The sequence below is a fragment of the Podarcis tiliguerta genome (genome assembly GCF_965153285.1).
Source record: "Podarcis tiliguerta genome assembly, chromosome: 4".
NCBI classification, from domain to species: domain Eukaryota; kingdom Metazoa; phylum Chordata; class Lepidosauria; order Squamata; family Lacertidae; genus Podarcis; species Podarcis tiliguerta.
The window spans coordinates 11,623,695-11,694,323 of NC_139537.1; the positions used below are offsets into that span (position 1 = coordinate 11,623,695).

Below are 70,629 nucleotides of genomic sequence, written 5' to 3' on the forward strand. Positions count from 1 at the left end.
TGCTGTGTTCTAGCTGACTCTAGAAGGCAAATAATTTTTATATGAATAAAGTGTTCACTTGGGGCAGGGCCCCAGCTGCTTATTTGGTTAATAAATACATTTTTGTATTTGAATTTCTTATTGCCTGCACAGTGTCAGGTGTCTATTGTGTGGAAGTTCTGTAGAAGGCATACAAAATTTAACAGGAATAGACTGTATATGTAAGGAAAATTGTATGATTTTTTCATTTGTGGAAATGTAAATTATAAATAAAAGATATTTTTGCTATCTATGGAGTGTAATGTTTATGCACACCATCCAATAATAATAAAAGTATTTCGGTTTCGGACGTGTTTTAGATGGAATCGAACTTAGGCTTCAGTGTAAGCCTTGTGCTTAATTAAATTGACTTTTCAGTGGAAATTGGAGATGTGTTTTCTTCTTTCTTTTTTCTTGGTGTTGGAAGAAAGTTTGTTAAGGAGGAAACTGCTGTTCCAGAGGATGTTCCTGCAAACATTGGATTGCTTTTCTTAACCTGCATTCACATCCATATGTTTAAAATGAAAGCTTAGGAAGGATACATAACAAAATAACGTTCTTGACTTCGGACACGTGCCAAGATTTCACAGCAAAACCCAGGGTCAGCTTGGGAGCAAAAACAGATTCAGATTTTCCTAATTTTTTCAAGTCATCAAATATACAAGTGCGTAGTACAAACCAAACCAATTTTCTTTGGATTTTACAGAGGAAAAAAAAAATTAATGTACGATTGCTCGGTTGCAACATGGTTAACATTTTTTGTTGGTTTATAACTTGGGTCTAGATAGTAAAGAATTGCCATGAGATGTTAATATTTATTTCGTGTAATAAATTAGAATGAAGCATATACCGGTGTGAATCTCTTTATTTCATGGGTTGCTTTGGGAAAGATTGTAAACATATGCCTATAATGACACACTGAATGTGAAGAGGTGTGTGCCAAATTCACTGGATGTATTTTAACCTCCACTGTTTTGAACATAGAAATGCTTCCAAGTTTCAAAGCCTACAACATGATGTAAAAGCTCCTGGAAGTCAGGAACTCCTGTCTCTCTTTTTTTTATGAAACAAAAACTTGGAAGTAGCCTAGGGGAGATGGGGAAAAATTTGATTGGTACATGGTTGCTGAAGGAAAGGGACGTACAGTTTCAGTCACATAACTTGCCTTTTTACTTTGCAAGATCTTAGCTTTGACTTGTCCCAGTGACTGAAGAAATAAAATTCCCACTGCTTTATGCAGATAATTCAGTTCTACTGTGTTGTCAGTTACTTAAAGTTTAAAACCTCCAGGAATGGGCAAAGCTAGTCAGTGCCTTGTGAAAGCACCTTTGAATGCAGCTGTTTCAGATAGCCCCTAAATCAGGGGTCAGCAACCTTTTCCAGCTGTGGGCCAGTCCATCGTTCCTCAGACCATGTGGTGGGCAGGGCTATTTTTTGGGGGGGAGGAACGAATTGCTATGCCTCACAAATACCCCAGAGATTCATTTTAAATAAAAGCACACATTCTACTCATGTAAATACACCAGGCAGGCCCCACAAATAACCCAGAGATATATTTTAAATAAAAGGGTACATTCTGCTCATGAAAAAACACGCTGATTCCTGAACCGTCCACGGGCTGGATTGAGAAGGCGATTGGGCTGCATCCTACCCCTGCACTAAATCTTGCAGTGCTCTAGACTGGTTAAATTCAATTCACTAAGGAGATGTACTGGAATAATCTAGCAGTTTAGATCTTTAAACATTTCTGGCACCAGTGCATATAAAAATGGCAATGGGGCAGCCACTGCTACAAAAGGCATGCTCTCCCCACACGCAGCTGTACTGTCAACCTTTAGAGGGAAAATTTGGAAGCGAGATAAAACACATCGCACAAGGATCGGAGGAAATCTCAACAGGGACCCACTGAAATCAGATTAAGCCTTATCTAAGATCCCCACAAGTTCTTGCTGACCCACTTTGCCAAGGGTGAACGATAATGGCTTTTGTTTTTCTTCTCAAGCCACAATTCTCAATGTAAACAGCTGAATCATGTTTCCTGAACACGCCTTGCTCAGAAGCTTCAGTAGTAAAAGCCAAAATTGGTTCCTGGTTTTCTGTTATTTACGTATAAAAGTGTTTTCATGCTGCTATACGGTGAAAACATCAGGGTGGTATATAAAAATAAAATTACAGATAATCATTAAGGTGACTGTTTAATGAAAAACAGCTAATCTGCAAAGTCCTGTTGGCATAAAAAAGATCTTTAAGGGGCACCTGAAAGTCAAAATACTCCTATTGATGCTGCCTAAAAAAGCCAATGCAATTCTGGGCTGCATCAATAGGAGTATAGCATCTAGATCAAGGGAAGTAATAGTGCCACTGTATTCTGCTCTGGTCAGACCTCACCTGGAGTACTGTGTCCAGTTCTGGGCACCACAGTTCAAGAAGGACACTGACAAACTGGAACGTGTCCAGAGGAGGGCAACCAAAATGGACAAAGGCCTGGAAACGATGCCTTATGAGGAACGGCTAAGGGAGCTGGGCATGTTTAGCCTGGAGAAGAGGAGGTTAAGGGGTGATATGATAGCCATGTTCAAATATATAAAAGGATGTCACATAGAGGAGGGAGAAAGGTTGTTTTCTGCTGCTCCAGAGAAGCGGACACGGAGCAATGGATCCAAACTACAAGAAAGAAGATTCCACCTAAACATTAGGAAGAACTTCCTGACAGTAAGAGCTGTTCGACAGTGGAATTTGCTGCCAAGGAGTGTGGTGGAGTCTCCTTCTTTGGAGGTCTTTAAGCAGAGGCTTGACAACCATATGTCAGGAGTGCTCTGATGGTGTTTCCTGCTTGGCAGGGGGTTGGACTCGATGGCCCTTGTGGTCTCTTCCAACTCTATGATTCTATGATTCTATGAAAAGCAAAGGATGGCAGCTGGACCTCTGCTGAAAGTGTCCCACGGCATGAACCAGCGACACTAAATGCCCGACTTCCGGCTGAGGCGAGTAGGGCCTCTAAGACCGCCAACAGCGCTCCTCTTAAAGTTTCTTGGACCCAAGTTGTTGAGAATACATGCATGCTACTTTATATTCTTAACACACATGGGGAAGAAGCACGCTCAGTAGAGCATGAGATTCTTAATCTTGGGGTGGTGAGTTCGAGTCGTACGCTGGGCAAAAGATTCCTGCACTGTAGGGGGTTGGACTGATGACCTTCCAATTCTATGATGCAACAAGCATGGTTCTGCCATTGGCCTTGGGCAACTGGCAACCATCTGTTGTTGCCCCTCTCAGGTTAAAGTTTTCGCCAAGTCTATACCCTTGTGTGCTGGAGGTGACCATCACAGCAATAAGGACTAGGAACCTATTTATTTTAAAAAGCTGGACTTGTTTGGGGTGCCGACTACAGAGCTCAACACGCAAGAAGGTCTTAGAGGTGGCTTAAGAGAAGCATTGGACTTAAGATAATAATAATAATTTATTATTTATACCCTGCCCATCTGGCTGAGTTTCCCCAGCCACTCTGGGCGGCTCCCAATCAAGTGTTAAAAACAGTACAGCGTTAAATATTAAAAACTTCCCTGAACAGGTCTGCCTTCAGATGTCTTTTAAAGATAGGATAGCTGCTTATTTCCTTCACATCCGAAGGAATGTTCCACAGGGTGGGTGCCACTACCGAGAAGGCCCTCTGCCTGGTTCCCTGGTAACTTGGCCTCTCGCAGTGAGGGAACCGCCAGAAGGCCCTCGGCGCTGGACCTCAGTGTCTGGGCTGAACGATGGGGGTGGAGACGCTCCTTCAGGTATACAGGACCGAGGCCATTTAGGGCTTTCAAGGTCAGCACCAACACTTTGAATTGTGCTAGGAAACGTACTGGGAGCCAATGTAGGTCTTTCAAGACCGGTGTTATGTGGTCCCGGCAGCCACTCCCAGACACCAGTCTAGCTGCTGCATTCTGGATTAGTTGTAGTTTCCGGGTCACCTTCAAAGGTAGCCCCACGTAGAGTGCGTTGAAGTCCAAGCGGGAGATAACTAGAGCACACACCACTCTGATGAGACGTTGGACTTAAGAGAAGCTCCCCAAACTGTACCAGTAGAGTTAGCCTTTTAAGTCTCCCATCAACTGACACCAAAAAGGACACAGTCTTGTGGGGTGTAGTAGTTAAAAGAGTGTTGGGCTAGGACTGACAAGACCCAGGTTCCAATCCCCATGAACCCTAGGCAGAGCACTCATTCTCACAGGTTTGTTTTGAAAATCAAATGGGGTGGGGGAGAGAAAGGTGGTGTAGCAGGAACACCCCCCCCATCATTCAGTTTGTACAGACTTCACACACACTCACACTCACACACTACATATGCTACACTTCTGTTATAAATTCATAGAAAATCAACCATACATCAGATTTGCACTGTTCCACTTTTATTTTACTCCATGAAGGAAGGACTACAAAATGGGGAAGGTTTGATACAGGCCACCATAATCCCTGGAGCATAGGAGCACATCCACAGGAGCCCTGCCCAGTTGCTATGCCAACCCTGATGGTCCTAGACAAAAGACCATCAACCCTGCATACAGGAGTGGATTCAACACGGACTATAACAAAAGAACAGTGATTGGATTTCCCATCAGGGGGCAGGAAACTGCAAGCTCCCCTTTGTCACCTGGAAAGTACTCATGGGGAGGGGGGAAAGGAGGAACCAGCCAGGTGACAGGACACTCAGGTTACCACCACAACTCCTCCCTCAACCCCTCCTTTCTGTAATGTATGCATGATGTTTCTGGGGGTGGGCTTGACCTAGAGGAGGGGAATTTCAAAAGTTTTTTAAGGTCTTGCACACCATTGTTCTGGGTCTTTCCTCTCTCCTGCGAGTGAGGGGAACACCCTGCTGCAACAGTACAATAAAGGCCAAGCCTACAGGCTGCTGATTTGCTCCAATTTACTCTGGTTGGTGTCTTTACTTTTTGTCCAAGGGAGCCCTCGGATTTTTCCGGTAACAGTTGGGATGGGAACAAATAAAGTGGGGTGTTATTTGCAGTACTAACAGCATTTTCAATCTCAGAGTTGGGAATGAAGTAATGAAAATAAGCAGAAAAAGACAATCATATAAACAACAATTCTGTGGGAGGAGAGCAAGCAAAACTACACGTTTTGTTTTGGCCTGAGCTGAAAGATGTCTTTGAACCGTGATAAAGCCACTTGTCTGGTTAGAGGATAGCGGAGGAGTTGTGTGAGGCCCTGTGGGGCTTGCAGGAAGGACTGATGGAGAAAGGAAGCTACGTACAGGTGAGCCACCTGTGATCATTTTGGCTTTTCCCCGTAGGGGTTGAGGCGAGGAAATCGACTTCCTGTCCCTTGACTAGAGAAAGCTATGCTTTTGCTTTGCCTGAGACTTAACTGGTGCCAACTGATTCCCTTTCTCGCTCCCCACACCTTCACACACACACACACACACACCCCACAGCTCCCCCTAAGCCCAGGCAGCAGGCTCGAGGGAGCATCGCAGGAAGTGTACACTGTCTCCATGGCAACGCTCCTGCAGCAGCAACCGCAAAGGAGCCAGAAAGAGGAGGAAGAAGGACGCTGAGATAACTGAGGGTTGGGGGGCTCTGCCCTGAACAAAGCACCATGCCTGATGAGGGTACCCCAGTGGGTGAGACCTGCCTTGTCTATATTTTGGGGTGTGGGTGGGCAACAACCCCAAAATATCTCCTCCTCCTCCTCCTGTTTTCCTACTCTGTAGAGGGCTACCCCCTTTTTGTTTCCGGAAAAAAAATTCCACCTCCTCCTGTCAAGCTCCTCTGAGCATATTCAGAGTGCGTTCCCCCCTCTGTGGATTGATTGGTTCACTATGTCTCTCCCCCCCCTCAAAACAAACAAACCCTGCTATTAATTATTGCTTTGTTGGCTCCGTTAAGGTAGGTTGTATACAGTGTTCTTCCTACTCAGAGGAGGCCCATTGAAGTTAGCCGTGTCCATTAATTTCAGTGCTGAGGAGGACAAACCCTGGATCCACTCCTTGCTTTTCTTATTGTCTTTGTTAAGTGACCCTAGAACCCCTTGATGCTGAAGGGCAGTGGAGAAATTCATTAACAAAATTAAAAATTCATTAACAAAAAAAAAATAATTAACAAAAAAATTCATTAACAAAAGAAAATGGGGTGTGTTATGTGAGTGAATAATAATGTGTTTTTTAAAAATGTGCCATTGGACAAAGTGTGCCAATGGATCTCCAGAACCTGCGCCTTCCAGCAGGAAACTATGTGTGCCTTGAGCATGTACAGAGTGTATCCCAGTAGGGCATACACTTTCCTTTAAATTTCCTAGCATTAGAAAGAAGAAAGAAATCCAGGAAACAACAAAAACACTGCTCTCCTCTTCACTGCAATTCCACACCACTGATATGGACTCTCCGCTGGTGGAGTCTCCTTCCTTGTAGGTTTTTAAGCAGAGGTTGGATGGTCGTCTGCCATGGATGCTTTAGTTGAGATTCCTGCATTGCACGGGGTTGGGATAGATAACTCTCAGGGTTCCAACTCTATGATGCTATGATTTTATATCCTTAGTTGTAGGTCCGACTACTGCTACTTATAATAATAATAATAATAATAATAATAATAATAATAATAATAATAATATTTATTACAGTGGTACCTCAGGTTAAGTACTTAATTCGTTCCGGAGGTCCGTTCTTAACCTGAATCAGTTCTTAACCTGAAGCACCACTTTAGCTAATGGGGCCTCCCACTGCTGCCGCGCCACCGGAGCACTATTTCTGTTCTCATCCTGAAGCAAAGTTCTTAACCCAAGGTAATATTTCTGGGTTAGCGGAGTCTGTAACCTGAAGCGTATGTAACCTGAAGCGTATGTAACCCGAGGTACCACTGTATTTATACCCCGCCCATCTGGCTGAGTTTCCCCAGCCACTCTGGGCGTCTAGCAATCAAGCGTTATATATTTAAAACTTCCCTAAACAGGGCTGCCTTCAGATTTCTTTTAAAAACAAGATAGCTGCTTATTTCCTTGACATCTGAAGGGAGGGCGTTCCACAGGGCGGGCGCCACTGCTGAGAAGGCCCTCTGCCTGGTTCCCTGTAACCTGGCTTCTTGTAATGAGGGAACCGCCAGAAGGCCCTCACCGCTGGATCTCTGTGTTCATATCAATATCAGTCACCACCACCACTTCCATGAATCCTGGTGAAGGATTGAGTCAAAGGAAAGTTGGGCATTCATGGCTTGACAACGGCCACCGCTGAATTTTGCCCCATTCTACTGTCTCTCCCCCCCCCCAACTGTGCTACTTAGTGAGTAGGAGGTCTGTTGCTCTTCTCCAGAAGCTCCGAAGAAGAAGCCCAGGTTCAAGAGCATTCATGATGCAGTCAGAGCTGGGAACGTAGAACAACTTCAGGAGATGGTGAAATGTGGAACCAGCATTAATGAAGTGGATCCGGTCTACAATTTTACACCCTTGCATTGGGCGGCCCATTCTGGGAGCCTGGAGGTAAGAGATTGTCCCAGGTTACTGTGAAGGGAAAAAGGGATATCATTATGCAGTCTCTATTGACCCTACTAAATGTCTGAGAAAACAACAAAGAGACCTATGGCTTTGCCAGGGTAAAGACTGAGGCTGCATACACATTATGCCTTTAAGGTAAAAGGTCAAGGACCCCTGGACGGTTAAGTCCAGTCAAAGGCGACTATGGGGTTGCGGCGCTTATCTCGTTTACAGGCTGAGGGAGCTGGCGTTTGTCCACAGACAGCTTTCTGGGTCATGTGGCCAGCATGACTAAACCGCTTCTGGCGCAACAGGACACTGTGACGGAAACCAGAGCGCATAGAAACGCCATTTACCACAGCGGTACCTATTTATCTTCTTGCACTGGCGTGCTTTCAAACTGCTAGGTTGGCAGGAGCTGGGACAGAGCAATGGGCGCTCACTTCATCACGGGGATTCGAATGGCCGACCTTCTGATTGGCAAGCCCAAGAGGCTCAGTGGTTTAGACCACAGCACCACCCGCTTCCCTTTAAGGCACATTCAGAGCACATTATTTCCTCAAGGAATTCTGGGCACTGTAGTTTAGCCCTTTTCAGAGTTACACTGCTCAGCATCCCTTACAAGGGTTGCAAATCTGTTTTCCTTGCAGTGCTTTCAGTGGCTGCTCTGGAATGGAGCTGATAAGACGGCGGTGACAGGCCGAGGCTGGACGGCGGCTCACCTTGCTGCCATCAAAGGTCAGGATGCCTGTATGCAGGTAAGCATCTTTGTTCACTCATGGTCGAGGCTGGATTCAGATAAGGGGGTTTATAAACCCCTTCTCGTTTCACATTTGCCACTGTTGTAAGCTCTGGGGTTTTGGTCTCAGGTGGGTGGATTGAGAGAAACGCATCTCCCTTTCTCAAAATATAAGGCTGTGACGATGGATAGCAGAAGATTCAAGGCAGATTAAAGAGAGGATGGCTGCACACAATTCACACATGGATGTGGTGGTGGCCACTAGATTTGATGGCTTTGTAAGTGGATTCGATTGGGAGTGGGGAATCTCAGGCCCAAATGTGCCCCCCCCCCAAGTCTGTCTATCTGGCCCTTGGTACTCTCCCTAGCCAATGGTTACCAGACGTCCCCGTTTCCTGGGGACAGTCCCTGGATTTACAAATCTGTCCCCGGACAAAATCCATCCCCGGAATGTCCCCAGATTTCAATTAATGTCCCCGGATTTATATTTTAAGTGTTGTAGATTTATTAGTAGGGAATGAATGGTGCATGATTAGTTCAGCAACACAAGACACGTCATATGGGGACTTCTGGCGAGGCAAAATGGCAGATGCCACGGCAGCGAGCAGCTCCTGAAACCAGCCAGAGCCAACTGTGCTACCAGGCTGGCTCCAGGCTGCTGAGACTGCTGCTGCCACCGCCACTGCCAAGGGGGAACCAGGGACACCCGCCGTGTCAACTGGGGGAACCGCTGCCCCCCCCTCCATGACCCAAATCGAGCCAGGAGCGGGAGCACCCAGCCACCCAGCCGACTGCCCAGCTGTGCTCCGGAGCTGACACAGGGGGGAGGAGGAGAGGAGGAGAAGGAAGAGAGGGAAAGGGGAAGGAGAAAAATGAGGGGAGCCCCGACCTTGCCGTGCCACTGAGGACAAGAGGTAGGAGAGCACTGGGAAGGCAAGGACACGTGGCTGAGCCCAGGCCCGACCTTAGCCTACTCCACAGCGGCTAGCGCTCCAAGAGAGCAAGTCAGGGCCCAGAGGAAGGCTAGGCGACAGAACAGAATTTGGAAAATTAATTATCAAAGAAAAGAAAAGAAAAGAAAATATATAGCTACCTATCTTGCTATCTTACGTTGTAAAATGGACAAGGTATAAGAAAATAAGAAGCACTATGCTGGATCAGGCAGGGACGCGGGTGGCGCTGTGGGTTAAACTACAGAGCCTAGGACTCTAGGCTCTAGGTCAGCAGTTCGAATCCCCGTAACGGGGTGAGCTCCCGTTGCTCAGTCCCTGCTCCTGCCAACCTAGCAGTTTGAAAGCACGTCAAAGTGCAAGTAGATAAATAGGTACCGCTCCGGCAGGAAGGTAAACGGCGTTTCCATGCGCTGCTCTGGTTCGCCAGAAGCGGCTTAGTCATGCTGGCCACATGACCCGGAAGCTGGACGCCGGCTCCCTCGGCCAATAAAGTAAGGTGAGCGCCGCAACCCCAGAGTCGGCCACGACTGGCCCTAATGGTCAGGGGTCCCTTTACCTTTACTTTATGCTAGATCAGGCCAATGGCCCATCTAGTCCAGCAACTCATTTTCAGAGTGGCCAATAGGATGCTTATGGGAAGCCCACAAGAGGGGTATTCTTTGGTTACTACTGTATAACATCAAAGTGTCTCTACTAAATGCTATAATTTAGGTTAAGGAATTTGTGTTTCAGGATCAAATTTGAGACTAGGAACTTTGCTTTGTGTATTCACAGTCCCTTCTTCTTCATGGAGTAGATCTTGGAACTCAAGATGACCGAGGCTGCACTCCCGCCCATCTGGCAGCGACCCACGGGCAGTCATACACTTTGCAAACGATTCTGCGGAGCGGAGTAGTAAGGAAAACGCTCGTCTTGCCCTTCCCCGGCTCCTCTCCTGAGGATTGGCATGCTTCTATTTCCATTGACTCATTTATGCCTTTTTAGCCTGCCCTTCCTCTAAATGGATCTCAAAGCACCCGAAAAGGTCAATCCTTTCCCCCAAGTTATCTTCAAAACAAGCCTGTGAGGTAGATTAGGCTGAGCGATCATGACTGGCCAAAGGCCACTCGTTGGTCTTCATGGCTGAGGGCCAAAGTCAACATGATGCTAACCATGCCACGCCAAATGCCATGGTTGTTTTAAACATTTTAATAGCCACCAAGCGGGAGACCTGATTGTCAGTCAAGGAGAGGAAAGAGTTAAGTGTTCTGCCTGCTACTGTGGCCCCCATGAAAATAATCTCGTCTTGGGGCTAAAAGGTGCTACCGGAAATTTTTGCTGGGACCTTGGAAGGTGGGGGTGAAGAGGAAGAAAGGGTTAAGCCTGCTTTACCTAACTTGCAGTCCTGGTGAAAATCCTGCCCCTCCTTTGTGATTAATAATAACATACCCTCCAACATCTAAACGGCCAAATTCAGGACACAGTCTTCCAAGAAGCCATCTTCCCATTTTTTTCTTGCAAGAGAACGGCGGCCATTTTGGATGCCTTGATCTCACACAATTTCATGTTGTGGTTTACCCTTGGAAAAAAAGTGCTTTTCAGGCACAGCATCCAAAAATGTGCATTTTGGGGTGCTGCTTAAGATTGCTGCCTTGTAGAAAGCGCTTTTTTGGGTGTGGGTGTGGGGCATTGCAGCATGAAATTGGGACGTCTTGCTTTGGGACTTCCTGAAGGCATTTGGTTGGCCAATATGGGAAGAGGGCTAGTGGCCTGTATAGTAATTTTAGGCACATCTAGCAAGCCTTTTTTTAGGGGGCTTTTTGTCCGATCTAGCAGGACTCTTTTATGGTCTCATGCTCTGACCTCATGGGGGAATGGGCTGTAACAAGCTCCACTCTGCTACAAGATTATGGGAAACTCAATGGTTTGGGGTCTGCAGTGGCCTGACCCCCATTTTGGGGGCAGGCCTTCCTCCGGAGGCTTAGATGTCAGGCTGAAATTTCCCATTTCTGGGAATGGTGGCATCTTCCATGCCCAGTTCTTTGAGGTCTACCAACATCCACTTCCCCAACTTAAAATCTGGAGATTTAACAAATCTGCTTTTCCTCTTTGAAACCAGGACGTCAACGTTTCTGACAGGCACGATTGGAAGCCAATTCACAAGGCTGCTTTTCACGGCCGGCTGGGCTGCGTCCAGCTTCTTCTTAGATGGGGAGCTACTTTAGATGATGTGGACAACAATGGAAATCTTCCAGGTACAGAAAGGGGGGGGGGGATGATCATTGTAATGGACTGGGGAATAAGGATAAGAGGGGAATCTCTTTGTTACAGAGAGACAGATAGCGAGAATAACCTGGGTCAGTGATGGTGGAAAGTGCAATGTTTCTATGTGTACTTTTGCAAAATTTGGGTCATATCCAATGCTGCCTCTCCACTTGTGCAACAGAATTCCACTTGGGTAACAATCTTTCTCCTTCTTCTCTTCTCAACAACCCACAACAATTCATTTTCTTGTTATTGGCATCCATTGGTCTCAAGAGATAATGGAGTGCCCTTCTGGGGGTGAAGTCAAACTGCTGCATTAGCAGTACTGAAGTGATCTCCCCGGGGCAACAAGCCTGGCCAGTGTGTAGGGAGGTCCTGGGCTGCCCAGATGACAAGAATCCCATTTCAGCCTTGCTGATGTGGTCCAAAGGATCCAGATATTTGGCACCAGCTGGGATGCAGGAGTTGCTGGAAGGAGGCATACAAGGCTAAAAATTGGCTGCTGTTTCTTTAATGCTTAAAAAAGCTGGGTCAGCAGCCTGCACCGGGTTGTATATATAGAGTGAGAAATGTTAGTTTGGTTTTGGGGTTGGTTGGCTCTTTAGTGAAAGCTGGTAGTGTTGATGTGTGTGCAGTTGGTCAGTCACTTTTGCAGAAAGACTTTTAAGAATAAAAGCAGAAAGTACTCTGCAAGGATACTTTTCTCGTGGACTCTTTTATGCTGACAAGGGTCCGAGGACCAGGCTGAGGCAACAAAGGGAGGTCAGGACCTTTTTTTTGCTTTTTACAAGCACTGACACTAACCAGCCGTCTTAGGGACTTCGCTCTGGATTCATGCAGGGTTTGATCCTTAGCCCTTTCTTTTCCTGAAGATACCCCACCCCACAAGGCAGCAGAGGTTTAGGATCAGAATTTTCCTTCTCCTAGATGGGCTCCCTTCCCAGGTTGATGAGCCTCACCTGCCCCTCATTTCTGCTTGTGCAGAAACTGGCTTCATAACCGTTGAACCTACTATTGGTCTTGTAAACTCAACCCACCAGAGCCTATCTTTGCATGCAGGGGAATCCCCTAACTCCCCGAGTGTTTGAGACCCATCGGCTACCCTCACCTGGTTTAGCCGGCCAGTCAGAGCCGTTTCCTGGGGTGTGGTTATTGTCGCATGCTGATAGCATCTAGGGGCCACAGGTGAGATCTGAGTGCAGGGTGGGGACCAAAGGTGGACAAACTACCCCAGAAGGAGCATGATGTGTCCCCCCCACCTGGGTACTATCCTTCCCCTAACACCCCATACACCCCATTCAATTTATAGGTGGATGTTATTGCTGCCACTGGGAAAAATCCCATAAATTGTATTCAGGTGCTGGAGAAGATGTTTTCTGTTTGAATATTGTTAGCTTGCTGGTCTGTGGGACAAACTACACATAAAGTTAAATGCATTTTTGCATCTAATCTGCAGAACTCTGCACCAATACGTTCCTCACTCTACTTTCCACCGAGTAACAGTGCTAATTGTAGTTTTAACTGTCACAGAGGTGGTTTTTGTGTGTGTGTGTGTGTGTTGAAAGAGAACGTTTAACGCTGCTATTTAGTGGACTGCATTTTTTAAAAAATCTGCGGGTTTTTAACTTGTAAAGCACCTTGAGAAGCCTCGCTGCCTAGAAAAGCAGTACAAAATAAGTCTTTTTATGTAAAAATATATTAACAGTCAAAACAATCTTCCTAATAGTTCACCTGGCGGCAATGGAGGGTCATTTGCATTGCTTCAAGTTCCTGGTGAGCAAGATGCCCACACTCCTCCATGCCTTGAAAGCCAGAAACGACCACGGGGACACCCCAGGAGACCTGGCAGAGAGGTTCTACAAGGACAGCGTGGTCAACTACATTGACAATCTGGAGAAACAGAAAGGCGAATTGCAAAAGGAGGACTGTGAGTACCTGGTTGCGAGGGATGGGCCATAGCTCAGTGGTGGAGCATTTGCCTTGTATGCACAAGGTCCCAGGTTCAATCCCTGACAGCCAACACACACACACACACACACACACACACACACACACTTTAGATAATCATATGTAAGGTCATAAGACAGCACAGCAGAGGTTATATTTTCTGAGAATCCTCCGGAAAAACAATCTCTCAAAGGACCTGTTGATGGCATTTTACCATTGAGAGCGTATTAACTTATGGTCTGTGTGTGTGGTTTGGGAGCTGCACGGCCAGGGAAAAAACAATGCTATCCAGGGTTGTAAAGACTGCAGAGAGAATAATTGGGTGCACTTTTCCCACCTTAGATCAAATCTATGCTGCCAGGTGCCATAAGAAAGCCGCAGAGATAGCACAGGATAGTACGCACCCCGGAAATGATCTCTTTCAGCTTCTGCCTTCTGGGAGAAGGTATAGGGTTATAAAGGCCAGGACTAGCCGCCTGATAAATAGTTTCTCCGCAAATGCAATTCTGGGTCTAAACGCAGCATAAGGGGTTTCTATAGTATAGTGTATTTTAAAATGGAGTTTCAGAGTTTTTAGGGATTTTTGAATGTTTTATGTAGTTTTTATGAAGTTTTATGTAGTTTTATATAGTCTTGTAGTAGTTTTATGTAGTTTTTCAATTTCATTGTTCTGCATGGGACAATGACAATAAAAATATCATATATTGTATAATAGCGACAGTAAAAACCTGTCACTGAAATTACCAATCACAGAAGGCCTCCCTAGAAGAAAGGTCTTACACCATGATGGAAGATCATCAAGGAAGGGGCAAGGGCCAGAATTCCAGAATCTGGTAATGGACACTGAAAAGTCTCTCTTTCTGGTCCCAGTCCACCATGAGGTTTTTAAAATTACCTTGGGTTAAGAACTTAATTTGTTCTGGAGGTCCGTTCTTAACCTGAAACTGTTCTTAACCTGAGGTACCACTTTAGCTAATGGGACCTCCCGCTGCCGCTGCACCACCGGAGCACAATTTCTGTTCTCATCCTGAAGCAAAGTTATTAACCCGAGGTACTATTTCTGGGTTAGCGGAGTCTGTAAACTGAAGCGACTGTAACCTGAGGTACCACTGTATTATTTTTAGGCCTATTTTATTGATACAGTCGTATCTTGGATCCCAAACGCCTTGCGACTCAAACGTTTTGGCTGCCGAACGCCACAAACCTGGAAGTGAGTGTTCTGGTTTGTGACCGTTATTTGGAACCCAAATGTCTGGTGCAGCTTCTGTGGCTTCTGACTGAGTGCAGGAAGCTCCTGCAGCCAATCGGAACCCGCGTCTTGGTTGTTGAACGTTTTCGGAAGTCGAATGGACTTCTGGAACGGATTCTGTTCCACAACCAAGGTACAACTGTACTTATCAATACAATACCCAATACAAAGTATTTTTTTTATAATACACTAAAATAAAACAAATACTTTAAAAATCTAATATAAAAAGGAGAAGAACAAAGAGAGGGGAAAAGGAGAAAGTAAAAGAAAGGGGGAAAGAGAAAGAAAAGAAAATGGGAAAGGATAAAAAGGCTTCTGGTTCTCTGTCAGCTAAAAATAGTTTTCACTCATTAACTATTCTATTTTCTAGAAGCCAATATTTTTTCAGTCTCACAAGTTAATCTTCTCTTTCACGTAAAAGGTCCACTTGAAGTTTCTAATCCTTAATAAATATCAACAATGATTTTTCTCTTAAACACGTTACTTGGCCCTCTCAAATAATAATTTTTATCAACCATTCCTTCCGTGAATTTGGAAAACAAAAGAGGGTTAGCTGAAAGCCCTGAGTAGCTCTTGTTATGAATCATCTTCCTCAATTGGTCTTAAGAACCAGAAGTGCCCTGAGTTCAGTCCAGGGCTGGTTCACGACATTTTGCCACCTGATGTAAATCAGAAAATTGTAGTTTGTTAAGGGTGCTTCAACAAGAGGTGGCAGGAAAGAGGGTTACTCAGCTTGAATACTAGGCTCGGAATTTGTCTTGAAAGGAATTTAAAAGAGGAGCATGTTTCTAGTCCTTATGCAAAGATGCACTTGGAAGTGGGTGAGTGATGCTCTTGAAGACACAAGCTGGGTCGCTTAGCCATTGACCGGGAGGACAAGTCTTCAAAGTCCTTCAGTGACTCCCGGTGATTAGCAAATTGAGAATAAATTGAAGCGAGAACTGTTGATTACGTTCTGCAAAATAAGAGGAAGTAGGCAACAAGGTTTCATGCTGGGATGTGGCAATACAGTCTCCTCTGAGACCGCTGTGTGTTTGCATTGAGGGTGATTGAATATTAAGAACATAAAGAAAGACCTGATATGTGGGCCAAAGAAAGCCTTCAAACAGGACCTGAGTTCAACAGGAACTCTCCCCAGTTTTTGATTTCTAGCAAGTGGGATTCAGAGGCACACTACCTCTGACAATGGAGGTAAAGGTAAAGGGAGCCCTGACCATTAGGTCCAGTCGTGGCCGACTCTGGGGTTGCGGCGCTCATCTCGCTTTATTGGCTGATGGAGCCGGTGTACAGCTTCCGGGTCATGTGGCCAGCATAACTAAGCCGCTTCTGGCGAACCAGAGCAGCACACGGAAGCGCTGTTTACCTTCCCGCCGGAGTGGTACCTATTTATCTACTTGCACTTCATGGTTTCGAACTGCTAGGTTGGCAGGAGCAGGGACCGAGCAACGGGAGCTCACCCCGTCGTGGGGATTTGAACCGCCGACCTTCTGATCAGCAAGCCCTAGGCTCTGTGGTTTAACCTCCCTGACAATGGAGGTAGAATATAGCAATTGTGACTAGCAGCCATTGATTCAGATGCTATTCTAGCCATATTCACCTTGGAGGCATGAGTAAATCACACCCTCCCAGTGAAAACTGATCGACTTGCCTAAGTTGCAAAGATCAGAGAATCTAGCTTTTCGTGGATTGCCCGGGCTCCATCACTCTTGGTTGAAATGTTTGGCTTTCTAGAACTTTTTTCCAACCTAGTGGAGCTCTTAAACTGCTATTCGGAGGGCTACTACAACTTCTGTTGTCTCTCTGCATAGATTTAGCATTTCCAGGCCACGATGCTGCTTTCAGAGGGGACGTGGACACATTAAGAACATTGCTGGAAAACCGTATCATCACTGTTAATGAGAGGGACGATCAGGGATCCACACTCTTGCACAAAGGTTAGTGAGCGTCGTGTTTTCATATTGCTGTTCTCTTCTTACTGAAATCATTCACTCCTGTTTTCAAAGTGGCTGCATTTCTGCCCTTCTTGCATTTAATTTCCCTCTGTTCCCACTTGCTCGCATCCTTCCATGTGTATTAAATGCTTGCCAGTATAGGAGAATGCTTCAGGCATCTGGTGACAGGGGCTTGTGGTCTACAAAAAGCTTAAAGGTAAAGGGGACCCCTGACCATTAGGTCCAGTCATGGCTGACTCTGGGGTTGTGGTGCTCATCTTGCTTTATTGGCTGAGGGAGCCGGCGTACAGCTTCTGGGTCATGTGGCCAGCATGACTAAGCCGCTTCTGGCGAACCAGAGCAGTGCACGGAAACGCTGTTTACCTTCCCGCCAGAGCGGTACCTAATTATCTACTTGCACTTTGACGTGCTTTCAAACTGCTAGGTTGGCAAGAGCAGGGACAGAGTAATGGGAGCTCACCCCGTTGCGGGGATTCGAACCGCTGACCTTCTGATCGGCAAGACATAGGCTCTGTGGTTTAGCCCACAGTGCCACCCGCATCCCTAAAAAGCTTATGATGTAGTAAATTCAAAGTGCCACAACATTCTTTGTCGCTTTGCTGCCACGCAGATGAACATGGCTGCATTCAATGAAAATGGCTCCCTTTAACATTTTATTTCCTTCTTTTTCACCCTGTAGCTGCTGGACAAGGTCATTTGCATGTCCTGGAGTGGCTGATCAACAGGGAAGCGGACTGCAACATTCCCAACGACGCCGGAGAGACACCCAAAGACGTTGCCAAGAGGTGTCCGTTTATAACACTTGGCTGGGGATTCTCTTGGGATTTGTCGTGGATAATCTGGACTAAATCTCACTGGGCTTCAGTTTGGGTTGATTTAACTCTGCCACATTGAAGATCCAGTTTGCAAAGCTCTGCTGGGAGAAATGTTCTGGGGGAGCGTGTGCACCTTTGGTCCTCACCCTCCACTCAGCTCTCACTTGTGGCTCCTAGAAGCTGTCAGCATGCGACATGCCTGGCATCTTGAGCTAAGGCTGGGAAAGGTATGTGAGTCACTGCCAGCCAGTATAGGCTGCGCTGTGCAGCCAGAAGAACCAAGGGTCTAAACCCTTTACGATCCTCCAATCCTCCAATCAATTAACTGCGCGACTCTGGTGGGAGGATGTTCTCCAAGTGGTGAACTCTCCTTTGTTGGGAGGTTTTTGAACAGAGTTTGGGTGGCCACCTGTGATTCCTGCATTGCAGGGAGCTGGACCACATGACCCCTGGGGCCATCACTGCAATTCTGTGATTCTAAGTGGGAGCTGCTGCTAAACTGGAGACAGCACAAATTGCCATCGGTGGCGGAAACCCCGGTTGCTGTCTCACGTTCCCCAATGACCTCCTAACGGGAATCTGATCCGCGTAGGTTTGCCCAGCTGGCCGCTGTGGAGTACCTAAGGCAAAAGATGGGGAACGACTCTGATGAGGAGATTGACGTCGACGACCCACGCTTCTTTGAAAGTCATGGCGTGGAAGGGAGCACCGACAGCAAGAGCGACGTGTATAGCAAGAAACAGGACCGAGCAGATAGTCGCGGTGAGTTGTGGGCCCTCCTCTCTCTGTTTAGGGGGAGGAAAGGGCTAAGGGCACAAGGGTAGGAAGTCCAGCAGGTGGACACCTGCCCGGCATCAGCTGGCAGGTGGGCAGCCATGTTTATGGGCCTGTAGCCAGGATTGTGGGCCTTCTCCTCTCCAGCCTCTGCTTCTGCCTCTGCTTCTGGGCTGCTCTCTGCCACAGCCTCTTCCTGCTCACTAAACACTGTTGCCCCTTTAGCTTCTGACACCTCCTCCTCCCAGTCCTCCCTCTGACCACTCATCATCATCCCACCTCCCCTGGCTCTGAGCCTTCTTCCCCAGCTGGTACCTGCCACCACTCCTCTGCGTCCAGCCAGTTCATGACAGCTGCACGCAGATGGAAGTTCTGGAGCCCCCCGCCCAAACGGTGTAGGAAGAGCCTTGCTGGATCCAAATAGTCACAACAGCCAACGGCCACTGATAGACCCCTTCTCCCTGCATTGCCTAATAACCTTCTCTTTCAGAGGTGGTTTTCCTAGCGAACAGGCGTCGGGGACGAGGCCTCCTGGTTTGGGCCAGATACCTAGAGAGAACTCACTAGAACTTGGGGCCACCCTATGAAGCTCAGTGTTGGAAGGTTCAGGACAGACAAAATAATTTCTTCACACAGCACATTGTTAAGCCGTGGGATTTGCTCCCACCAGAAGCAGTGATGGCTGGCAACTTGGATGGCTTTAAAAAGAGGATGAAGGCTAGCAATGGATGCTAGACACAGTGGCTAAGTCCTCCCTCTGCTGTTTTTTTAAAAATTCATTTTTATTGGTTTTTTACATATCATTTCCAACAATCATTTAACATAACTTATCTTATACAGTATTTTAGACTTCCATCAACAACCTCTGATGATTTCCCATTCTTTATCACTTATTCTGCATTTCTTAATTTCCCTCCCCCTCCCCCCACATTCAGATTCATTTGTTTGTATCTGTTTGTCATTTGGATCGTCACAAAGCAATATTATAATGAAGAATACTACACATCCAAATAATAAGAGTGATGCAACTTAGTAAAAAGTAATGACCCTAATAAAACTATATACAAGATAAACAAATGTACAAATCTGAATTTTCCTGGTAAATCCTAATATAATCTCAAATTACTCCAAGTTATGTGTGAACCTTGGGGTAATAGGGGTGCACCTCTCGGCTCCATCTGATTGGTAGCTCCCCCTTGGGCAGAAACCCACACACGTGTGCTCACAATTTCCTGCTAGTGCAAATGCAGAAAATATTCAAATGTTCTACTGTTATAACTGCTATGATTACTGCTGCATAATATTATTTGTTGCCAAGAGAGTGTGATTAATTTCTCTATTACTCTTAATTACCATTAACTAGCAATTCTCTTCGTAGTCTTTCTTGCAATATTTCCAATAGTCCTCCTTACAGAACTTCTTGCAGTCCTACTAGCATAATCTGTTCATTACAATTGCTTTTCAAATAGTTCATATATTTGCTCCAGTCTTCTAAGAATCTCTGGTCCCGCAGGTTTCGAATCCTTCCTGTTAATTTATCCAATTCTGCATAGTCCATTAATTTCACCTGCTGTTCTTCTTTCGTCAGTAATTCTTCTTGCTTCCATTTTTGTGCCAATAATATTCTTGCTGCTGCCATTGCATATAAAAACAACTTGCAATCCTGTCTATTAATATCATCTCCTACAATGCCAAGTAAAAATGCTTCTGGTTTCTTAACAAATGTGTATTTCAACATGTTTTTAGTTCTCCCTCTGATGTTGGAGGCAGAAGGCCTCTGAATACCAGCTGTGGAGAAGGGTGGAGGGACAGTGCTGTTGCACTCAGGTGTTGCTTGAAGTTTCCCCTCAGACACGCCGTGAGAACAGAGTGCTAGGCAAGATGGGGTTTCGCCTGGTCCAGCAGGCTTCACTGATGTTCTGCGGTCTCTTGCAGAAAGAGCCTATCAGAAAATGGAAGAGCTGAAGAATCTCCTGGAAATCGCCACCAGCGACTACAAGCAGCTGGGAGGGATCACCCCTGAGGAGAGGCAGATCAAGATTAAAGAGAGGCAGCTTCTCAGGTAGGAGCTTTGCAACACGGCCTCTGGTTTTCGTGAAAACCAAACATTTCCTCCTTAGTGCCACCCTGTCCCCGACCAGAGATAAAAGAGCACAGCCAGTTATGGGCTATGCCCTGTATCCCCACGTCTGCGAGGCGGTGGTCCAGAAGATCATGATCGACCATGTCAAAGGCCGCTGACAAATCTAAAAGGATCAGCAGTCCTGACCCGCCTCGATCCAGTTGTCTACGGAGATCATCTGTTAGGGCAACCAGAGCCGTCTCGGTCCCAAAACCAGGACGCAAACCGGATTGAAATGGATCTAAAGCCGATGTTTCCTCCAGAAACCTACCAAGCTGTTCAGCAACCACTCTCTCAATTACCTTACCCAGATATGGAAGATTTGAAACTGGGCGGTAATTGGATAGGTCTAAGGGATTTAATGAAGTTTTCTTTAAGAGTGGACACACTACTGCTTCCTTCAGTTCCCCTGGGAATGTCCCCGTGTCAAGGGAGAAATTGATAATTTCAACCAGGGGGGTCCGCGCAACATCTGGACACTCCCTAATCAGCCAAGACAGGCACGGATCAAGGAGGCAGGTGGTGGGCCTACCAACTTGGAGGAATCTATCCACATCAGCAGGGAGTATCCGATCGAAATGGTCCAACACTGGACCTGAAGTCAGTCGAGGGGCCTCCAGTTCAGTCACTGTATCTAAATTGGCAGGGAGGTCACGGCGGAGGAACAGGACTTTCTCCGCAAAAAAGCTCGCGAATACCTCACAGCTGTGGGTCAAATTTGTGCTTAAATTTGGTTGTCCTCCTAAGGACGTTATTGACCTAATTATTCTAAAAAGTTGTGCCGGGCGAGAGCTAGCGGATGCAATGGAAGCTGCAAAGTAAGATTTCTTAGCAGCTTTCAAAGCCATCTCATAGGCTTTCATAAGCGTCCTATAAGATGCTCTTGAGGCTCCGTCACGAGTCCGTCGCCATACTTGCTCTAGCCGTCTGAGATCCCGCTTCATTTTCCGGAGCTCCTCAGTAAACCAAGGGGCCTGGTTTCGACGGGGTCGCAGAGGGCGCTTAGGCGCGATCTTATCAATGGCTGCCAAGAGCCGGTTATTCCAGTCCTCAACAAGGTCATCTAATGAGTCACCAGGAGGAGAAGGGTCCCGCAAGGCTTGTCGGAATCTATCAGGATCCATCTGTTTTCGCGGATGAGCCCAAATAGGTTCGCCACCCGAGCACGGGAGGAGCGGGAAGTAGTATTTATTAGGGTTTCTTAAAATTACATTTATATACCACCTTTTTCTGGTGCACATGGTTTTTCTCTTCCTCCCCATTGCACCCTCACAAGCGTGTGACGTAGGTTAGGCTAAGAGATGGTGATCGGTTCAAGGTCACCCAGTGAGCTTCCTGGCTGAGTGGGGATTCAAACCCTGCTCTCAAGTCTTCTCAGCGCCGTCTTGGTTTTCTGCAGGTAAAAGTGGGAGACGGTGGAACTGACTCCCTCGAAAGTTGGTGGGTTTCTGCTTCCTTGGAGGTTTTAAAGCAGAGTTTGAGTAGCCACCTGCCATGGATTCTTTAGTTGAGATTCCTGCATTGCCAGGGGTTGGACTATGATGACCCCCTCTTCCAACGCTACAATCCTATGATTCCAGGACCATTGGTGATCTGCAGGAGCAGCTGGAGTACGAGCGGCTACGACGGGAGAAGCTGGAGGCAGAGCTGGATCAGTGCCGGGAAGAGATCGGGAAACTCACAGAGCTGCAGGAGAAACCCCAGATCCCCACACCCACTGTCACAGCAGTGAGTCTCCTTGTGTTGCTCACAATTTCTTCAGATAATGCAGAACAAGGCCAGCGGAAGCAGATGCTGCATCCCCAAACACTCAAACAGTGGACTGTTGACGGCTGACGCCTGTCCTGCACCAAACGTCCGACATGGTTTCTGCATGAGTGCAGGAAGCTCCTGCAGCCAATCGGAAGCCGCGCCTTGGTTATCCAATGTTTTTGGAAGTCGAACGGACTTCCGGAATGGATTACGTTTGAGAACCAAGGTACAACTCTACAGTGGTACCTCAGTTTTTAATAATAATAATAATTTATTATTTATACCCTGCCCATCTGGCTGAGTCTCCCCAGACACTCTGGGCAGTTCCCAATCAAGTATTAAAAACAGTACATCATTAAATATTAAAAACGTCCCTAAACAGGGGCGCCTTCAGATGTCTTTTAAAGATAGGATAACTGCTTATTTCCTTCACATCCGAAGGAATGTTCCACAGGGTGGGTGCCACTACCGAGAAGGCCCTCTGTCTGGTTCCCTGTAACCTCACTTCTCTCAATGAGGGAACCGCCAGAAGGCCCTCGGCGCTGGATCTCAGTGTCCGGGCTGAACGATGGGGGTGGAGATGCTCCTTCAGGTATACAGGACCGAGGCCGTTTAGGGCTTTCAAGGTCAGCACCAACACTTTGAATTGTGCTCGGAAACGTACTGGGAGCCACAACACAATCCATTCTGGAAGACCAGTCGACTTCCGAAATGTTTGAAAACCGAAAACTCAATATGGAAAACTCAAACAGGAGGCAGCCTAGGAAGTTAGGCTTCCGAGGCATGTTAAAAAACCGAAGCATTTACTTCTGGGTTTTCGGTGTTCAAAAAGCAAAGAGATGGAGATGTCCGAAAACTGAGGTACCACTGTATTTATCCTGGGTGATAGAAGGGTGAGGAACCTGTTGGTCACATTAATATGCGGTTGGTCTTCACGCCTTATCAACCACAGCCAGCAAGGCCAGGGATGGCAGGAGTTGTGACTCTGGGGGTGTAGCCGGACTACAGGTTCCCCATCCCTGCCTAGGGCTTTCACAGTAGCTGATGGCATACGGCAGTGGTGCTATCTTTCTGTGTGAAGGAAGCCTTTAATCTGTTCCACCATGCCCAGCCCCTTGCAGATTACTTCCCGATCCACAGCCTGAAGCTGCAGAGGTCAAGAAGTGCTTCCACACTTGACAACGCCAGATGTGACAAACCGGCACACCAAAGAAATATTAGAGACGCAAGTGGCTATTGCTCCCCTGGAAGCTACATACATAAAGGAGGCTTCATTTGCACTATTGTTTACATCCCTAGTTCAATACCAAACGTTGGCCTGCTTCGCCCATGAAAATAAGCCACAGTTAATAAACCATAGAATGGCTTGAATTTTTTGCTGCTCTCGTGGTTCTGGAGCTTTTGGGTGGTGCCTGGTCCTTAACCACAGTTAAGGAGGAAGTCCAAGTTACCAGGTAACGCTAAGCTATAGTTAATGTTAACAAAGGCTTATAAGCCAACCTTGGTCAATGAACTACCTTTACCCATAAGCTGAGCTGCTGGGCCAGGTTCACCCGTAGTGCAAAGCCATGCTTTAGTAAACCATGGTTTAGTATTATGTGCAAACTAGGCAAACCGCTGTGCTTTCCTGATGTTTAAGACCTTCCATTGCCCCCTCTTCAGTTAGCATGGCAGTGGGTTAACACTTTCAACGTTGCTTCTGCAGGGGGATGGTGATCTGAGCAAAGCGCCCTCCGATTGTGATAATGCAGCCTCCGACACTAGTAGAGCAGCCCCTGAAGTCGCAAAGGAGAAGAAGAAATTGAAGAAAAAGCCCTTCTGCAGCTCCAGCGGAGTGTTTGTGAGACTGTACTAACAGGAGAGCAAAGGGTCTCCCGGGCCTTTTGCTGGAATGAGAGGGGAAAGAGTTTGGCTGAAAAACGCAGGTCCTGCCAGGGCTCTATCTAGGCTCTCATCTACCCAAAGCAAATGCACTTCCTTCACTGAACTGAAAATATCTTCTCCATCAATTCATCTGGTACAAATGCCAGTTTTCATATAAGCTTAGAGCAGGGATGAAGACCCCTCTGCCCCTCCTCAAGTTTTGGACTCCAACTCCCCATCTGCCCTCCCCAAACAGCATCTCAGTCGGGGTGATGGGAGTTGTAGTCCAGCAATATCTGGAGGGGGCACAGGTCTCCCCTAGATGCACGTGGTAGCAGGCAGGTTGCCATTACAGGAGAAGACCCCACTGAGATGGATTGCTAATTAAGAGACATTAGCACTTCGTTAAACTCTCTCTCTCTCTTTATATGTGTATAAATCTAATATCCACCTTATTTCTCAGCCAAGATTCCTAAAGTGGCTCTCAACCACAGAAAGCGTTTCAGTGTTATGCACAGTAATAACATGCACAATAAAGCCAGCTAAACAGACTGAGATTGTTAAGAAATGTACCCATCACATCCTGCAACTGCTGGAGTTCCAGTTAACTGTTATCAATGCTAGCCTATCGCTGAATAAAGCAGACATTGGCAGTGGTAAATGTTTGAATCGCAGTTCAACAAGACAGCCTGCAAAGACTCTATGCCCCCACAAGAGAGCCCCCAAAATGCATGCAGCTCTTTTTGTATCAGGGATGGGAAACCTGGATGTTGATGGACTCCCAACTTGTATCCTCCCAGAGCATTGGTCATGCTGGCTAGTGCTGATGGGAGCTGCAGCCCAGCAACAGCCAATGAATGTGACAAGGGTGCTAAGCATAAGACTCCCTTCCACACCTTGCACACACTCAAGTCTATGCTTGCACGGTAGGCACACACTTACATTGGGATGGGGAACCTGTGGCCCTCCAGATGTTCCTGAACTCCAGTTCCCATTAGCTCCAGCCAGCATGGTCAACAGATGGGGGGGGGATGGGGAGTTGCAGTCCAGCAAGAACTGGAGGGCTACACGGTTCTCAGCCTCACCTGAAGCTCTTACACAAAGCTGTGGGTGTGCATACTTCTGAGTATGCATTGGTGTGGCCTAGGATGATAATTCAACCCCAGTATTAGGAAAGAATAGGTTTCCGCCCCCAAAACACAAAAGCTGCAGTTAGAAGCTCCCATATGCCCCCCCCCCAAGCTGCTATTTGCATTGCAGCAACCTTTGATTTACAGTTATGGATGCACCAGCCCACACCAGCAGAAAAGGACTTTAAAAAATAACTGCAAAATGCAAGCATTCAGTGCTGGCAGAATTCTAGCCAGGAAGTGATCCCAGCTGTGGTCTCTTGAGCACCAGAAACCCAAACTCAATAAAGTTGAGGTTTTTAACACCAAAAGCACAACAAGGTTTCAAGCATTCCATAGGGGGAACTGCAGCCTGAGAGTTTTATAGAGCTAAAAAACGCAATAGCCAATTTCTTCCGGTTGAGTATGCATTTAATTTTTCCGTTATTTAGAAGAAAAAGTAAAGCTCTATACAGGCCCGCTCCTCCGACATCCAAAATGAGAAACTGAAAGCTAGGCTTTGGGAAGGAGGTGGGAAGACTCTAGCTGCCTGTCAGAGCCTGTGAGCCTCCTTTCCAAAGTCCAGTGCAGGGGTTGGCAGTTTTTGTGGCTTGGGCCAGTTCACAGTCCCGCAGACGCCGCGGTGGGCTGGAGTGCGCAAATGCTATTTCTGGCGCTCCTTCCGGTGTGCACAGCTTCCCATTGGCTGCAGGACCTTCCAATGGGAAGCCGGCCAGCGGCACAGAAGGCAGTCCCGGTTCAGTGCGGTGCACGGGAGCCGACCGAGAGGGCGGCAGGGATCCATGGGCCGGTTAAACGAACCCTATGGGCTGCTTGTGGCCCATGGACCTTAGGTTGCCGACCCCTGGCCCAGCGCCTCGCTTACTTGGCTTTGGGAAGGCAGTGCAAGGCCTGGAGGGAGTGTCAAACGTTGGAAGCTGAAGGGGCACAGGCTTTAGTGAGCAGGAAGAGGCTGTGGCAGAGAGCAGTCCGGGCTCAGAGGCCGAAGCAGAGGTTGGAGAGGACTGAGGGCAGGAGGCAGAGATGAGGCAGGCTGCTGAAGAATCCAGGGGGTTTTCCCCTCCTGCTATGACCAGATCCCCTCTCCCCTGGTCTCCCAGAACACACAGAGAAATGAAAAGAGGAGAGATCGGTTGTGCGCAGACGCCATTTCCAGTTGCTTGGGAAAAAACCCAGGAGCGAAGGGGACATAGGCAGCTGTGGGGACCTTTAGTCCTTGCAACTGCCTCATTGAGTTGCTACTGGGAAGAGTTGCTAGCATCACTAGGCCTGTGCTGTTTTGGTTTCTTTGAATGAAGAGTTAATGTCACACCACACCAATATTGTTGCTGACCTTCCCCATCATATTGGGTTGTGAGGTCATTTCTCTACTGCTCAGGCCAAGAGGAACTAGCGGGATCCACCTCATAGGAACACAGAAAGCTATACCTACTGAGTCAGACTGTTTGGGCCCCGTAGCCCAATACTGCCCACACTGACCGGCAGTGGCTGTTCAAAGTTACAGGCAGGGGAGCTTTTTCTAGCCCTAACTGTCGAGGATTGAACCTGGAACCTTCTGCATGCAAAGCGGAATCTCTACCGCTGAGCTATAGTCCTTCCACCTGGGAGGTTGTCAGAAAAACATACATAATGATGACAATGGGCATAGCAATCTCTCCATCAAATAAGCGTCTTCTTTTTTGGTTTTTGTTTTTTTTTAAATGTCCCACCCATAGATCTTTTGGCTTTGAGTATGTGGGAGCACCAAACCAGCCCTGAGAGATGCAAACTAGGTCAGGTTTTGCTCAGACTGCTGTGCCTGTAGAAAACACTCCCCCCCCCCCCCCCGGTTATGTGTTTAAAAACCAATACCCAACACAAAAGGCTTTGAAAGAGTCTGCCGGAGCTGTGTCAGCCAAGCATGGTGTCGATTCAAATCAGAAAAGCGCTTGTTCTGTCCCTTGTTCCCAGAGGCTGGCTTTTTCATTTCCAGAATCGGTAGAATCCCAGGGCGATGGCAAGACAAGTGAAAACAGAGGCTGTAAATAAATACAAAAAGCCACACACAGAGAAAAAGAAAAGAATAAGTTTGTGCCAAGCATCTCGAAAGGGTTTTAAGCTACGCGCAAGTTGCTGTTTTTTGCTACTCACCAAAATATTACAGTGGAGCCTCCGTTTTTGACATACAGTGATACCTCAGGTTAAGAACTTAATTCATTCTGGAGGTCCATTCTTAACCTGAAACTGTTCTTAACCTAAGGTACCACTTTAGCTAATGGGGCTTGCCGCTGCTGCCACCACTGTGTGATTTCTGTTCTCATCCTGAGGTAAAGTTCTTAACCTGAGGTACTACTTCCGGGTTAGTGGAGTCTGTAACCAGAAGTGTTTGTAACCCGAGGTACCACTATAATCCGTTCTGGAAGACCGTTCGACTTCCAAAACATTTGAAAACCGAAGCAGGCATTTCCGGAAGCATTTGCTTACGGAAAACTCAATACGGAAGCTGTGTGGCACGTTCGGCTTCCAAAAAGCGTTCAAAAACCGAAGCAGTTACTTCCGGGTTTTCGGCGTTAGAAAGCCGAAACATTAAACTTCTGAGACGTTCAAAAACCGAGGTTCAACTGTAAATGGTTCATAGTCCGACTCCTCGCAACATCTCCTATTAATTAATTGATTAACTGAATGTAAACACCGCTTAAAACATTAAAAAGGAATCTCGAAACCTCCATAGTGATTTAAGCAGAGGCTCCAAGTGGCTACAGGTAGCTGGCTGGCTTCCCAGAAAGCAAAATTATTATGGAATCATGGAACTGCAGAGCTGGAAGGGACACCCAAGGGCCATTTAGTCCAACCCCCTGCAATACAGGAATCACAGCTAAGCGCTTTCACTGCAAAAACACCAACAAGAAAAGCAACTCCATTTACATACAAAAAACAATTAAAAGAACATTTTGTATGTTAAAAGCAATTTCAAACCCAATAGAGACCGGGACGAAGATCTCCACCTAAAAGATCTTCAGTGGGTGCCAAAAAGGCAGCAGAGAAGGTGCCTGTCTGAGGTGTAATGGGAGGCAGCTCCAAAGGCAGGAGCCACCACAAGAAAGGCCCCGTTCCTACATCATGCAAGATAGGCCTCCTGAGAAAATAACTGTGTTGGGCTGGGTGCATAAAGGGTGGGACAAGGCTTTTAGGCATCCTGGCTTTATACGTTTTACTCTTCTGGAACGTGATTTTTCAACAGCCCAGCCACATACCTGCCAAATAACGTATCGTTTCTAGCTTGTTCGATTCCATGAGTGTTTTCAGGGCTGCAATCTCGGCATCGATTTTATTGCTGACTTCCGTAACGGAGCTGTTGGTGCTCGAATCCTAGAAGGGAACAAGGCAAGCAATGCTTTCCATTGGAGATAAGGCCAGAGAGAGAGAGAGAACCTTTTCAGTGTTGGCCCCATTTGTACAATTCCTTCTCCTGCGAAACCCACCTGGTGCCAATGTTTATTATCCTTTTCGGGCCAGGCAAAAAAACCACTTTTATCCTATCTGTCTTTTAAATATATTAAAACAAAACAAAACATGGCAGGCCTTTACCCTTTTGGGCTGTGCTCGCCCTGGTGCAAACTGCCCCCCTGCAACTGCTTTCAGAAAATAAAAAGTTGTCTCAGGAGCTCCAAAAATGCAGCTGCACCAGGGCCTTTTCAGTGATGGCTCCGACCTGGTGAAATGCTCTGTCCCATGAGACTAGGGCCCTTCAGGATTTAACCTCCTTCCGTCGGGCCTGTAAGACAGAGCTATTCCACCTGGCCTTTAATTTGAATTCAGCCTGATCTTTTATTTCCCTTCCCCTCCCCATTTATGAAGATCACCCACTCTGAGACCCCACAGCTAATTCTCCCCAGGCCTCCTCGCTGGCCTAAGTTAGGACCAATTCAGCCAGCTAGCCCTGGGGATTATCTAATGCTTGATTTTTGAATTTTATTGTTATTCATGTTTTTATACTGTATTTTATGCTGCTTTTATAATTAAGTGTTTTAAATTTGTTGTTAGCCACCCTGAGCCCGGTTTTTGAACCGGGAAGGGCAGGTTATAAATAAAAAAATATTATTATTATTATTATTATTATTATTATTATTATTGGTGTATGGCAGGGAGGTCGGGTCAGAAGTAGGTGGTACCCAACTTCTGTCTCCCCCCACATCCTCCTCCCTGCTGAGTTCTTCAAGGGCGACACTGAGACTTAAGGCGGAGGAAACTGACAGTGAGGACCACCCTCTGGGCTGGATGTGAGTAAGAAAGCAGGAAAGTAGGTCCTGGGTGTGGGCACACTGAGATGGGTGGGGCAGTGGTTTCTTTGTCCTAATGGTCCAGCCTTCACTGGCTCCAAGGTAACATACAGGCTGGTTTTTAGAGGGCTCGGCGAATGGTCTGCAAGCTTTTGATGCCGGAATTATGCTGAGGTGGCTCAGATCAATGTCTGGATGGGAGACCTCTGGAAACCTGAGGGCTTTCAATGGAAGGCACAATTTAAGTGTAAACACACACACACACACACACACAGAGAGAGAGAGAGAGAGAGAGAGAGAGAGAGACCCGTCAAAGACTTGCCTTTTTATGAAACTCTGTTGTGGCTTCCATGAGCTTTTTCTCCTGATCTGTGAACTGGAACGTTTTAAAAAGAAAAAGAGCAATATATGAAATTGTCAATTCTCAGAAAAGCTGGAGCCAAGAAGGAAGGAAGGGGTGAAATAATGAAAATAATTGCCCACCATGTCGGTCACTCTGCTTCGCTCCAAGTTTATGTCCAGCTTGTTTTCAGCTCGGATATGGCTGGTTTCATTCTTAAAAGGAAAGACACCAAAAAGTACCCTTAAAAAGAAGTTGTCCTCAGAAATGGCATATTATCCTCCCTCCCACTCCAGAAGCTTGCCCACTTACCATTAGCTGCTGTTTAACTTGATCCAATTCAATCTTCATTTTCTGGGTATCAAGGAAGATTGGGGGGGGGGGGGGGAGGGAGAGGAAAACAACCCAGGTCAGGAGATGCTTAATTAAGAAAAATGAAAAGTGAAATGCTTATAGCAATGGGGTGTGTGTGTGAAGATTTGGCAACAACTTTCCATGTTGTGTGGAAGACATCAAATTATGAAAGCATAAAGGCAAAACTCATAAGCAATTCATTGGAATTAACTCCCATGACAGTGTATATATAGGATGGCTGGCTTCTTGTGATCGTAAGAATATGGGGTAGCATCCAAAGGGTAAAACTGATTTAGAGAAGGGTTTGATTAAAACACCAGAAAATGATGAACCATGCATCTTATTAAAGGTAAAGGGACCCCTGACCATTAGGTCCAGTCGTGACCGACTCTGGGGTTGTGGCGCTCATCTCGCTTTACTGGCCGAGGGAGCTTCCAGATCATGTGTCCAGCATGACTGAGCCGCTTCTGGCGAACCAGAGCAGTACATGGAAACGCCGTTTACCTTCCCGCCAGAGCGGTACCTATTTATCTACTTGCACTTTGATGTGCTTTCAAACTGCTATGTTGGCAGGAGCAGGGACCAAGAAACGGGAGCTCACCCCGTTGCGGGGATTCAAACCGCCGACCTTTTGATCGGCAAGCCCTAGGCTCTGTGGTTTAACCCGGAACACCATAAAAGCATAAGACCAGTCCCTTCACCAAGAAGAGTGTAACTTGCAAAAGGATCTGTAAAACTGTCACTGCAAAAGGAGAGCTTGCATTTTATAACACCTCTTTTGCTATACAGGAATCCCCAATTTAACTTGTGCACATTCAGCTTTATGTGTATGGCAAAAAAACCACACCCACCGTAACCAATTTAAAAGAGTCGGAAAGTAGGTGGAGTTCTGGGAAAAATGACTTTGGCAATCCCACCCGCCATTGAACCAAATGGGTTTTGACCAGTGGATTTTAACCAGTGTGCCGTGGCAGCCTAGGGTGCCGCGGGCAACACTGGCCTCTGTCCCTCTTTCCTTCCCTCCCTCCTCTGATGCCCTCTCACATCTCTGCCTCCCAAAGCCTTGTATGGCTGTTTGTTGCACCAGCCCAGTGTCCAGGCGAATGGTGCCTCTGGGGCTGGTCAGGGGGTGCTGGTTGCCAGTCCGCCAGCCCTTGCTGTTGGGAATGGACAACAGCAGGCCCCTGGGGGGCAGTGTGAAGAGGCACCTCCCTTTGGTGGAGAGGCCTCGGTCCTGTATACCTGAAGGAGCGTCTCCACCCCCATTGTTCAGCCCGGACACTGAGATCCAGTGCCGAGGGCCTTCTGGCGGTTCCCTCACTGCGAGAAGCCAAGTTAGAGAGAACCAGACAGAGGGCCTTCTTGGTGGTGACACCCGCCCTGTGAAACGCCCTCCCATCAGATGTGAAGGAAATAAGCAGCTATCTTATCTTTAAAAGACATCTGAAGGCAGCCCTGTTTAGGGACATTTTTCATATTTAATGCTGTATTGTTTTTAACATTTGATTGGGAGCCGCTGGGGAAACTCAGCCAGATGGGCGAGGTATAAATAAATAAATTATTATTATTAATTATTATTATTATTATTATTATTATTATTATTATTATTATTATTTTGGGAGGGCGGGGGAGGGCAGCTCAGTGACCAGGGGTTGCGGCAGCAGCTGCCCAGAGGACTCCCAAGGAGAGGGTAGAGGAGGCTGAGGGAACACTCCCCAAGGGAGGGTGTCCGAAAAGGGGTGAGAGGCTGCCAGCTCTGCAGGCAAGGGGTGACGTTACTGGGCTCCTGAGCCCCACAGGGGTGCCAAAGCAAGAATGTAGCTGGCCCAGGGATGAAAGGAGAAGCAGCAACAAAAGAAGAACGCCAGATGAAACTGATGGAGTATGTAGAGATGGCGAAACTGACGGGGAAGATTCGAAACCAGGAAGATCAAGTATTTTTAAAAGACTGGAGTAATTTTATTTAAAAGGCCACTGTAAAGAGTTAAAATCATGGGCAGGGATGTAATGACACTTGTAATGTGGTATTCATGATGGTAACTATGGATAGACAACAGATGGATAATGGTGAAAGATGGAGAAAATTTAATCTTAGATATAGAACCCGTGGAGGGAGGGAAGGAGGTCCGAAGTTTCAAAAGAACCTTTTATTTTAACGTTTGAAATGGTTAAAGTTAAAATGTATAAAATTGTGAAAAACCAATAAAATTTTATAACAGAAAAAAGAAGAAAAAAGAGAATGTAGTTGGTCAAGGGAGCCGTAGACTCAGAAAGACTGAAACCCTTTGGGTTTTGACTATATTCGATTTTGGCTTTAGGCACGACCCCCAGAATGTAAGTTGTGGGCTTCCCGTATTATTTGTCATTTCTGAAGAACTAAATGTTGCTACTAAAACACAGCAAGGCCAATTGCTGCATTTTCTTTGCAGATGAGCAGCCTTAAGTAAATGAAGAGAAAGGAAGGGTGACAGATTGGTTTATTGGAGGAAATTACCTCATTCTCTGCTCTCAAGTTGGCAAACTCACTCTTCTCAAGAATGACCATGTCTTTTCGGATGGAGTCGAGATGAGCCATTAGCTGCTGCAGAGTTATTTCCTAAATAGAAAAAAAAAGACCTACACAGATGCCCCAAGGCTTTTTGAAACATTTCCAATTCTTTTTGTAGAAAATTAAATTTTAATTCAGGGGTAGGGATCTTTTCCCCAGAGTTTTCTCGGCAAAGATCACCCATTAACTCGGTTTATAACTTTGGGGGTGGGCAGCCTGCATTTCCGTTTGAGGCCAGGGCTTTGCTGTGCTACAACTCCCATCACCCTCTGTGAGCGTAAAAAGCATGATGGGAGTTGTAGTCCAGCAACCTCTGGAAGGCATCCCATTGGCTACCCCGGCTGTAAGACAATATGGAGCTTGAGGGACCATTGGTCTGACTTGAGGACATGGCGGCTTCCCACGTTCCTATGTAATTACCCCGGAAACTGGGAAACCCTTCAGAAGTGGTTGCCAAGGAGACGTCTGTAGCTATGCACTGAAAATATGCACTGAAAGCAGGACTTTAAATCTCAGGCCTAGACTAAAAGGGTAAAGGGACCCCTGACCATTAATTCCAGTCATGGCCGACTCTGGGGTTGCGGCGTTCATCTCGCTTCATTGGTCGAGGAAGCCGGCGTACAGCTTCCGGGTCATGTGGCCAGCATGACTAAGCCGCTTCTGGCGAACCAGAGCAGCACACGGAAACACCGTTTACCTTCCCGCCGGAGTGGTACCTATTTATCTACTTGCACTTTTGACGTGCTTTTGAACTGCTAGGTTGGCAGGAGCAGGGACTGAGCAACGGGAGCTCACCCCATCGCGGGGACTCGAACTGCTGACGTTCTGATCGGCAAGCCCTACGCTCTGTGGTTTAACCCACAGCGCCACCTGCGTCCCTCAGGCCTAGACTACAGGCCGCAGAATGGCAGGCCGCAGAATGATACACAGCACCACTGCACTTGAAGGGAGCAGGAAGCTCTGGGTCAGTCACGCCACACATGTAAAGCACCATGATACTACTTTGAACAGTCATGGCTTCCCCCAGAGAATTCTGGGAGCTGTAAGGGTGCTGAGAGTTGCTAGCAGACCCCTATTCCTCTCAGAGCTACGGTTCCCAGAGTGGTTTAACAATCAATCCCTCTTTCACAGGGAGCACTGGGAACTGTAGCTCTGTGAGGGGGAACAGGGTGTCTCCTAACAACCCTCAGCATCCTTGCAAACTACAACTCCCAGAATTATTTTGGGGAAGCCATGACGGCTTTAATGCATAGTTTGAATGTAGCTTGGTCAATTCAAGCAAGTATTCCTACTTTGTTTGTTTTATATATAAAAAAGAAAAAGCACAGCAAGGCCTCACTGTCAGCTTTCTACCTTCGCTGCTCAAATTCCCCTCAGACCCCTATTCCTCTCAGAGCTACAGTTCCCAGAGCGGTTGAACAATCAATCCCTCTTCACAGGGAGCTCTGGGAACTGTAGCTAAGAGGGAACAGGGTGTTTCCTAACAACTCTCAGCATCCTTGCAAACTACAGCTCCCAGAATTATTTCAAGGAAGCCATGACAGCTTAAATGCTATGACCGCTTTAGCTTTATAGTGTGAATGTGGCCTTCTCAATTCTAGCAAATATTCCATTTCCCCCCTAAGGAAAAGCACAGAGAAGTCTCACTGTTGGCTTTGGGCCTTTGCTCCTCAAATAAAAACAACAATTCCAAAACGAGTACGGCATTCCTTTTTCTGTCATGAATTTTTAAAAATCCCAGTAAAAGCTTCAGAACTGTTGGAACTGCAACCTTGCAGGCCACAGGGCTTCCTGGTTTGGGTTGAGAAATAAATTCATGCTTGTGGAACAACAATGTTTTAGAATTCACGCCTGGTTCAGGGCTCTTGCGAAGTTTCCTCCAAAACTGTTGCTGTGTGTCAAAACCCAGTAAGGCATGTTCACTTAGGAGTAGTTTGCAAACAAACAGAAAAGCGTTTGCAAACAAAAAGGAAACTTCCAGATCCTTCTACCATGTATGTATTTGGATAGATCCTAGGAAGCTTTTCTTTAAGTGTGCCCAGTGCATCAGCGAAATCTGAACAATAAAGGGACAACGCTGATCTGTTTCTTTTATAACCCCTATTATTATACTGGGAAGAAGGCAAGATTTCCAGAAACTATATTTTATTCATATCTATATCTATATCCAAGGACGTGGGTGGCGCTGTGGGTTAAACCACAGAGCCTAGGACTTGCCGATCAGAAGGTCGGCGGTTCGAGTCCCCGCAATGGGGTGAGCTCCCGTTGCTTGGTCCCTGCTCCTGCCAACCTAGCAGTTTGAAAGCACGTCAAAGTGCAAGTAGATAAATAGGTACCGCTCCGGCGGGAAAGTAAACGGCGTTTCCGTGCGCTGCTCTGGTTCGCCAGAAGCAGCTTAGCCATGCTGGACACATGACCCCAAAGCTCTACGCCGGCTTCCTCGGCCAATAAAGCGAGATGAGTGCTGCAACCCCAGAGTTGGCCATGACTGGACCTAATGGTCAGGGGTCCCGTTACCTTTACATCTATATATATTGCAAGTGGCTTGGAGAGTGACGGTGACAAGGGAGGGACTTCTCTGTTGCAGCTCCCTGTTTGCAGAGCGCCTTTTCCCTAGCAAGGTCTGCCTATAGAGCCTTCCCTGACATCTTCTCAGTGCCAAGGCAGGGAATGGGGCAAAGACCTCACCTGCTGAGCCTGGGTCACCATATCTTTGTAGACTGTATCCAAGCTGAGAGTGGACAAGGACGTTAATGCCGCCACAATGGTTTCGGCTTGCTCTTTCCCAAACCCTGCAAGGGTAGATAAAAGGGCAACATGTAAAAGGGGGACTTTTCCTAAAGGAAAGGTTGGGGAATCAGTGGTCCTCTGGGCATTGTACAACAACAACAACAACAACAATTTATTATTTGTACCCCGCCCATCCGGCTGGGTTTCCCCAGCCACTCTGGGCGGCTTCCAACAAAGATGAAAAATACACTAAAATGTCACATATTAAAAACTTCCCTGAACAGGGCTGCCTTCAGATGTCTTCTGAATGTCAGGTAGTTGTTTATCGCTTTGACATCTGATGGGAGGGCCTTCCACAGGGCAGGCGCCACTACCGAGAAGGCCCTCTGCCTGGTTCCCTGTAACGGCCTCTCACAGTGACGGAACCGCCAGAAGGCCCTCGGAGCTGGACCTCAGTGTCCGGGCAGAACGATGGGGGTGGAGACGCTCCTTCAGATATAGTGGACCTAGGCCGTTTAGGGCTTTAAAGGTCAGCACCAACACTTTGAATTGTGCTTGGAAACGTACTGGGAGCCAATGTAGGTCTTTCAAGACCGGTGTTATATGGTCTCGGCGGCAGCTCCCAGTCACCAGTCTAGCTGCTGCATTCTGGATTAGTTGTAGTTTCCGGGTCACCTTCAAAGGTAGCCCCACGTAGAGCGCATTGCAGTAGTCCAAGCGGGAGATAACCAGAGCATGCACCACTCTGGTGAGACAGTCTGTAGGCAGATAGGGTCTCAGCCTACGTACCAGATGGAGCTGGTAAACAGCTGCCCTGGATACAGATTTGACCTGTGCCTCCATGGACAGCTGTGAGTCCAAAATGACTCCCAGGCTGCGCACCTGGTCCTTCAGGGGCACAGTTACCCCATTCAGGACCAGGGAATCCTCCACACCTGCCCGGCTCCTGTCCCCCCAAAACAGTACTTCTGTCTTGTCAGGATTCAACCTTCAATCTGTTAGCCGCCATCCATCCTCCAACCGCCTCCACTACATCTCTCATGTCAACATTGGCCATGTTGGCTTGAAGGCTTCCCAGATGAAAATGTGTCCCCCAAGCTGCAAAAGGCTCCCCCATCTCAGCTCTAGATAAAATATTCCTGCCTTCAGATAAATCTGGGGTAGAGGCAAAACCTGACTTCCATGCTGGAGGCTGTGGCTCAATTTCTACTGAGAAGTTTGTACCAATTCAGGCTGCAGAAAAGGAGCAGCTGGTGAAACCAATTGCTCCTTCATGCACAAAAGATCCCTGCACACAGAAAGCTAGACACTCAGGGAAACTGATTTGAGGAATCCTTGTAGGTTTAAGCACCATTGTTCAATTTGCACTGTTGTTTGATCACGCCCTTTGCTCACCGTGTGCCTCTAGATCACGCACTAGATTATGGGTGTCAAAAGTGAGTTTTCTTTGCTCCAGTGGTGTTATTTCGACTCTTCTTACGTCGTATGACTTCACTGGAGCAGTGGCAGCAAAACCTGAATAGAACAAGGAGTTTTAAACCTCTGCTTATATTTCCAAACAGTTTAAGAGCATTCCATGGAACCCATAAAAAAGCCCAGTGGTGCAATCTTACACGCATTGCCTTGAAAGCAAGTCCTACTGTGTTAGGTAGGACTTACGGTACTTCCCAAACAGCATCTATAAGATGACAGCTTAAATCTTTTCAGCCCCCGGAATTTTCCAAGCACATGCACCAAAGCATCAATTCCAACATCCTTTAAAAAAAAAAAAGTCAGTATACTTTATCCCAAACTTCCCCAAATTTCTGAGAGTTGCCTACAAACTGGAGGCCACCTTGCTTTCAGCATTCAACACAGCTGAACTTTTAAGAGCAGGAAGTAGTGCGATTTTCTAGCAGTTAATTGGCGGGTGAGGCAGCAATACAGGAACCTGCCTTATGCAATGTCAGGCCACTGGCCCATTTAGCTCAGTATTCCTAGAATCACAGAGTTAGAAAGGAACCCCCAGGGTACTCTAGTCCAATGCAGGAATCTTAACATGCATTTCCCCATCCAATCTGAAACCATACTGGACCCTGCTTAGCTTTGCAAATGTGCTAGCGGTTTTACTGCTGTACCACACTATTGCCTCTCCTCCATATCGGTCCCTACGGCCACAGCAGGCACTATAATTCTACAAAGGTGTGCCTCTCCAGAAAGAGGGATGTCAGCTATTGCCTACACTGACTGGTAGGGCTTCAGACGGGTGTCTTTGCCAGACTTAGTTGGAGATGCCGGGGACTGAACCTTCTGCAAGCAAACGACGTTGCTCTACCGGTGAGCAGTGGCGTAGCGTGGGTTGTCAGCACCTGGGGCAAGGCAAGTAATTTGCGCCCCCTAACCCGGGGCAAGGCAAGTAATTTGCGCCCCCCCCGCTGCACTGTCCCTCCCCCAGATAGTCCCTCGATCTCTCTCCGCACCGCACACCTGGCACCCTCCCCTCCACAGTGGGCGGCGACCCGGCGGCTCGGATCGGATTCGCACAGCCAGCACTGCAGTGAGAGTGAGTGAGTGAGCCAGGTAGGGGCAGAGAGCTGCGAGTGCGAGTGCCCCCCCCAGATGTTGCGCCCGGTGCGGCCGGCCCCCCCTGCACCCCCACGCTACGCCACTGCCGGTGAGCCTATGCCTCCTTCCCTACAGTATGCTTTGTCCTGGAGATTATTTGCCCGCCTAGCATAATATGGTCTATGCCATGGGTAGGCAAACTAAGGCCTGGGGGCCAGATACGGCCCAATCACCTTCTAAATCCGACCCGCAGATGGTCTGGGAATCAGTGTGTTTTTACATGAGTAGATGTGTCCTTTTTTAAAAAATGCATCTCTGGGTTATTTGTGGGGCCTGCCTGGTGTTTTCACATGAGTAGAATGTGTGATTTTATTTAAAATGCATCTCTGGGTTATTTGTGGGGCATAGGAATTCGTTCATCCCCCCCCCCCAAATATAGGCGGGGCCCCCACAAGGTCTGAGGGACAGTGGACCGGCCCCCTGCTGAAAAAGTCTATGCAGTGATGGCTCATGGGGTCAGGGCCAGAGGTAGTGGCCTCTGGATAAATACTGAGCAAGATGGTAGTGATGTGGGGAGTCCTGGGTCGGCGTCAGCTGACCTGCAGCTGCATAGCGCTTTAGCCAAGCCCCTGCCCCAAGCAGCTTACAATATAATATTAGACACAGCACAGCAAAATGGAGAGAAGGAAACAGCAGTGGGGTAAACAGGGAAGCACGTATCCGATTAATAGCAGCAGCTTTCCGACAACCGTAGTATTACTATTTTAAAAATTAGTATACCGCCCTTCAACCGCAGATCTCAGGGGCGGTTCACAGCATAAAAAATACAAGAGAAAAGCACAAACAAAACACGATAAAAGCAAATGTGCAAGGCACACACGTTTCCAAATCCAAGTATTTTGGGGAAGGGTCATAGCTCATTTGCTTTGCATGAAGGAGGCTCATAGGTTGGGCTGGGAAAAGACCCCTTTCTGAGATCCTGGGGAGCAGCTGCCAGCCAGTGTAGGCAACACTGAACTACATGGCCTGACTCTGTGCAAGGCTCCTATCGCCTCTTTTCCTTTTCCTTTTTAGGACAGCACTTCAAAAACACAACATCCTGAGGGTGCGCTGTTGAAAAACGGATCGTGGGAACAGGACGCAGGGCAACACGCAGAAACAAGCCCGACTGGATGCCCTGGGTCTTACTCCCGAGTAAATCCACACAGCCTAAGCGCTGGGCCAGGCGGACCTAGAAGGGAAATACCTCTCTGTGGTGGTGCCGAGGATCCATTGCTCCACCGGACCAGGAGCCTCGCACCTCGCCCTCTAAAGCCCAACATCGTCCTAGCGTCTCCGCGCACGACTCATGGAAAGAGAAGCCGCACTGGGGATTCCCACTTCCGGCCTGGAGCCCAAAGGGTTGCTGGGAAATGTAGTTCTTGCTGGGCACATGGGAACTCCTCTGTTGTTCCTCCTCTTCCTCCTACCTCAAAGCCTTCTGGGAAATGTATGCAGCGCGGTTAAACCAGGGGCGTGGAAAGCCACTTGCAGAGTAGAGTGAATGAACCAATGAATGAGGGGGGTGTCTTTCTTTCTTTTCTTTTTAATCGCAGACTTTCTTATGCAGTGCCCGTCAATCGTAGAATCATAACAAATAAGCAAAGTAGAACAACAAGGTCACATTTGGGGACATGGGCATAGCCAGGGTTTTTTTGTTAGAGGGGGCAGAACCTCAGATTTGTATTGGTTTGTATTTATTTTTACTGATTTAGGGGGGCAGCTGCCTCCCCTGCCCCCCCCCCACTTTGGCTACACCCATGGCTATACATGGGTGTAGCCAGGATTTATGTTGGGCTGGGGGCAGGACACCCTGTCATCATCCCCTGCCTGGCTCTGTCAAGCAAATTTGGGATGTCTCAACTTTCAAATTACTTTCTTTTGACCCCAAGTGCGCAGTCCTTTGGAAACTAGGAAGTTAAATTTAAATCAAGATCAGGGTGTGCAAGTATATAGCGAGAATATTTTGCAAAATGACAAAGAACACGCCTTTTCCCATCTTTTTAAAAAAATCTAAACTAAAAGCAGTGGCGTAGCATGGGTTGTCAGCACCCGGGGCAAGGCAAGTAATTTGCGCCCCCTAACCCATGGATTTTAGCACTCAAGAGAGCTGCGAGTGCAAGCGCCCCCCCCAGATGTTGCGCCCGGTGCGGCCGGCCCCCCCTGCACCCCCCACGCTACGCCACTGACTAAAAGAAGTGTTCTTGGATTTGCTGAAAAGCTTTTCAGCACGTCCTTTTCAAACTCCTCCTTTGTTTCCCAATGCAGTTAGATAGAGCGACTCACTTAGGAGGAAAGTTTGCTGCATTTGTTCAGAAAAGGGAAGTAAGAGGTGCCGTAACAGGAGTTATGCATTGGCAAGGAGAACATGGAAAGAGAAAAGGGTTTTCTCCCTATTCTCTAACATTAGGGCTCAGGGATATCTAGCAAAGCAGAATGTTGGAAGACTCAGGACAGACAAAAAAAAAAAAAAAAAGAAATGGCTAAACTGGAATTTGCTCCCACAAAGTCCACAAACTTGGTTGGCTTTAAAAGAGGATCAAGGTCATAATTTATGCCTGTGGCCATCAGAGGGCAGCAGTCTACCGCAGAAACCTGACAAATGCATGCAATAAATATTAGCCTTTTAGATTTGTCAAGACACCAGGCAGGAGGGAGCACACAACCTAGTATCTCAGGATAAAGGTTTGCCTCCCCATCCATCCATTTTTGCAATTATAGGAATAACACTCCGTTTCCTTCTCTGCCCTGTATCCACCTACCCTCAGGCTCTGGTAGGAGCTGTTCTTCAACGTAGGGATTATTGTTGACCGCCTTACTGAGAGACAATGGAGTGTGCCACTGGGGAGACTACTGGAGAATCACATCACCTGCTGTGGCTGCAGAAACTGGTAGCTCCTAACTGCCGCCTCCTCCATTGTTTTTGCTGTCTTAGCAGCGCCAGAAGTGGCCTCCCTGGGTTGCAGGCCTGGGCAAGTGTGTATGGAGGTCCTGGGCTTCCCAGATGGCCTGGCTATTGTAACCCAAAGGAAAGCAGAGCAAAACGTTTGGCACCAGCTTGGCTGCAGGAGTTGCTGGAAGGAAGGGTACAAGGCATCAGCCAACCATCTTAGGGATTTAGCTCCAGATCTTAGCCTTTTCTTCTACCCAGTGGCGTAGCGTGGGTTGTCAGCACCCGGGGCAAGGCAAGTAATTTGCGCCCCCTAACCCGGGGCAAGGCAAGTAATTTGCGCCCCCCCCCCCGCTGCACTGTCCCTCCCCCAGATAGTCCCTTGCTCTCTCTCCACACCGCACCGCACGCCTGGCACCCTCCCCTCCACAGTGGGCGGCGACCCGGCGGCTCGGATCGGATTCGCACAGCCAGCACTGCAGTGAGAGAGAGAGAGTGAGCCAGGTAGGGGCAGAGAGCTGTGAGTGCGAGTGCACCCCCCCAGATGTTGCGCCTGGTGCGGCCGGCCCCCCCTGCACCCCCCTGCTACGCCACTGCTTCTACCAAAGATATTCTGCAAGGCAGCAGAGGTTTAGGATGGGCTACCTTCTCAGGTGGATGAGCCCCATTCTGTAGCCACATCCTCTGTGCCATGTATAATTTTTTAAAACTTCTGTGATGTCATCTCTTGCTCACCTTTTCTGTTAAGTTGTGGGTGAACATATCGGACGACACAACGATTCATCAGACAGCTCTTGTTTATTCACAGGCCAGAACAGAACTGAGCTGAAGGGTTCAGCCAGCCTGCTTATATAGAGCTCCACTACAACGCAACAGTAACAACTTTCTGTAACTATCCAATCACTGAAAGTCACTTTCAATTCCTTATTTGCATATGTGGACCTGAGTGAAAACTATCTACAGTATCCCCCTGCTGGCCCAGGATGAGAACTTCAGTACATAACATTTTCCCTAAACGAGGAAGTCCCAAATGCTGCAAACTTTCTTCATAGGCAGGTTTGGGGGAACTCTGAGCTTTACAGAAGAATAAGCAAACACCCCACCCACCCACCCACCCATAACTATGTTTTTATATGTGCTGTAAGCTGCCCAGAGTGGCTAGGGAAATCCAGCCAGATGGGTGGAGTATGACTAAAATAACAGCAACAATTACAGACGGAAAACCCTAAAACAGCTGGACTGAGCATGCTCAGTGACTATAGAATACTGAGTGAATGTTGAGAGAGGAGAAGGGAGTAATGAGAAGAGGTGGAGTGAAATGAGGTATCCTGGAAAAGATTATGACTGGCTGGAACCCAGAAGTAGAGCAGGCTACGCTGCAACTTTTTTTTGCAGGATCCAACTTACCCTGTCAAAATGGCCACAGCTGTTTGGTTTCCTGCAGATGGGAAGAGTTCTGAGTGGCCTAAAAAGTTGCTAGAAAATTTCGAACAGAGAGCCGGAGAAGATTTCCTTCACCTCCCTCTACCTACTGCTTTAACGCCACGGCTAAAACGGCCTTGGAAACCCAGGGACGCCATGAATTTTAATGCAGGCTGCAGCCATCTCTGCGCTTCCCTGCCCCCACCCCCAGCCCCAAGCTATCTACAGCAGAAACAGCTTGCTGGCTGTTACTTTCACAGATTTTTCTTTGCCTGAATAGATTATAACAGGATTAAGAACTCCTCCACCCCTCCCCTCCTGCAAACTGGTCAACTATTTATGAGCTTGAAATGCAGAGAATAGATTTCCTTACAAGTTCACGCAAACGCCTTTCAAAAATTTAATTTGACAAATCTCAGGGGCCTGGGGGGAGAGAGGCGCAATTTGCCATTAAGACTGACAGAGAAGGATGCTCCGGAATGGAGGGAACGGCAAGGGAGGCGCATTTTCGTTTGGAACAATTCCTGGTCATGCCACTATCTTCTGACGGTCTCTCCTGTTATCTATTTGTTGCATTTATTATTATTGGTTACACTTTTATCCCAGATATTCTTTCTTTCTTCTTTTTATAAAAAAATATTTTTTATTAGGAATTTAAACAAAACATATTAGCTTACAACATATCATCCTTAATTCCCCCCATTTTCTCCCCTCTCCCCCATAAAACAACCCCCCCTCCCCTCTCCCCCCTCCCACTGACTTCCCTCATTTCCAGTCTCTGGTTTCTCTATAGATGCTATTCTCTGCATGTTACAAAATTGTATAAATCCTTCATTTATCTGACTGGTTATTATCAATAAAAAGATTGTGAGTGTTTTTTCAAAGCCTGCCAAGGAGTCCAGTTTGCTTTGTTGCTTCTTTAAATACTTTGCAAAAGGTTCCCATTCATCTTTAAAGTCACAGTTATCCTTGTCCCTTAGTTTATGTGTCAATTTTGCCTGTTCTGCATAGTCCATCAGTTTCTCTTGCCATAGTTCTTTAGTTGGGGTTTCCTCGTTCTTCCATCCTTGTGCTATTAAGACTCTCGTCGCCATTGTCACATACATGAAGATGTTTTTCAACTTCCTTGGCAGGTCTTTTCCTACAATCCCTAACAGAAATGCTTCAGGTTTCTTAACAAATGTTAGATGGAACATTTTCTTCAATTCATTGTATATCATTTCCCAAATTTTTAAAATTTCATTACAGTCTCACCACATATGGTAAAATGTCCCCTCCTTTTCCTTACACTTCCAATACATATTTGAGCTAGTTTTATACATTTTTCCTAATTGCACTGGTGTCACATACCATCTATACATCATCTTTATATAGTTTTCTTTCAACAAAAAACAATCTGTAAATTTTAAATCAATTTTCCATAACCTTTCCCAATCCTCCATCATGATGTTATGACCTATATCTTGTGCCCATTTGATCATCACTGATTTTACCTCTTCATCTTTCGTCTCCTATCCCAGCTTTTCTTTCAAGGAGCCCAAGGTGGCACATGTGGTTATCCACATCCCCATTCTATCCTGACAACAACCCTGGGAGGTAGGCTAGGCTGAGAGACAGTAGCTGGGCCCTAGTTCATTTGTTGAGAACCCAGGTCTTGGTCCAATGCTCTAATTACCCTACCCTACCCTACCCTCAGGGACGCGGGTGGCGCTGTGTGTAAAAGCCTCAGCGCCTAGGGCTTGCTGATCAAAAGGTTGGCGGTTCGAATCCCCGCAGCGGGGTGCGCTCCCGTTGTTCGGTCCCAGCGCCTGCCAACCTAGCAGTTCGAAAGCACTCTCGGGTGCAAGTAGATAAATAGGGACCGCTTACTAGTGGGAAGGTAAACGGCGTTTCCGTGTGCGGCTCTGGCTTGCCAGAGCAGCGATGTCACGCTGGCCACGTGACCTGGAAGTGTCTTCGGACAGCACTGGCCCCCGGCCTCTTTGAGTGAGATGGGCGCACAACCCTAGAGTCTGTCAAGACTGGCCCGTACGGGCAGGGGTACCTTTACCCTACCCTACCCCACTCCACCAGTGCTTTTCAAACTTCCTGTGCAAACCTGTGTTTTACCTACCCTTCTTATTTGCTTTCCTATCATGGCGAGAGGATGACTGTCATGAGTCGGCCAGGAGTCGGCTTCACCTGCTGAGCAGCAGCCTGAAGGAGCAGAAGATGAATTGACTCCACCTGCTGCTGATCAGCCTTCTTGCTCCTCATGAGAAGCAGCTGGCTCCAGCTTTCCTAAAGAGGGTTTCCAGCCTCAGTAAGTTGCTGAGCAGTTCCTGAGCAGATGGTGCTGCTTGACCTTGGACCCTTGGCTTTCTTGACCCCTGGATCGTCTGACTATGTGAACTGAGATACTCCTGGCCTTAGCACTGGGCTGGACCGGACCATACCATATATATGGACTCTGCCTCTAGGCAAGTACCCCCCTGAGACCTGGCTGGTTGGCTGGCTTCTCCCTCCACTGAGCTCTGCTGTGTCTGGCAGCACAGGACTGCGGCAATGACTTAAAGCAGGAGCGGGGGAACTGTGGCCCTCAGCGGGCCTTGGCATATTTCTGTTCTGTTGGGAAAAGCCAGGGAAGGAGGGTGTGGAAATGTGAGAGAGGGAAGCCGAAACAGGGCAGAGGTAAGGAATGGGATGAATCCCTCAGCATAGGATAAGTTCTGAGGTGGGGCACAGCAGTGGGAGAAAGGGGTGGCAGGATAGAGAGAGAATAAGGAGGTGGCAGAAGAGATGGGGTAGCAGGAGAAAGGGAGAAGTGAGTGGCAGAAGAGAGAGATAAAAGAGAAAGTAGGGTGGCAGGAAAAAGAGAGACCGGAGGGTGGTCTTGTCTACTTTTGGCGCTGAACCTAGTCCACAGGTACCCTGAATTATTACTGCTTACGGAATGCAGTATGCCAGTCAACACCAGTGACTGCGAACCAAAAGTGGGCAGAGAGCTGTGGCAATCATGCCTGCGGGCATATTCTTCACGTTGCCCTCATGCATAGGAAGAAAGCTCTGGGGCTAAACATGCAGGTATCTGCTAAGTTGAAATATACTCGGAGTCGAGTGTGGATTTCATGCTCTTTATTCAGCTCATAGCAGTGAGGAATGGGAGTTCCCCTGAAATGTCTGCTTTATAGACATTATTTACACAATGGGCCCCACGTGATTGGCTAAATTCGGGATTCTCCTGCAGGCCAATTAGGTTGCGGATTCACTTCCACCTGGAGTTGGATTGGGTGGCTCCTGCGGACCAATCAGACTGCTGCATTCTGAATCCTACTGTTCTAGGACCAATCAGACTGTTGCGTTTTGGATCCTATTCAACTCAGTACATAAGTGATTTCAGTGAGTGTGGCGTGGTCACCTCCTTGTATATTTCTCCTGGAACTGAGGACTGCAGCAGCAGTGTATGTGTGTGTGTAAAATCAATATTGTGTGATCTCCACCATCGGGACCAGTCAGAAATGGCTAACTTCCGTTGTAAACATAAGGTTTTTGGGGGTAGTTGTGCTATGCACGCCCTGGCAACCATTTTGCGTTGTTTCCGCCCTCATTGCTATTTTGTGAATGGGCCCCCCAGCGCGCTCTCAAAATTCGACATGTGCCCACTGGCCCGAAAAGATTGGCGGCCCCTGATTTATACGTTCCTGGGATAACTTGTCCTCAACAGCAGAAGACTTTTAAAAGTCGTTCAGATAAAGTACGTGCCTACTCTTCCCATAGGAGTTCTTGACAAATTAAAACCCAGCTCGACAAGGCAGGCCAGGATTGCATGTTTACACAGCCTATCTCTTGCCTTTGCACATTGCAGCAAAAAACGAAGCCTGCCAAAACCTTCTGTTTGCATGTTGTGTGTGCCAATGACAGGCTTGTAGAACGTGCGCCTAAAATTCTACGGGGATCTTGGTCTGATTCCACTCATCCTTGTCAAAACAGTTGAGCTTCCATCCTGCAGTCTGCGGCGACGTGCCTCCATAACATTTGCAAATGTTACACCAGACTTTGTTCTGCAGCAGCCTATTCCTAACTACGGTGGTACCTTGGGGTTAAGTGCTTAATTCGTTCTGGAGGTCCGTTCTTAACCTGAAACTGTTCTTAACCTGAAGCACCACTTTGGCTAATGGGGCCTCCCACTGCCGCTGTGCCGCCAGAGCACGATTTCTGTTCTCATCCTGAAGCAAAGCTCTTAACCCGAGGTAATATTTCTGGGTTAGCGGAGTCTGTAACCTGAAGCGTATGTAACCTGAAGTGTATGTAACCCGAGGTACCACTGTATTTGGGGGCACTTTCTATGATAGGAGCCACCAGTTCAGTGGTCATGGATGCAACAACCCCTCTAAGATATTCTCCTTGAGCTTGTGGAGTCCCAGTCCCACTGCCTGCTTGGCCAAGAAATGGTGAGAATGGTTACCTTTTTCTCTCTTGAATCTGACGGAGGAAATTTGAAAAGTGGTGTTCTTTCTCTCTTGAATCTGACGGAGGAAATTTGAAAAGTGGTGTTCTTTCCCACTTCCCCCTCAGGTCTAAGTGCTTTTCAAGGTTCAGATTAATTCTACTGGATCTGGCACTTACCCAGATCCCTAGGTTTCTGCATCATCATCATCATCATCATCATCATCATCATTTAATTATACCCCGCCCATCTGGCTGGGTTTCCCCAGCCACTCTGGGCGGCTTCCAACAGAATATTAAAATACAATAACCTATTAAACATTAAAAGCTTCCCTAAACAGGGCTGCCTTCAGATGTCTTCTAAAAGTCTGGTAGTTGTTGTTCTCTTTGACATCTGGTTGGAGGGCGTTTCACAGGGTGGGTGCCACTACCGAGAAGGCCCTCTGCCTGGTTCCCTGTAACCTGGCTTCTCGCAGTGAGGGAACCGCCAGAAGGCCCTCGGCCCTGAGCCTCAGTGTCCGGGCTGAGTGATGGTGGTGGAGACACTCCTTCAGGTATACAGGACCGAGGCCGTTTAGGGCTTTAAAGGTCAGCACCAACACTCTGAATTGTGTTCAGAAAGCATAAGCAAGGATTCTCCACTCCTCACCTCCAGTGGTTGAGTATTCTGTCATACAACTCCCCTTGCTCTGCAATCTGAAGTGGTTGCCACTGATGAGCAATTTGTCTACAGGAGGGACTCTCCCACATCTTCCGATCCAAAATTCCTAGAAGGATAACAGCACGGTGGGTCAGCATCTGGTTGGCTGTGCTGCTGCTGGTGCTGCTGCTGCTGCTGCCCAAGAGGCAGTGGGGAAATTCCGAGGCAGCAGGAAAAGCACTGCAGTCCAATCGCATTGGTGGAACCGATCTGGCTTGCACTGTGAACATGTGTGAACTAGAAAGCTATGATCGGTTGAGGCTGCCTGTTAAGCACGCACAGAGTGCCTCCGTAGCAGGAGACTGGTGTTATACACTGCACTTTTCTTGTCCGAGGGCAGGAAGGCAGCAAACACACAACCCCCTACTACCATTTTCGAAGGAAGCTGCTGTGTTTTGCCCCCCTTTTCACTCCGGTGCTTATTGATCGTGCAAGGTATAAAGAACCCTCTCTCCAGAAAGTTTGAATGGAATAATAATCTGGAGGCTTGGCCCCCCACCCCCACTGTGCCCCAATTCCCTTTGCTCGTTACGGCACAATGGCTTTGGAGTTAATGGAATTTTCAATCTCCCCTTTGTAAAGCGCATCTAATTGTCATCTTCTATTTGCTCTGGGAATTGCAGGAGCCATCCCAGGCTAATGTGATTCATAGAGGTCCCTCCTGATCTTCCTGATAAGGCCCGTTTGCCATTGATTAGGTCATGAATATCAAAAGGGAGCCATGGCGATTAATTTATAGTAAGGCCACACCAAACCGGGATGAAATAGTCTCTCGAGCAAAGGGCAGGTGGCAGTTGTGGTAGGCGCAGGATGTGACTTGCTGAGCAGCAAGCAGGGAGTCATTTGTTTCAGGATGTCAGAAGTAGGGAAGGCCAGTAGCTTGGTGGGAGAGCACCTGCTTGGCATGCAGAAGGCCGTAGGTGGAATCTGCAGCATTGTCAGGGACCGTAATGAGGAAGAATGGTGGGAGCCTCCTTCTCCCCCTGCTCCTGATCAGCATTCCTGAATCTTCTCAGGAGCAGGAGGACAGTATAGATTTGGAACAGTGGTTTGCGGAGGGACATAGTTCAGAAGGCAGAAGCTGGGAAGTACTGGATGGGGAATACCTAGGAGAAGAAACACTGGAAGAGACAGGGTTAACAGGCTCACTGTCTCTGCAAAGCATTCATCCGCTCAGCCCAAGGTCAAGAAGAGCAAATAAGGTGGCAGCACAGAAAGCACAGTGGTGATGAGATCAGGTTACAAGACGTGGTAGTGATGTGGGTGACTTGGGAGGAAGTGGGTGGAACCCTTAATTGGGAGCACCTTCATTCCTAAGAAATGGATTCTTTGTTCTCTCGCTCTGATCATTAAAGCTACTAACTGGTAAGAAGACTCCTTTCCTTTTGTTCTGCTTATCCACTGCCAAAGTGGGGAGAAAGCCGATTCCCTGAAGCCTTTGGGGGTGAGGTCAAGCTGTTGGAAGGTTACAGTGTTTGCTGTGGCTGCAGAGACCGATATGGAAGAGACCTGTTTAGTTGCAGCTGAGGCAGATGAAGACGTCCGGTTGTGCTGCTGCAAATGCCCCATGGTGTTTCTTCTCTCTCTGCTCCTCGCACTGGTCCTTCCTCCTCTGTTCACTGCAGAGGAGATCACTGGATTTGTCTAATCCTCTTTTAAAACCATTTAGGTTGGCAGCCATCACTGCCTTCTGTGGGAGTGAGTTCCATAGTTAAAACATGCAGTGCATGAAGATATACATTCTTTTATCTGTCTTGGTTCTTCCAACATTCAGCTTCCACTCATTGGGTTGGGAATGTCAGCTGCCTGAAACCCTAGACAGACACTGCCAGTCAGTGTAGACAATATTGAGGTAGATGGACCAATGGCCTAACTCAGGAGGAGGAAGCTTCCTTCCAGTGTGGTGTAGTGGTTAAGAGCAGTGGACTCGTAATCTGGTGAACCAGGTTCAATTCCCCGCTCCTCCACATGCAGCTGCTGGGTGACCTTGAGCTAGTCACACTTCTCTGAAGTCTCTCAGCTCCACTCACTCACAGAGTGTTTGTTGTGGGGGAGGAAGGGAAAAGGAGATTGTTAGCCGCTTTGAGACTCCTTAGGGTAGTGATAAAGTGGGATATCAAATCCAAACTCTTCTTCCTGTGTGCAACAGACAGTTCAAGATAGCAATCAAGGATTACCAGGTTCCACAGGCAACTAAGTGCCACCCCACAAATCCAAGAAGGTAAGACAACTTGACAGGGTGGGGGTGCGTGAGGAGAGAAGCTGCAACCAGTGGCGTAGCATGGGGGGTGCAGGGGGGGCCGGCCGCACTGGGCGCAACATCGGGGGGGGGGGCGCCCGCACTCGCAGCTCTCTGCCCCTACCTGACTCACTCTCTCTCACTGCAGTGCTGGCTGTGCGAATCCGATCCGAGCCGCCGGGTCACCGCCCACTGTGGAGGGGAGGGTGCCAGGTGTGTGGTGCGGTGCGGAGAGAGAGCGAGGGACTATCTGGGGGAGGGACAGTGCAGCGGGGGGGGGGGCCGCACAAATTACTTGCCTTGCTCCGGGTTAGGGGGCGCAAATTACTTGCCTTGCCCCGGGTGCTGACAACCCACGCTACGCCACTGGCTGCAACACAGGAGCTGAAGGCAACCATATCGTTCTGCCTGTTGCTTGCTGTGATAAGTTCCCTGTGCATGCAAAAGTTTCCAGGATCCTCAGATCCCCAGACACTGTCTTAGAGCCAGACATCCTTAGCTGAGTCTTACTCTGAAGGTGTGAGTACTCTTTTCATCACCAGATCCTGTGTTTGTAAGGCTTTTTCTATAACATGGTGGCCTTTCCCCTCTGGTGTACTTCGCCTAGCTTGCTACCAGGGTTGCAAACACCAGAGCCTGCTTTTTGCCTTTCTTCCTTTGTTGCACTGAAGCTACAAGCCACTTTTGCACGTGAGTCTTTTTGTCCACTTAGGTTACAGTGGGATGATCTTCCTTATGTCCCTTCACCATTGGAAATCCAACTGGTGGGAAAGGGCCTTCTCTGTGGTGGCCCCCCGACTTTGAGATTCCGTTTTGCGTCCTCCTCAATGGCATTTCTCTGCTGTGCGAGAACAGTTTTATTTCCCTAAGAAGTTGGGCTCAGCTGAATTGTATCATTTACATACGGTCACACAAATGTACGTTTTTCAAGCTGCTGCCTTAGTTAACTTACTTTTCCCTGCATGATGCTGTTTTGTTTGTTTGCTGTAAGCTGCCTTGGGCATTATTATGCAATGGTAAGGAGAGGGATAGAAGTGCTTTGAATAAATGTGCGTGTGTGTGCGTACTATAATGAAACAAGCAGTTGCTTTCCACGATGTAAATAGAGAGCGGGGAGCAAAGAGATAAAGCAACTTGACGGGTGATACGCGTTTTGAGCCGCTGCCAGACAGCAAGTGTTGAAACCAATTCTAAAACAGAACAGCTTCTCTTCATCTTGTCATTCTGACAAGTTAGTTGGAGCTTAATGTACTGGGATTATGGGTGTCAGATTGTAGCTTCCCTGGCATGTTTTTCTGATAGCTTTGTCAAAAACATGCTTTCTGGTTTAATTTAGCGACATCGGTTTTGTCGATGAGGAAAGGAAGCTGCAACAGAACGCAGGGGGCGCATTCAGAAGTGGGATGCCACCCATAGCAGCTGCTAAGGTACAACGGTGGGAAAGGGCTGTTGCTCCCTGCTTGTGAACTCCCCAAAAGCAACTGATTGGCTGCTGGACTCGATGGACGCAGCAGATCTCTTCTTACCTGTGCAAAAGTATAGAGGGGCCTGAGAATTGAGAACGCAAGTCAGCCCTGATCGTAAAGCCTTCCTTTATTTGTTGTTGTTTAGCTGTTTAGTCGTGTCTGACTCTTCGTGACCCCATGGACCAGAGCACGCCAGGCACTTCTGTCTTCCACTGCCTCCTGCAGTTTGGTCAAACTCATGCTGGTAGCTTGGAGAACACTATCCAACCATCTCGTCCTCTGTCGTCCCTTTCTCCTTGTGCCTTCCCTCTTTCCCAACATTAGGATCTTTTCCAGGGAGTCTTCTCTTCTCATGATGTCACCAAAGTATTGGAGCCTCAGCTTCAGGATCTGTCCTTCCAGTGAGCACTCAGGGCTGATTTCCTTCAGAATGGAAAGGTTTGATCTTCTTGCAGTCCATGGGACTCTCAAGAGTCTCCTCCAGCACCATAATTCAAAATCCTTTATAATTACACATAAATCTAGCAGAAATAAAATGCCAAACGACTTAGGCATTATAAATGTAGAGCAATTTTTTTTCACTGCAGAGAACATAAATGAGATTCTGTATGATTGAGCATGAGGCTGATGAAAATTCCATTCTCTTTGCTGGGGGGAAAAAGACCCTTCTTGCCCAATCAATAAAGGATGATTCCTTTGTTCCCTTAAGTCATTAAAAAGAAAAACCCTAGCTAAGAGGAAGGTCTCATCAGATTGCTATGGGGAAAAGGGGCATTATAATGGGATGAGTGCTACATCTGGGTAGGAGTAGTCCCAGTTCAGATCTTTTATGGATGATTGTTATATGGATCTGCCTCTTTTTAGGACTTTGATTTTGTCAGTCCTAGGTCCTGGCTCTACTGTCAATCAGTCACATGGCTGGATTTTCCTCTGTTGCCTCATGTTTCTAAACTGCTTTGAGCAACTATCTATATCTTCATATATGCATAAAAATGTAAGGCTGTCATCACACTGCAGTTTGTGTCCCCCAATAGGAGACAGGTTGCCAGGTGACCCAGATGAGCTGTTTAATGGATGGTGGGGGAAGGTGGCAAACTGCTCTGTGAAGCACATTCCCCGCCAATTCTTTCTATATTGCACTTGGGACTATCCCCAGGCCATTGTGGTGTAGTGGTTAAGAGCGGTAGTCACGTAATCTGGGGAACCGGGTTCGTGTCTCCGCTCCTCCACATGCAGCTGCTGGGTGACCTTGGGCCAGTCACACTTCCTTGAAGTCTCTCAGCCCCACTCACCTCACAGAGTGTTTGTTGTGGGGGAGGAAGGGAAGGAGAATGTTAGCCGCTTTGAGACTCCTGAAGGGGAGTGAAAGGCGGGATATTAAATCCAAACTCTTCTTCTTCTTCTTCTTCTTCTTCTTCTTCTTCTTCTTCTTCTTCTTCTTCTTCTTCTTCTTCTTCTTCTTCATTGTTACCCCACCAGCTACAGCCTTAGCCTGCCCTGCTTCTTACCCTTCTTGAGTGTTTTTGCCTGGCTATGAATGTAAACTTGAACTATGATAATGCCGCTTGCTTCCTTAGATGGAGGATAGAAAACAGGAGGTCTCTCTGTGTAAAAATTATCCTACTGCGGAAAGGCAACATGTACATTCCTTTCTCCACCCATGTTTGTCTCTGGCTCCACCCATCACTGACATGTGACTCTCACATCTCACAAGTTGCCCAGAAGGGAATGTGGCCACTGGGCTGAACAGGGATCCTCAGCAGACATGGAGAAAGCCGCTCGGGTGCCTGGGGCAGGACAATCCGCCCATAGGGGCGGGGGGAAGGCAGGATGATCTGCCCATAGGGGCGGGGTGCACCGCAGGGCTTCCAGAGTCTGTCTGTCTTTTTCCACTCAGCCACCCTACAGCTGGGGGGGGGGGGAGGCAGCAGGCGGACAGTTTGGGCAGCGGGGATCCTGTGCACGCACAAGCAGCTGCGTCTCTCCCAGGAGAGATGCGTGGCTCGGGTACGCTGCAGGCCCCATGGTGATTGCCGCCTGGCATTTTGTCACCCCCCCCCCCAAGTAGTGACACCCGGGGCAGTTCACACTCATTGCACCTCCCCTTCTTCCACCCCTGTGCCTCACCCCTGTATTACAACAATCCCTTCCCCTATTGGTAGTGATGGGAAATGGAGAGAAGAAGAAGAGAAGAGTTTGGATTTAATATCCCGCTTTATCACTACCCAAAGGAGTCTCAAAGCAGCTAACATTCTCCTTTACCTTCCTCCCCCACAACAAACACTCTGTGAGGTGAGTGGGGCTGAGAGACTTCAGAGAAGTGTGACTGACCCAAGGTCACCCAGCAGCTGCATGTGGAGGAGCGCAGAGGCAAACCCAGTTCCCCAGATTACGAGTCTACCACTCTTAACCACTGCACATAGCTGTCAAGTGTCCCTTATTTGAAGGGGGTGGAGCTTGCATGCCTTGTGTGTGGCTAGTTAATGCAAGCCGAGGGGTTTTTTGAACGCTGGACGCCATTTTGTTGCACGTGCTGCTGCAAACTTTGCAGTGCAAAGCCAGGTCGGGGAGCCATCTAACCCGGTTCACCAGATTACGAGTCCACCGCTCTTAACCACTACACCACACTGGCTCTCCAGTGAAGGGTTGAAGAAACCAGGGGCAGAAGCAACCCTTGACTCTTTGGGGCTACCCAAGTACGCAGCACGGTTTGCCTTTGTGAACATAGCTTGTAAAAACATGCTCTTCCTGTGTTACTAGGTTTTGGGTGGGAGTCAGGCAAAGACCAAACCGGCCTTGTTGAATTTACCAAACTATGCACAGCACTGCGGCCTTAGTGAAAAGAAGAGGAAAGGGGAATAAAAAATACTGCTTTCATAAATGTTTTGTCCTTAATGATGAAATGTCTGGAACTTCGTCAGCGGTGCATTGTGAAATTAGAAATTATGACCGTGAAATCGCTTTTTGTTTTTGATGTGGAAAATCCAGCTTTGACGAAAGAGCTCAGACCTTTGGGAAGTGCCGCTGTGGTCACAGGACAGCAAGTGTGCTCATCATTATCTGCCATGGGATTTGCATTAAGAGCTGGTGGTCTCATTTAAAAAATGGGCTGCCTTTTGTCAGTCCAGGTCCCAAGTGTTCTGCATGCATTAGGGGCTTGACAATGACTTTAAAGTCCCTTTGTGATTTTCGGCGTTGGGTTTAGTTGGGGGTTGTTTCCCCTCTTCCTTAGAAGGCTAGGGAAAAAGCAACAACCCTTCTGAAATATACTCAGAGTCGCAAAGTGATTTCATGCTCTTTATTCAGCTCATAGTGGTGAGGAGGAAATGAAATGAAAGTCCCCTCAAAGTATCTGCTTTACATACATTATTTACACAATGGGCTGCACATGACTGGCTAATTCTGGAATTCAACTGTAAGCCAATCGGGTTGTGGATTCACTTATATCTGGAGCATGATTGGGTGGTTCCTGCCAACCAATCATACTGTTGCATTGTTCTAGGACCAACCAGACTGCTGCATTCTGAATCCTATTGTTCTAGGACCAATCAGACTGCTGCAATTTGGATCCTATTGTTCTAGGACCAATCAGACTGCTGCAGTTTGGATCCTATTCAACTCAGTACATAACACCTTCCTTCGTCCATATGGGCCATGGAGGAGGGGCTAGACAGCCCCCTTTGTATCTGTGATGACCATGCGAGTAAAAAGACTCCCTTTATGGAATGAGTATGCAGACTTGCCTGTACAGCATTCCTGGCTACCTCTGGTGGCAGGCAAAGTTGCAGCAACTTCCTGGAATTACAATTTTAAATGGAACTTTTGTTTTGTCCCCCCCCCCATTTTTATTAATTTTTTCAAGAAATAGAAATTAAACAAAGAAAAAGAAGAATACATAACACTGTAAACACACTTACATACAAATTTTCCAAAATGAAAACTAATAAAAAAGAAAAGAAAAGGAAAAATAAGATATAAAGAAAAAAGACAAAAGAAAAGAAAAAATACTTTTCATAACCTGGAATATTACCAAATTCTTGTTTCAGATACTGCAATATATAAATCTTAGTTAAAATATTATAAAAGACTTCCACCACATTCACCACCCGGCTCTTAGTTATCTTGCTCGCATTTACATCTGTACATCATTTCCCTTCCTTAGATTGTTTCATAATCAATCAAATCTTTATGTTCTCTATATTCTTCACAAGGTTAGTCTAGACACAACCAAACTTTCATATTTGAGCCCTGCTTGTATAATCATTTAAACATTTCCATTGTTTCTGAATTAAATTTTTTGACTTATGCCTTATTAAGTCAAATCCATCAATTTTTGCTAACTCCAGGTACTCACAAAGTTTACTTAACTATTCCCCCTTTGTTGGAATATAATTTCCTTTACAATGACTGGCTGCCAACATTCTCGCTGCTGTTGTTGTATACAGAAGTATGTTGATTTTGTCTTTGGGAATATCCTTATTCAAAATTCCTAATAAATATGCTTTTTGAAGCTCCAGATAAACTCCATGAAAAAACACCAACAAAAGCACAGTGATTCCCTGTTCTGATTTCTTGAGAAGGACCCTGGGCTCTGAGATCCACGGAGACTGGCAACTCCATAACCTAAATTTTAAGAGCAGTCCTTGAATAATTGAAGGCCAGAGAAAGGCGGAGAGTCTCATGTTTCCTTGTTTTGGTCAGGTAAATCAAGAGCGCAGCAGACCCAAGTAATGTAGAAGTCGCTGCACCTCCATTAACCTCAATAATTCAAAGACCGCGGCTGTTCCTTCTGAAATAACTCTTTTACATCCCAATGTTTCCCCCCTGAAATGGGAGCCAGTTGTCAAAAGTATCAAGAGGAGAGCAAGTCACAAGTTCTGGAGATATGGCACAGTGCAGAATGAGGAATATATTTCAGCCTAAGGACTGCATTTCCTTTTGGATAACCTTCTGTGGGCCACAATCCCACTGAAGGCTAAATAGTGTCCAGGGCAATGGGTGTGACTCATATATTTGCACAGTGGGCTACATTCCTTTGAACCAAAGCCAGAGGTCCATGCGGATAAGCAAGCAAGAGTTGTTATCATAATTCAAGGCGCTTGAGGTGGGCAGGGATCAGGGTCAGTGAAGGGTGTGGCCTAGAGATTGTTTGGGAAATTTCCTTTGGGGGTTCAAGTATGGAAGCTCACACCAAATTATTATTTTTTGGTATAATTTTAAGTTTTTCTATTTGACATTTTAGAATATTCATTTAGGCAACCTTAAAATATCAATGACTTCCCTTCTTTCCATGGTTCAGTTTGCATGCCATGTTGTTGTTTAGTCGTTTAGTCGTGTCCAACTCTTCATGACCCCATGGACCAGAGCACTTCTGTCTTCCACTGCCTCCCGCAGTTTGGTCAGACTCATGTTTGTAGCTTTGAGAACACTGTCCAACCATCTCGTCCTCTGCCGTCCCCTTCTCCTTGTGCCCTCCATCTTTCCCAACATCAGGGTCTTTTCCAGGGAGTCTTCTCTTCTCACGAGGTGGCCAAAGTATTGGAGTTATTTCCCAATACTTTTACCCTTTTACAAGTCCACCACATATGGTAGAACATACCCTCAGCCTCATTGCCACACCAAATTCTCAATTGGTTAGAGTTTAAGTAATGCATTACTGGACAGAGTCCAAAGTCTGCAAGCACATGTCTGTTGGGACACACGCTATATAGCCAAATATGTTATAGCTGTACATCTGCTCCCCAGCCCCCTTCTGCCAACTCAGTACTTCATCTCTCATCCCACCACAGCCGAGGCAATACAACTTACTCAATCCATTTTTAATGTACAGTGGTACCTTGGGTTAAGTACTTACAGTGGTGCCTCGCAAGACGAAATTAATCCGTTCCGCGAGTCTCTTCGTCTTGCGATTTTTTCGTCTTGCGAAGCACGGCTATTAGCGGCTTAGCGGCTATTAACGGCTTAGCGGCTTTAAGAAAAAGGAAACAAACTCGCAAGAACTCGCAAGACGTTTCATCTTGCGAAGCAAGCCCATAGGGAAATTCGTCTTATGGAACAACTCAAAAAACGGAAAACTCTTTCATCTAGCGAGTTTTTCGTCTTGTGAGGCATTCGTCTTGCGGGGCATCACTGTAATTCGTTCTGGAGGTCAGTTCTTAACCTGAAACTGTTCTTAACCTGCAGCACAACTTTAGCTAATGGGCCGGAGCACGATTTCTGTTCTTATCCTGAAGCAAAGTTCTTAACCTGAAGCACCATTTCTAGGTTAGCAGAGTTTGTAATCTGAAGCATATGTAACCTGAAGCGTATGTAACCCGAGGTACCACTGTACATATCAGAACCCTCCTTGTACCTTACATGGAGTTGTTTTTCACTTTAGTATTAAGCTGTTAGATTCCCATTTAACTTGTTCTTACCAGCTTTATGGCGAGGTTGCTTTCTTGTGTACATGCCACTGGCCTCAGGAGTAGGTGTGGCCTGAGGGACACCAAAAAATAAACCTGACTGAGGAATAATCTGTGTGGTTTCTGCAAAAGGAAGTCCTGTGTCTTTTTTTTTTAAAAAAAATGTTTTATTGATTTTCCAATACTGTTCCAATAGCAGCCTCATAACAAGACCAGTTATACCCAATTAATATAATTATTAATGCCAATTATTCCAATGTCAAATTATATGATTTAATCAAATTGGCCTCCCCGCGTGCTGGATTTCATTCTTCTACATTTTGTTCTGCATTCCAAAATCTTAGTTTCCATTCCATTCCATTCAGATATAGTAATCCCTTATATAACAGCTACAATCTTGTGTTTTCATTCGTGTTGGAATATTAGGTAATTTATAAAGTTTCAAGTGAGGAACCCTTAACTGTAATCCTTATTCTTTCCTGCATGTGGCAGTTCCTCCCCCCCCCTTATGTTTTCCTGTCCATATTTGGTATTATATCCTTCATTCCCACAACTGTTGATGGTTCCCGTCATACCTTGGCAGAAGCTGTTATCTCAGTTTCCAAAAGTCACTGCATTACTGTGTCCTGTGATTTGGTTTCCAGTAAACAAGCTGTCTTCACCATTTTTCCAGCCTAGGAAGAATGGTCTGAATCCAGACTGTGAATAGTTAATCCAAAAGCTTCTATTCCTGCAGCTGGTAAACTCCTTTCCTCCCTGCTGCTGATTTATGGCCAATTGTCCTTATCTCAAACACATTATTTGTGGATAATGGAGGTTAGAGAGGACTTTGCTCCATATTTTCAAACTGTAGTGCCCCCCCTTCCTCTCAGTTTCTTTCTCTCTCACACACAGTTCCAGTTTTGTTAAATCCCATATTTATATTCCAATTTCTTCCATCCTTACTTGTACAGATTTTTTTAAAAAAAACTTGCATTCTGGGGAGTGTTGCCATACCATAAATGTAGAGAAAAACTTGATATAAGCTCCCCTCCCCTCATTGTCTCCTTCACCAAATGAAATCCCCTCTCAAACCAAACCTTTTAAATCCTTGTAGCTGCTACTATAAGTAATAATAATAATAATAATAATAATAATAATAATAATAATAATAATTTATTTGTACCCCGCCCATCTGGCTGGGTTTCCCCAGCCACTCTGGGCGGCTTCCAACAGAGATGAAAAATACATTCAAACATCATTAAGAACTTCCCTAAACAGGGCTGCCTTCAGATGTCTTTTAAACATCAGGTAGTTGTTTATCTCTGTGACATCTGATGCGAGGGCATTCCACAGGGCAGGCGCCACTACCGAGAAGGCCCTCTGCCTGGGCTTCTCGCAGTGAGGGAACCGCCAGAAGGCCCCCAGCGCTAGACCTGTGTCCTGTGTCTGGGCTGGATGATGGGGGTGGAGACGCTCTTTCAGGTATACTGGGCTGAGGCCGTTTAGGGCTTTAAAGGTCAGCACCAACACTTTGAATTGTGCTCAGAAACATACTGGGAGCCAATGTAGGTCTTTCAAGACCAGTGTTATGTAGTCTCGGCAGCCACCCCCAGTCACCAGTCTGGCTGGGTTGTTTTTGCAGTTTCTTATCTCATCATCTCTAGCACACAACTGCAGTTTACTCCAATTAAAAAACCTGACTACCAGGATAACTTGTGCTTCCAGGAACAGGATTGGGGGGGGGGGGGCGTAGCATGGGTTGTCAGCACCCGGGGCAAGGCAAGTAATTTGCGCCCCCCCGCTGCACTGTCCCTCCCCCAGATAGTCCCTTGCTCTCTCTCCGCACCGCACGCCTGGCACCCTCCCTTCCACAGTGGGCGGCGACCCGGCGGCTCGGATCGGATTCGCACAGCCAGCACTGCAGTGTGAGAGAGTGAGTGAGCCAGGTAGGGGCAGAGAGCTGCGAGTGCGAGCGCCCCCCCCCAAATGTTGCGCCCGGTGCGGCCGGCCCCCCCTGCACCCCCACGCTACGCCACTGGGGGGGTCACAGTAGTCGGAGTGCTTCATGCACCTAGTGCGCTGCCTGCCCTCTCAATCCGTGGGAAAGTGAGTGCCAGACCTACAGGCAAACTGCAGGTGAGAGCAAGGTCCGTCTTCCAACCAAAGAGAAATGCAGAAAATGTAATTTTCTGATTATTTCCATGGTGTGGGAGAGGCAATCATTCCCTGGCACACAGGAAATAGGAAGCCAGGAAGTCCTGTGTCACCAAGCTTCAATACAGTCATACCTCATGCTACGTTCACTTCATGTTATGTTCTTTCAGGTTGCATCCTGCGGTGACCCGGAAGTACTGGAAAGGGTTACTTCCGGGTTTTGCCACTCGTGCATGCGCGGACGCACAAAATGACATCACGTGCATGCGCAGAACGGATCCCGCTCGCAACCAGAGGTACCACTGTAATTCTTCAAGAGTGGCAGTGAACATGTTCGTAATCAGATATATGTGCATTTGTCAAATCCCCTTTTCAAGCCACCTGGGCTGGTGGCCATTGGCACATTTTGTGGCAGTGAAAGCTGACAAATCAATTATGCAATGTGTGAAGAAATGCTTTATATCCACCCTTGATTTCTTGACTACATCTGAGCACACCTCAGGTGATACCAATGAACACTGAGCTGAGGTCTACTGCAAACTTTTGCACTCTCAACTTCCATCTCACGTTACATGAATATGGGGCGCGAGTTCTTTTTTAGATGTCAGTTCCCAGTGATGGGTCTGCGGCTCTTAAAATATGCCTGCAGCTGAGAGCTGCCTTGGTTTGTTTGTCTAGTCTCAGCCGTAGATGTTTTAAACACGGACTTCAGCCTAAAGGTCTCACCCACTCTTCTGCAGCAGAGATTCCTCCCAGTCATGAACTGTGCTTCGTTGTCTGATCAATGAACTCCCTATCCATTAAATGTGGCCTCTACCCATTGACCCCTTAGCTAACATGTCAACATTCTCCTGACAGTTATCTTCAGCAAATACTTTGCAATGACTTAAATAAATCTTGTTTTCAATTCTCTCTGTAGCTGTAGCTCCCCCAAGATCTATTCTCCCACTGTTTTGGTTTTGCTCATGGTGCCCAGATCTTGCAATTATTGTGGTCGTAGTAGGATATGAAGAATCGGCTGAAGCTAAGCATTTCAGAATCCTGTTGATTTTAAGGGGAGGGTTAAGCACTTGCTTAAGACTTCAGTCTTTGGGACGTGGGTGGCGCTGTGGGTTAAACCACAGAGCCTAGGACTTGCTGATCAGAAGGTCTGCGGTTCGAATCCCCGCAACGGGGTGAGCTCCCGTTGCTTGGTCTCTGCTCCTGCCAACCTAGCAGTTCAAAAGCATCTCAAAGTGCAAGTAGATAAATAGGTACCACTCCGGCGGGAAGGTAAACGGCGTTTCCATGCGCTGCTCTGGTTCGCCAGAAGAGGCTTAGTTATGCTGGCCACATGACCCAGAAGCTGTACTCCGGCTCCCTCGGCCAATAAAGCGAGATCACGACTGGACCTAATGGTCAGGGGTCCCTTTACCTTTACCTTAAGACTTCACTCAGTAATAATTGTGTTTGTTGTTCAGCTTTTGTATACAGTCATACCTCGGGTTGAAGCAGCTTCGGGCTGAGCATTTTCAAGTTGCGCTCCATGGCGATCCGGAAGTAACGGAGTGCGTTACATCTGGGTTTCGCCACTCGCGCATGCACAGACGCTCAAAATGACGTCATGCTCATGCGCAGAAGCGACAAATCGCGACCCATGCACGCGCAGACGCGGGTTGCGTTCACTTCAGGATGCGAACGGTGCTCCGGAATGGATCCTGTTCGCATCCAAAGGTACCACTGTATAGCCAAAGGCTAGCATAAGGAACACAAATGGCAAAAAGCAAAGCTTTCCTCTAAAATCGCACATTGCAAATGTTGGGGAAGGCAATGATGGAAAGTCTATTCCCTGGCCTTACAGAAGTACCAGCTACTGATGCAGGTCTTATCACAGACTGCTTTCCTGACTATCCTTGTTTTGTGTTTGGTAACTTCTGTAAATCTTTGGATACATATTTTTTTTATTAAAAGAACATTTTAAAACTCAGCCACATAACCATCTATCTTGTGGAATGCAGAGGTGGGGTGGTCACAATCAATACCTGATGCCCCCAAGTGTTTCATCCCGCAAATAACTTTTTTTCTTATTAAAACATGGTTGTTCCGGTCCCAGTTGATGCTTCCTTAATTCGTTGGGTGTGTGTGTGTGTTTTTGTGTGTGAGTTCCACCCAGAGAAAGAAATCTACTTTAATTTCATTAGGAAAGAGGAACATATTAACGAGCAGATCACCACAGGACTAAGCAGCTTATTTTGTTAACATCTGAAAAATAATGAGGCTGGAACAGCTTTCCGCACGGTTGATGAATATATTCCACAGGGCTTGATTAATCTATGTAAACCCTGCAGTACTTTTCTTTCAGTCCCGACTTTTACCATTCTGAGCTACGGTCTTTGGAGCTTGTTAAGCCCCCCCCCCCATGATACAGTAATGGCTCTATATAAAAGTAACAGATAGATCTAATCTGAGAGATAATTTCCCCGTGGGGAGTGAGGATTGTGTTTGCCTTCACCTAATTATGATAAATTATCACACGCTAATCATGTTTCATATAACCAGGCAGTGCCTTGCAGCAACCAAGCCCATTTCTTCTTTGGGTTTCTGGAGAGCATGTTCCGGAATTTTCCAGAAGGTACTCGATATAGTTACGCACAAGACCTTTTCAGACATTGTGATCGTTGGGTGACCAGGGTTCAGGACTGAAGTGATTCTCTCCCTTGCCTACATGTCTCAATCTTCCAGAATCAGAACATGTGGAAAGGACTTCATTTCACGCCTTTCCAAGGATGTATGCAAAAGCACAAACTGTGATGGAGGTGGCCTTCTGGAAAATTCTGGAATACTCACCCAAAAGCTGTTTTGGGTGCAAAGAAGCTTGACCGATTTCTTTTTTCCTTTTTAATATAATTTTATTGAGAAAAATAATAATACATACAAATAACACAAATACACCTCAAAACAAATATACATATAATACATATAGTCCCTACAAACTCAAGCAACACACCTTACCCCCCCCCGGTGACCTCCGTCCTCCACCACAGCTTGACTTCCTTAAATCTTAATTTGATTATTTAATTGCATTTCTAAGAATCTTCATCTCTTACAACCATTCCTGATTTCATTTTCATCTTTGCTTTATCTATTTACTTAATCTATACTTACTAGGCATATATTCATTTTCATATCTACTTTACGTATTTAATCTGCATATTAACATATATTTTTAGAACAGTATTTTTCGAAGCTTGACCGATTTCATAACAGTCTTAGGTACATTTATGAAGAAGAACGGATGATGGTTCTTCCTGCTTCTTCCCTTTTGGTTTTTGTACCATGTTGACCAGATTATTTTCTTTGCCACTAACGGTGAGACACCTGGATTAATAACAGATTCTTTTTTAAAAAAGGTTAATGGAACACATCTGTGACATCAATTTTCAGAACCTGGGAAGACAATGTCTTTTGGAAACCTACCAGTTCTGGGCAGGTTCATATGGAGAAAAGTGGTCCTTAGGTGGCCTCGACCCTTATAATGCTTAAACTTTCCAAACCAGCTCTGTGAAGTGGTCAGTGCAAAAGCACCTGCCTTGCATGGGGAAAGTTCTAGGTTCAATTCTCGGGCATCTCCAATTAGGGCGGGGAATGTTCCTTTTCTGAAACCCCGGACAGCTGCTGCCAGTCAGTGTACCAGGGGTGCCCAAACTTTTTTCAAAGAGGGCCAGATTTGATGAAGTGAACACGCATGAATTTATTTTAGGATTGAAGTTGTTGAGCCACAGGGCTGGATCACATTGACCGGCGGGCTGGATTAGGCCCCCAAAACGGATTTTGGACATGCCTGGTGTAGTCAATACTGAGCGAGATGGAACAATGGCCTCACTCAATGTCAGGAGTGCCAACTTGGCTGCGCAACAGTGGGTGCCCGGGCTGTGGGTGCTATGCAGTGTGCATGGCCCTGCCATTGAAATTTGTGGGTGCCCGGCCTCTTCATGGGGAATGTTGTGGGTGCCCCAGGTAGTTAGTATCTATGCTCAATGTGTGGCAATTTCGTACGTTGTTTGGGCATGGAAAGAAACTGGTAACCAGCACAGCTTGGCCAGAACTGGTTCCACAAGACTTCTTGTCCCCATGCGCATCTACCTTAAGAAGTAAATGAATTAAATACACCCCCAAATGTTGTATTGGGCCCAACCGTTAATAAGGTAGGTCCATTAGGTCCAGTCGTGGCGGACTCTGGGGTTGCGGCGCTCATCTCGCTTTATTGGCCGAGGGAGCCGGCGTACAGCTTCTGGGTCATGTGGCCAGCATGACTAAGCCGCTTCTGGCGAACCAGAGCAGCGCACGGAAATGCTGTTTACCTTCCCGCCGGAGCGGTACCTATTTATCTACTTGCACTTTGAGGAACTTTCGAACTGCTGGTTGGCAGGAGCAGGGACCGAGCAACGGGAGCTCACCCCATCGCGGGCATTCGAACCACCAACCTTCTGATCAGCAAGCCCTAGGCTCTGTGGTTTAACCCACAGCACCACCCGTGTCCCATTAATAAACCCATCAGCAAAACAGCCAGCCTCTGCAGCGTTCTGTGGAAAGTTTTTCTCGACCCAGTTACTTTGGTTTCTTGAGGTAAAGTGAGGTTGACGAAGGACTGCAGAATGGAGGGGGGAAACAGCTTTCAGTGACGTTACTGACCACTAGAGGCTTTGTGGGTCAAGAAACGAAGTGTAAAAAGGAAAGAAAACCAGGCCACAGCTCCTGGGGGGAAACAACAGGCCCGGAAAATCAGATTGTGTGCTGAAATCAAAGCAGCTCCACTCGGTTCTTGTAGGAAAGAACTTTTGCACGGATACGCCTCACCACCTTTGCCCGTAAAACATCTGTGATCGGTGTTTCGTTGTCAGCTGGGGGACAATATTACTTCAGTCAGGGACAAATAGCACAAGCATATTTTTAAAATGTTATTTCAAGAGACGATTATAATCACCATCAAAACATCTTACTTCCCCCCTCGTGGTAGATAATCTAATCTGAACCTACCCCAAATCTTTACAAGTCTCATTTAAAAAAATAAATAAATTATGGATGAGAAAGCTAAATTATAGTCTGTACGCTTTAATACTCTCTAATACTCTCAAATAGACTGTTACTCTCTAATGCTCCCTCATAGACTGTAATAAACTGCTCCTGTAGTCAGGAACAAATAGCAGAAGTGTATTTTTAAAATGTCATTTCAAGAGATAATTAATTTGACTCCTATTACTGTTTTTCTTTTTTGCTTTTTTTTCTAACTTACTTTTTCAATCATGGTAGGAAATCTAAATTGAATCTGCCTCAAACCATTAAATGTCTCACTTTTTTCTTTAATTTCTGAATGAAATACAGAAGAAGATTATACACAGTCTCTGCTCTTTGTTACTCTCTAATAGAGTTTTTTCTTTGAGGAAGATTGTACGTTTTGCAGAAAGAGATTTACGCGGTCCAGTTGAAGGAAGGCAAAACTTTGGACACTGTGGCTGTTGGGGAGAAGGAGGCCACTTCAAATTCTAATGCTATGTAACCCACTTTTCAATTTAAAAGTTTTTAAAATGAAATGAGACTATTTTTTTTTTTTTTAAAAAGGCTTATTTCTAATACTTCCATTCTGGGCTGAACAAGAGCCAACTGCTTGGGTCCACTGCCTTGCCTGTGAGGACATTGGGGACATCTGTTGCCTAGCAACTGCCAACTGGCTGTCAAGGAAGTCTTGCCTCCATCTTGGGCTGAGTTAGCCGTGGTTGCTGAGCCCCATTCCTTTCCACAGATACCAGTAACTCCTGATACAGATACGCATGGCCCTTTTTATGGGGAAGCACCATAGCTACATGATATGTTAATACAGAAATCTTCTCCTTTTGTGGGAGGAGGCAGAACACCCTCCCCATGGCCACCAAAAGAGGAGGTTCAGCTCAAAAACAAAATTCAAATCCAGCTACTTTGCCCCCATATGAGTGTGGGAAAAGGTGGAGGGATGGGAGCAAGGACTTCATTTAAATGGATGGAACAGATTAGGTGTGCATTCTTTTGCACAGGCAGTAATAATAATAATAATTTATACCCCACCCATCTGCCTGGGTTTCCCCAGCCATTCTGGGTGCTTCCAACAAAATATTAAAAATACAATCAAACACCAAACATTAAAAACTTTCCTAAATAGGGCTGCCTTCAGATGTCTTCCAAAAGTCAGATAGCTGTTTATTTCTTTGACATCTGATGGGAGGGTGTTCCACAGGGCGGGTGCCACCACCGAGAAGGTCCTCTGCTTGGTTCCCTGTAACCTCACTTCTTGCAGTGAGGGAACTGCCAGAAGGCCCTCGGAGCTGGACCTCAGTGTCCAGGCTGAACGATGAGTGTGGAGATGCTCCTTCACGTATACTGGGCCAAGGCCATTTCGGGCAGGGGTCAGGAAGGTTTATCTCGCCTGGGCCAGTTTACTCCCACGGAGATCACTCCGTGGGCCAGATTTTCGGCACCGCGGAAGCGAGTCCGCACTGTGGGACTCACCTAGTGGGCAGCTTGGGGCGGGGGTGGCTCATGGGCCATTTAAACGACCCCTGTGGGCTGCTTGTGGCCCATGGGCCACAGGTTGCCGACCCCTGGATTAGGGCACCAATACTTTGAATTGTGCTCAGAAACTTACTGAGAGGCAGTACATAGTGGGAGGCAGTACGTGAGGCAGTTGTGCTTCAAGAGGTCATGTTGGAGTAGAGCTACCAGGCAGCACCTGCTTGGAGGTGGTTCCATATTCCTTGTTGCCAGTGCATCTTTGACAACAACAGTGAAATATTCTGTTTGTGGGGACTGCGCTGCTGTTTCTTTGCCAGCATGGTGCATTTGAGGTTAATAGAATATAACTTTTGTCTGGAGAGGCTGCAGTTTCCTGTCTGATGCTATAATACTCCATGCATAAAAAACATTTCCCTGTAGAGCATGAAAAGTGCATGAGGAGAGGGAAGCGTTTTACTCTGTAGAGTTTTCGGTTTTATACTACACATAGCCAAAGCGGAGTCAGTCTCCTATGTGCAAAATCGGGAGCTTTCCTACATATTGATGAAAAGTTTCCCACAAAACTACATATTTGCTACGTGGTGAGAGGAAGCAAAATGTACACACACAGAGCTCTTCTATAAGCTGAACATTTGGAAAACACCCTTTTCAAATATTTGTATTTAATTGCATTTTAGTTACAACTATGTATAGAAGTGAACCCTCAGCACAAATCAGCTGGGCACGGGTAGGAGATAAAACCAACCATAGTTCACTTCCAATTTTATTTCAAAATCTAATACATACAAAATAGAGCTGAGCTTAAATGACTTAAATGCTGAAAGGTTTCTGCCCTTTGCAGCAATTGTTCAGCCAAAAGGGCATGGCGAAATTTATTGCGCGGCAAGTCCCCCTCCCCCCTTGTGAAATAAAGACACAGGACACTTTATTTAAGGTTAATGGGCGTAAAATGGGCGTAAAAGGCCACAACTTTATTGATTACAGGAATTGAGAGGTATTGGCTTAGGCATTGGCTCCTATTGACTAACCGGCTTCAGCCCAATTGCATGAAGACCTGTAAGGGTTAACCACCAATGGGGGAGTCCTGCTGAAGTATGTCAACTAGCAGCTGGAACAGGAAAGAGAGGAAATACCTCGGGCTCGCCAGCCTTAAATGTCCTAGGCCACGCCTCCCCAACCAGCCGATTGGCTGGTCGGGGCGATGACGCGCCCGAGGATTCCCTCATTCTCTCGCGGGGGCTGTGCGTGGGGAGGGCGTGGGCCCGCAACCCCACCTCCTCCCTAGCTCGGAAGTGGCTTTATAACCCATCAACAAACCAACCAACTAATTAATCACCTTCAATATAAATTCCAAGGTGATTTACAATGATACAATAAATCAGCTATGTTTTAAAATAAAATAAAAATAAAATAGGAGTAGTAGTAGTAATAATAATAATAATAATAATAATAAACTGCCAATATCTAATTCCTGCTGCCCCACCTCACAGCTCGGAAAGCTTGTCATAGCAAGAACATCTTTATAACCACCAGGCAACTGTAATATCTCAACAGGGATGTTTCCCTACAAAATGGTGGCAGCCCCACTGAAAGCCCTGCTCGGAGTTACTATGCACTGGGATCCTGATATTGTTTACTTCTTCATTCAGTTTGCCCTCGGTTGTCCTCTCACACACTTGCCCCCAAGAAACCATCTCTAGCTGACTCCGCAATACTGTGATACCATTTCATCTACCATGTGATCCCTAATAGTCTAGATACCTTCCGGTTAATTCAGGAAGGAGGAAGCAGCCGTCATCATCAGGGGAAGTGTAGTGGCAAAGAAGCACCAGCAGATAGAGTTAGGCAGGGATGATGGGAGTTGTAGTCCAATTATATCTGGAGAGCCATGGGTTCCCCAGACCTGTCTATACAGACCTAGGGGTTTCCTTCTGCAGCCCCATAAGTGATTGACACCCGCCAAGTGTGGGGGAGATGGAGATACATTATGCTACTGGCCCATCTTTATCAGTTATGTTCATGGATCACAACATGAGGACATTTTGGGACTTTTAAGTCCATCAAAGCTATAGGGCCATTGTTGAGATACTGCCAGGGAGACATAGTCCATCTTGACTCCACGTCGTCTCCGGACGCCCATCGATCTCCCACAGACACGCAGTATCAGCAATTAGCGACATGAGCTCCAGAAATAGAATCATAGAATCATAGAGTTGGAAGAGACCACAAGGGTCATCGAGTCCAACCCCCTGCCAAGCAGGAAACACCATCAGAGCACTCCTGACATATGGTTGTCAAGCCTCTGCTTAAAGACCTCCAAAGAAGAAGACTCCACCACACTCCTTGGCAGCAAATTCCACTGTCGAACAGCTCTTACTGTCAGGAAGTTCTTCCTAATGTTTAGGTGGAATCTTCTTTCTTGTAGTTTGTATCCATTGCTCCGTGTCCGCTTCTCTGGAGCAGCAGAAAACAACCTTTCTCCCTCCTCTATGTGACATCCTTTTATATATTTGAACATGGCTATCATATCACCCCTTAACCTCCTCTTCTCCAGGCTAAACATGCCCAGCTCCCTTAGCCGATCCTCATAAGGCATTGTTTCCAGGCCTTTGACCATTTTGGTTGCCCTCCTCTGTACACGTTCTAGTTTGTCAGTGTCCTTCTTGAACTGTGGTGCCCAGAACTGGACACAGTACTCCAGGTGAGGTCTGACCAGAGCAGAATACAGTGGCACTATAACTTCCCTTGATCTAGATGCTATACTCCTATTGATGCAGCCCAGAATTGCATTGGCTTTTTTAGCTGCCGCGTCACACTGTTGGCTCATGTTAAGTTTGTGGTCAACCAAGACTCCTAGATCCTTTTCACATGTACTGCTCTCAAGCCAGGTGTCACCCATCTTGTATTTGTGCCTCTCATTTTTTTTGCCCAAGTGCAATACTTTACATTTCTCCCTGTTAAAATTCATCTTGTTTGTTTTGGCCCAGTTCTCTAATCTGTCAAGGTCGTTTTGAAGTGTGATCCTGTCTTCTGGGGTGTTAGCCACCCCTCCCAGTTTGGTGTCATCTGCAAATTTGATCAGGATGCCCTTGAGTCCATCATCCAAGTCGTTGATAAAGATGTTGAATAAGACCGGGCCCAAGACAGAACCCTGTGGCACCCCACTAGTCACTCTTCTCCAGGATGAAGAGGAACCATTGATGAGCACCCTTTGGGTCCGGTCAGTCAGCCAGTTACAAATCCACTGAGTGGTAGCATAGTCAAGACCGCATTTTACCAGCTTCTTTACAAGAATATCATGGGGCACCTTGTCAAATGCCTTGCTGAAATCAAGGTAGACTACATCCACTGCGTTCCCTTCATCTACCAGGCTTGTAATTCTGTCAAAAAATGAGATCAGGTTAGTCTGACATGACTTATTTTTAGCTTTGGCAATAGCTTTGGCACATTCCAGAACTGATGCATGCTCTTATCAGTAGAGTTCGCACAGCGAAAGATGCACACAGGAGAGCATTATATAGAAGTTTATTCAGCGTTGATCAGAACAAAGAAAAACGTGACTGCCTGCTTGAGAGTTTCTGGCAGAGAGAGAAACGAAAGCAAAGATTCAACAGAAACATCCTGTGAGACAGGAAATGCGCAGGCTGTGACACAAACATCATGCTCCCTTTTAAGGTGGAACGGAAATATCCTAACAGCCATCACTAAAAAGAAGTATTATACTTTCCTTGTGCCCTACCTCAAAATAGCCTGGCTAATCAGGTACCCTTTCTTAGTGTATTGCCACAAACAGAAGACCCAAACATCTGTAATGCATAGCAATTTTAAAGGGGATGGGGGAAAAGAAGCTGGATGGTGCTTTTACTATTATTATTATTATTATTATTTATTATAAATAGTTCTTGGGGATTCAAACTGGCACCTGAGAAGTGTGCAGCACGGCAGCCTAGCAATTTCCTTTTTAGGATTAACATAAATTAATGGGAGAAGATCTGGAAACAGACAGGTCACAACACCTAGCCAAAAACACCTGGGCAGAGATGTGCACAATGAAAGGGATGGATTTCTTTCCCTGCAGTTGCCTTGCCAGTCACATCAGTTTCTCATTGAAAGGGCTCCCTGGGCCAAGTTGCCATGGCAACGGAACATTAATCTGCCAACTCTTCCTCTCTGCTGAGGGTGGGGTGTGTACCACTGGGAGGGCATCCTTTTCTGTGCTGTACCAGATTTCCAATATCAGTCTAAGAGGCATCATTTGTGGGAAATCAGGACAGTCACACCAAGTCCAAACTAGGGGTACAAGATAATTTTCTATCGATTTTACTTCCTTCCTTTAGAACAGGGGTTCCTAAACTGTGGTTCATGGGCCACCAGTGTTCCGCAGGCCTCATTCAGATGGCCCATGGCATGTTCTCATTCAGTTGTATTTTTAATTGCATCTTTTATCTCCTTCATTGCACTTTGTCGTATTACAATTTGAATTCCATGGAAATGCAATGCAATGTAAGAAATAAAAGACGAACAATACAATTAAAAGATATTTAACACCTAGCACGGCATGTTGCGATTGGTTACAACAG

General features: G+C 46.8%; 3 protein-coding genes across 5 annotated transcripts in view; 2 read left to right on the plus strand and 1 right to left on the minus strand.

Moving 5' to 3' along the window:
• Nucleotides 1-269, plus strand: part of PCF11 (PCF11 cleavage and polyadenylation factor subunit) — a 20,989-nt gene extending 20,720 nt beyond the window's left edge. For both annotated transcript variants that reach the window (XM_083438842.1, XM_083438841.1), the window contains exon 16: nt 1-269. This exon is cut by the window's left edge and continues 248 nt beyond it. The gene's annotated coding sequence lies outside the window, so the exon portion shown is untranslated.
• Nucleotides 270-5,504: 5,235 nt separating this feature from the next.
• Nucleotides 5,505-24,328, plus strand: ANKRD42 (ankyrin repeat domain 42). 2 transcript variants are annotated; one of them, XM_083436573.1, is made up of 12 exons: nt 5,505-5,650; nt 7,331-7,497; nt 8,142-8,249; nt 9,958-10,077; nt 11,282-11,417; nt 13,154-13,354; nt 16,432-16,557; nt 17,255-17,360; nt 17,983-18,152; nt 20,100-20,226; nt 21,867-22,014; nt 23,744-24,328. In XM_083436573.1, the coding sequence occupies exons 1-12, from the start codon at nt 5,626-5,628 to the stop codon at nt 23,891-23,893; spliced, it is 1,584 nt and encodes a 527-aa protein (XP_083292699.1). In that variant the 5' UTR covers nt 5,505-5,625; the 3' UTR covers nt 23,894-24,328. The 2 variants fall into 2 exon arrangements, with proteins under 2 accessions (XP_083292699.1, XP_083292700.1); XM_083436574.1 differs by having other exon boundaries at nt 5,532-5,638; nt 23,744-23,967.
• Nucleotides 24,329-25,420: 1,092 nt separating this feature from the next.
• On the minus strand, nt 25,421-39,207 carry CCDC90B (coiled-coil domain containing 90B). The gene is made up of 9 exons (XM_083436864.1): nt 39,053-39,207; nt 36,658-36,777; nt 35,221-35,324; nt 32,479-32,580; nt 29,943-29,984; nt 29,774-29,845; nt 29,613-29,666; nt 28,265-28,379; nt 25,421-27,049 (listed from the first exon to the last, which is right to left on the minus strand). Exons 1-9 carry the CDS (start codon nt 39,126-39,128, stop codon nt 26,994-26,996), a joined length of 741 nt encoding a protein of 246 aa, XP_083292990.1. The 5' UTR covers nt 39,129-39,207; the 3' UTR covers nt 25,421-26,993.
• Nucleotides 39,208-70,629: the final 31,422 nt, after the last annotated feature.

Bases quoted from the DNA above. Each gene is read 5' to 3' on its own strand.
- CCDC90B (XM_083436864.1), bottom strand. From the start codon at position 39,128: ATGTTGGGCTTTAGAGGGCGAGGTGCGAGGCTCCTGGTCCGGTGGAGC. The intron at 36,778-39,052 runs GTATTTCCCTTC...TGTTCTATTCAG, and splicing joins CTCGGCACCACCACAGAGAG to GTTTTGCTGCCACTGCTCCA. The intron at 32,581-35,220 runs GTGAGGTCTTTG...TTTTCTATTTAG, and splicing joins TGGTGACCCAGGCTCAGCAG to GAAATAACTCTGCAGCAGCT.
- ANKRD42 (XM_083436573.1), top strand. From the start codon at position 5,626: ATGCCTGATGAGGGTACCCCAGTGG. The intron at 16,558-17,254 runs GTTAGTGAGCGT...TTCACCCTGTAG, and splicing joins ATCCACACTCTTGCACAAAG to CTGCTGGACAAGGTCATTTG. The intron at 17,361-17,982 runs GTGTCCGTTTAT...TGATCCGCGTAG, and splicing joins CCCAAAGACGTTGCCAAGAG to GTTTGCCCAGCTGGCCGCTG.